Here is a 69,983-nt window from a genome sequence, read left to right as displayed (position 1 = left end):
GCCGAATACGCTCAGGCACCAGTCGCTACTGACGCGAAAAACGTGGGGTGGAACGATTGCTTCGGGCGAGTCAGAAACGCGTGGCCGACAACGGGCGCAGTGAATGGAGCTGCGCTATCGCCGCCAGGGAGAGGAACACAGAGGATCACCTACACCATACAGACATTTATCTCGACAGAAGACGAGACCATAACACAAGGACCACTTCGCTGTCCAGAAAACAGTGCAAACGTCACGAGCCTTTTTGCCACCATTCTCCAGCTTCGACGCGAAACTTTACTGCATTACGCCATCAGTTCCACTCCCCCTCCTATCTCGCAACATGGCCGCACAGAGCACATGAGCGCATAACTCCTGCAGTGCTTTGCTGAGGGTTGGCTCACGAATCCAGGACTGAGGTGCACAACAAAACCGGACACAGACATGGCCGGCCCCGTGTTCCTTGCAGACACGGGGCCGCCACGCCGCCAATGCCTGTCCCACTCACTCGATCTCCTCCAGCGTAAACACCACCATCAGTCGGCGGCGGTTGATGCCACCGACGCACGTGTTCATACAGGTGAACTTGAAGAGCACCTGGTAGTCGGCGGTGCCCGGCGCCGGGCGCTCGAGCGGCACAGTCACGCTGCGTCGCTCCTGGTTCTCCTCGTAGCTGGCAATCACACCGGGGGCCGGGTCAGTGAGCCCCACCCAGGGGCGCTGAGCGCTAGCGCACCCCCCCCCCCCCCCCCCCCCACCCCAGCCACCGGTCAGCGCGCCGAACGCGTGGCGTCGGGCCGCCTACTGCGCGCTGACGTGCTGGCGACGTGACGTGGTGCGGTTGACAGTTGGAGGTCAGTCACCGGCCACCGCGACTCCAAACGATGCGATGCAGATTGTCTACCGAACACTGTGCCGCGTCACTTTGGCAGAACGAGGCATGCGGCTTGCAACTGGGCCACGCTATATGTAGGTCGTATGGCTGGCAAACCAACCCTAAAAAAGACAGACAATGACACGAAGAGCCACACCGTAATGCTGAACTACGCACCACGCTTGGCACAACTCCAGGGTATCTAACACCGGTGGAAAACACATCCAACCAGGCCTGCAACTGACCAAAATGGTGGGTAGGCCACTGACGCCACGCAGCTAGAAAGCTAACCCCACGTGAGTGCTCTGTGGTGTCACCCACCTGGCTTGCGGGTGCTCGGACCAGAGCACGTGCAGCAGATTTGCCTCGCCGGTGTTGAAGGCGTGCTCGGCGTCACGGTGGATGGCGCACCGACGCACCGGCGTCTGCGCGTGGTGCGGCTCTCTGTAGACGGGCGTGGCGCGGATAGCCAGCGCGCGCGGCTCGACGCCGGCCGCCGTCCGGAACGCCACCGGCACGGCCACCATCACGTCCGTGTACAGCTTGGCCGCGGCTTCGCTGTACACGTACGGCAGCTGGCGCCCGGCGGCCGCCGACGGCGGCGTCTTCACCGTCACGCCGAAGTTGTACGTGCCGGGCCAGCTCTCCAGCGCGGGGACGGCGCCGGGGGCGGCGCGAGCCGGCGGCTGCTCCGTCGGGGCCGCAGTCGGCGCGAGCTCGGCGCCTTCCTGGGCGTCCGGAGAGGCCGGCGGTGGCGACTGTCGACGTGGAGCCCGTCAGTTCCACAGCGGTCACGCACGTCCGCCCATACCAACAGTTGGCATGCTGGTGTGACTTCGATCAGATGCACGGTAAGGTTACCAAACTCTCATAAGAAATCTGGATGTACATCAGACATCAAACTTCAATTGACATGGATGTGAAGTGTGAGAAGACCTTGCACCATGACTCAGCACCTGATCACCTGAGAGACAATGAGCACCAGCACCATTGAGCACCTTTCAACCCAGGTGTGAATCCAATTGATAAGAGGCGTGTGAAATGCCTGCTAAATCTCCAATATGTTTTACCCTGCCCCCTGTAAAAAGCTATTGATCAGCTGCATTGCCAACCATTAGCTCATTTGTAATAAAAAAGCTTTGATGAAATTGAGCACCTTACAAGTTATGCTTGTGTGTGTGTGTGTGATTGGGGCTTTACGACACACTCAGCTGCTGAGGCTACATGGCGTCACCTGCCTCTCACCCTGGCAGGAGGGGCGGGCACCGCGGGGAATCGAACCCCGTACCTCTGGTTTCCCAGATGCGCATTGGTTAACGCAGACGCGCTAACCACTACACTACCGGCACCCCACAAGTTATGCTTCATTTCAATCAAAACAATTCTGCAGAGTTTTCTGGTGACCCTTTGCACATTTTCCACTTCCAGCTAGTGTCATGTGTTGCAATTTATCTACAACTTGTCGAGTCAAACATAATAAATAGTGGAGGAAGGGGCTGCACACAGCTCTGGTACTGTCACTGTGGTGACAGTGTACTGTGGCACTACTGGAATTTGCTCATTCCTGTACATTAACATTGAGGTCAAAATAGTATAGACATATTGTGACTATTACAGAAGAGAGCTGACAAAATAAATATAAAGAATTGGAAAACAATAGGTAAATTGCTCCAATCTGTATGCCATACACATGTCAGTCCAATTATGTATCACTTTAAAAGACAAATGGCCAGCATTACAAGAATCATCTCACCTGATGCTCTGTTCCATGCAACTGGTAATCTTCCATGGGATTTACCAGTGGACTGACAAACTCTTGCCAGTCCTTAGAGTCATTTGGGTTCAGCATGGGAAGCATACTTCTTACTGCTTCAGGAAAATCATGGTCTTCAGACATGGACCATAGCAAGAGGTCTGGGTCTGGCTCACTTGATGACATGTTGGCTGGAAACACATATAGACTCCTTTTAATATTTATATTCCAGGTGAGATATGCCCTATGCAGAGCCAACATTCTCAGGATGGAATGATCACAACCTCGCAGAGAGCTTATACTTGCCCGTGTTTTCATGAGCTTAACTTTTCATTCAAAAGAGGAAGCAATTATGGGATGCTGAGCTCACCAATATAGATGGCACAAACAAACATAAAGACTGAAACATTGTCATGGTCTGTGGCAATAAGCAGGGCTTGGTGAGGACACACAACATACTTCAAATTGTCAGATTATGCCAAGTTTGATCACAAAACAATAAGAAGTGCCCCTTTTAAGTATATAGCCATCACTTCACCCTGCTACATCAGACAATGAGAGCCCTATTAGTTCTAGTGAGACATGGCCATTGCTTCATTTGTTTTGCATAACACTGTGACTATACAACTAACTCAACCTAACCTAACCTAATCTAACCTTACCTAACCTAACCTAACCTAACCTAACCTAACCTAACCTAACCTAACCTAACCTAACCTAACCTAACCTAACCTAACCTAACCTAACCTAACCTAACCTAACCTAACCTAACCTAACCTAACCTAACCTAACCTAACCTGACCTAACCTAACCAAGAATAGACCAGAACCTAAGCTAAGCTAGACTAAGCTAGGCTAAGCTAAGCTAAGCTAAGCTAACCTAACCAAACCTAACTGAGAATAGACCAGAACCTAAGCTAAGCTAAGCTAAGCTAAGCTAAGCTAAGCTAAGCTAACCTAAGCTAACCTAACCTAACCTAACCTAACCTAACCTCCCCACCCTATATCCCCTTCAACCCAGCATCCCATTGGCATCCATGTCCCATGCCATATATAGGTACTGTATAGTGAGCTTTTATTTAGCCACCATGTTCTCATTTTGCTTTACATTCCCCACCCAATCCCCATACATTTTTATGGCTCTTGATGCTGCTCAACGCGCAGTAATGTTGTGACTGCGCACAGTGATGGCACCGGTGTTGCGGCTGCTGTGTGAGTGTGGCGCTCAGGAGCTCGCCACCATAATTATAAAACATTTGAAGCTAAGAGCATGAATCTACCTGTTTTGTGATTATTTACCATATGTCCTGCCTTAAACACAACAAATGGTGTACAATTATTTTTTCTTATGTTAGGTAGGAAAGCATACCCTGACCTAGACTTTCTTTACCACTGAGCTTGAGGGCACAAAAGCTGATGACATGCTTAACAAAACCAGGATAGACAGCTATCTAAGATATTTCGCATCCTCATCAGATACATTGACACAACTGACAATTATGGCCAACATAAGTATCATCACATACATTGATACAACTGACAATTATGGCCAATGTACGTAAAGCATCACACATTATGGTTAGCTGTCGAAGAGTAATAGTATTCCTTTTTTCCTACATCAGGGTGGAGAATGACACCCTCTCATTGCATTTTAGACATCTTACACTGTTTTTATCAACATTTTCCTGAGAGTATCATTAACTGTCATTCGGAAAACGCAATGATGTACCTCTAACGTGCCTTGCCTTGTTGATAACCCACCGGTCTCCAGCCACCCACGCTAAAACCGCAAAGTTAGATAGCCTTGCCACCAAGATAGACACATCAGGATCGTAACACGAGCGCCAAATTAGCCCCGATAGTTTCATCATACTTCGCAACGTTCTTCATGACCAAATCGAAGTCCATTCCTTACTTCGAGTAAGCCCAGTCGATGGATGACGTTGCTACCAACTTACCTATGACGTCACGGCCCAAACCCATTCCTTGGTTGTCCGAGAGGCGAAGTAAGTGCGGTAGCTCGTGGTTATTTACATAGCAACGCATAGCGACGCCCAAGACGCGCCTGCGGGTGGGGTGTGGTGGGTGCGGAGGTTTTCCTCTAGCCCCATAGATGTGCCATTTATAAGTTACGCTTTTTCATAGGGTAATTAACTACTATCGGTTGAAAAATGCATTAGTCAGACTTGTTTGCTTTCCCTTAATGATAGTTCGTCAGGGCTTGCAGGTTAAGGCACACCTGGCTTAGGGACAGTAGGTATGCTGATGTGTCAGCCATCACTACCTGCTTAGTGATTCGATCTTAGCTGCGCATTGCTATGCATTGCTACTTAACTTCTTGGCCTATGTGCTACTGTATCATATCAGTTAAGTACTCCTGTAATGCAAGCAGATTTGTTTCATAGGCCTGATTGATTATTTTGAATTACTGGACTGCACAGGCATGGGTTGGTAGAGGTGAACCAAACAGACTTGTGGTTTTGTGGCTGGTAAGCATGATTGTTATGCAGCATGAAAATTATATTATTGATCTGATTGCACTTATTTTCTGGGTCACTTCTTCACTAACCTGTACCTTTACTGCATGCCTGACAGATTATGAACAACATGGGGAAGTTAGAGTTTGGAACCCCTATGTTGAACAGTATATCATGGTGGCATTACCTAAAATTTCTGTTAGCAGATTAAGCACTGGTATATATTTCAGTATACCTTATTAATAGATAACAGAGATGTGAGGGTGATTCCACTGATTAATTGCTGGTGGTATTAAAGCATGTGTAAGTACAAGACAGGAACATAAAATTGTCATAGTTGAATATTTTTCTTGATGATAAAGGTTGTATGCATAATTTTGAGCAATTTGTTCTGTACACATGAAGCTATGGCCTGTCCTTATCTTAGTTGCATTGAATCTTCTTAATGTGGCCATTATACAATGATACATGCATACTTTGCCAAAGAAACATTTCCTACTGCCATGGTTTTGTCTGCTGTGTTTGACAAGGTGGGTGAGTTGTAAAAAAACTGATACATGTCATAGGTGTCATCATGTTGTATTTAAGTATTGTTTGCATTAAGTTTTACCCCCATGGTATAACCTAAATGGTCAATTATGGAAGGCAGTGAACATTGAATTCTTAAAATGTTATGTGCCAAATGTGAACACCTGTGGATGAAATTTGACATGCACTAGGCAATCAAGCAATGGAATTGCCATACTGTTGCCCAAAGTAGTCCCAGTAACTGGGTGTACATCAATTGTTGTGTTTCTAGATGTGACAGTCTCCAAGCTTTTCAGTCTTTGTTCCTTCCAAGGACACCTCCTGCTGCTCCTTAACTGTCTGTTTCCCAAAGTGTGTTTGTGTTGACTTGAATGTAATGAATTGACTGTTATTTCTGATCTGCTTTTATTGTTCCCAATCTTCGCATTACAACATTTAACTGGAGCAAGCGGCATGCATCATCTTTGCCATGAGGTGGTCAGCCATGTGCTGTCGCTTTGTGATGCCCATGCACTGCACTTGCAGGTTCTGTATGCTAGAAAGTAACAGCACACCCATGTCAACCTGTTCCACAGGATCTGCCTCATGGAGCTCTGCAGGCACCAAGTCATCCCCTGCCCCATGCTCATGATGCACAGTGCAATGATTGATGCATGGTGCAATGATCAATGCAGTGATGACCTCAGCCACATTACCCATGTTGTTCACTTCTACATGTTTTAGTTGCTGCAGTCTGTTTTTCAGCATGCTGAAAGCATGTTCAATTTTGACACATGTTTTTTGTATGGTCTGTTTAAGTGACACTGAGTGGGGCTGAGGTGATCGTTGTCTTGGGAGGGGGTGATGATCTCCAGGGAAAGGGGAAGCTCCTGTCCTCGACGAGGTGCGCGTTAGATGGGAGAAGCTGCCGCCGATGCTTCCCTGAGGTCGCAGCAGAGGGGGGCCTTCTCTGAAAAAGCACGAGAATGGCGGGCGGATCGCGGAACCCTGGGAAGTACACCAGTGCGTGCGCCGCGGTGATCACAAGCAGCCAGTAGATGTACTGTTTTGGTGATGCTTTGAGTATTATGAGCAGCTGCTATCTCCTTGCTGGGTGCATCCATGAAGATGAAGAACCCGTCGATGGCTGCAACCACACCCGGGGAGCGCACGCTGCAAAGCCTGCGATGGTTCCATGTGGCCGCGCTCCTATTGGCCACGCGATGGCGTCATCGTGCGCGGTAGCAACATATTTGCAAAATGTTAGATACCAGTGTGACCCAGATCTTGAACTTCCGAACTTGTCGCCAACGTCGTGTTGGGGTACTGGCTCGGCAAGATATTGCAGCGCAGGTATCACACCTTCAACGGACGCTTCTGGTTGCCCCCGCGCTGGCCATGATTGTCATAATAAGGAGCCAGCTTTAGATTGTGAGAGAGAAAAATGTGCGCGGATACGAGACTGCGATTTGAAATCCTCGTTATCATGTCCTGGAACCACGTCATGTACATAATTTTCTGTTTTGTTTTTGCGCGACGTTGGTGCTTTGGCAGGGCCAGAACCGCTAGGTCGGCGAGCGCACCAATGTGTTAGTCACTTTCTGGATCCTGTAACATAGTTTGTCTGGACAGCATGATTGTGGGAAAGTTTACCTTTGTCTTGAATGTTTTGGAGTGTGAATATACTGCATAACCTGACGTCACATGTTTCCATGGATGTTGTCCGTCTGTGTATATATAGAACTCTCCTTCATGCGACTTGTAACATGAGTTTTCTCCCTGCACACGTGTTCCGAGCAAAGCTGTGTCCCTGCTCGCAGCAACATGCGCAAAACTCGACCATGCGTAACAAAATATATGGACGACCTCAGTATCGATGCGCGACGCTCGCGCAACGCTTAAAGTAATGTCGCGTCTGTCGGAGTCGAGGGCGATGATCTGCCTTTCTCTGGCTATAATATTCTCGTTAATGTAAAGTCGTCATGGTATAGGCAGCTGTTGTGAGAGATACACGTGAAGTGTCTGTATTTAACTGTCCTGACCCGTCAATATCATCTCTGCTGCGAGTCAAATGTGTTTGTTGGAAAACAGCTGATTTCACTATCCGCCATGTTTAGGAGTTACTTGAAGCGTTCTCCATGGCGCAGATGGCGTAGCTGTGCAACGTCATAGGTTGCTACCTGAAAAGGCGGGGCATCCGGCAGCATTTCCCCAGCAAGAACGGGCCCTGGCAGCGGGGTGTCAATTGTCATCTTAGGGGTGTCGATTTCCACTTTAGACGCGGCACTCGCTCACGCCTATCAGCGGGACGGATTAAATTGATAGGTATATAAAACGGTACCTTAGACATGAATTCCAGAAACATTTATTGAGAAAATCGCGTTATTTATGCACATTTGCCTTTTTGTCACATCATGCGTTTTGCTGAGTTCCGGCATAATTTTTTCAGATGAGTAGTGGCTCGTTTTAAAGCCATTCTTTGCGTCTTAGACAACTCAACCTGAATTAAATTCTGCTAAACATGCTGTTATGGTACCAGAATGATGCGTAGCATACAGTAAACACCGTTTGGATAACGTTTTGGTCCTAACTTTACTATAAATTAGGGGATGTATCTATTTTTCTTTTGTTGCTGTTGCATTAAGTGCCACCCAAACCTCCACCCTAGGTTTTTCGGCTATTTTACCGTCGTACGTAACTAACTACCAATCAAAAGAACCACTAGATTGTTTTCTACCAGGTGTTAAAGTACTAAGTTGTTCTTTGCAGCTTCTTGGACAACAAGTTCACTTTAGTGTCGGAATGTCAAAAGGATATGAATTGGGGATGCCGGTTCCGTGGCAAAATTTGATTTAGCAGCACTGGAAGCGAGCGGGACAAACGCCGGCGCCGCTATACAAATATCCTGTTCGTGTGTAACGGTGGATGGGTGGGGGCAGCTGCGTTAGATGTATGCGCGGGGTACACTGGTGAAACAATCGCCAAAATGTCCGCCATCTACGTTGCCGTCGGAAAACTTTCTGAAGTCTTGTGATAGGAAATGTGCGTTATCTACGTGAATAATTCGCTCAGAGAACGCTTTCAGGCCGCTTGTACATGATCGGACCACTCCCTCCCCCCTCCCGATCCCAAAGACCATGGTGCACTATGCACACCCATGAATCAAGATGGGATGAGGACTGAGTAAAGTTCAGGCTGTGAGCCGTGTATGTGGAGGCCATTTTTCAGCTGGGCTCAATACGGCAGTAGCTGGGTAGCTTGCTATGCAGAGGCTATGCTCCCCTAACCTAGTGATGTTTGGGTTTATGGGTACCTCAACCATTATTATTGGTTATTTAATAAGTGATAATTGGCTAAAAATAAGCATTGGCCATTTTGTGATCCAGCTATGCTCTTGCATAACATGTGTGTTTTCTGCCGAACGTGTGCGCTTATTGTCAGCTTTATTCCACTCGTGCGCGTTTGCTTGCCAAGCTTGTCCGTCCCCTCTCAGATGTTGCTACTTGGATCTCTTGGCTTGTGGGCGGCTGCTGGCAGCGGTAGACTGACTGACTTACCAAATGTGGCCAGCAGTGGCATCCACATTGCACTTGTACATAACCGTCATGCGGCACTGCATGGGTCATTAAGACCTTCCAGCTTGTTCGTCTGTGTCTCGTGCAGCCCTTGGGAGCGCTGCCGTTGTATTCAGCTAAAGATACCTGACGTGTTGTCCGATACGATCGTCAGATTTGAATGGATAGATCTTTCTCTCTCTCCTGTGCTTGGGCCGCTTTGCGCTAAAGTAGGGGTTCTTTCTACAGAAAGCAGATGCAATCCGTCGTGGCGACCTCCACGTGGTGGATTGCGGGCAACTCTGACAGCCACACAAAGCTCTTGATAATTGCTTTTTACAGAGCAGAACTGAAATATTCAGATATTCATGGTTGGGACCTATATACATAACCAGACAGTGATGTGTTTATTATCTAGTTCTGGAGTTAGATATTGCATGAACATGCATCTAAATCTTCGTTTGAAGAAGAGATGTGTGCAGAGAATACCGATTATTTAGATCTGTCGAATTTAAGTAAAACTTTTTTCTTCGAAGAAAGGACGTCATATTGACGTCACATAAAGGGCAACGGTTTCAGGACATCATTTATGTAAATGAAGTATCTTAAAAACTTCTTCAGAGCTGGTCAGCAGGATTCCGTCAGTCTCTTTCAGCCGAAGAATATGATGCGACGTTTAATATTGCGCCGGTGTTTAGGTTGCGGTCTGGAAAGGAAAAGGATCCAGGATTAGTGACAAATGCGTTTCAGGAAGGACGCCTCTGATGCTTATTGAAAACCGGACATATACATATATATATATATATATATATATATATATATATATATATATATATATATATATATGTATATATATATATATGTATATGTCCGGTTTTCAATAATATATATATACATATATATATATATATATATATATATATATATATATATATATATATATATATATATATATATGCATATGGACGTTGCGGTGTGTCCTTTGCACATGTGTTTCAACTGTGATGCTGCTAGTTTTATGAAACGCATTTTGACGTCAGGTTTCGACATCCCTTGATTTTTTTTTTTTTGCTTCTGCTTACCTTACCAAAAATAATTTTGGAACACAGTCCTGCACTCCAAGAGCTTCACCACTCTGCACAGGGTAATGGTAGGGCTGTACGAGAAGGTAAGCATGAGCTTTTCGACCAGCTTATTTCAAGGGTGAAGCTCACAGATTGGCCATGCATCCATGTGAAGGAGCTTCAAGAGCTGGCCAGCAAGGTAGGAGTGGGGAATAGCTCCTACGCCATGAGCTAATTCAGTTCCTACTGGCTACAGTGGGTGGTTTTCTTGCTGCGCGGTGGGAATTCACCCTGTATCAGCTAGACAAGACAGCAGATGGGCTGGTGCCACTCCTGCAAACTAGCTGCATAACTGCCCCAGCTGAGTAGCACCAGCCACAGCAGCACCAGCTGCAGCAGCAGCCTCACTGCATGCCATCCACCACAAGAGGCCAGCGGAGCAGCCTAAACGGCAGCTACAGCAGAGCGTCTGCTTACCATCCTTCAGCAGAGGTCGGCATGTTTCCCAAAGGTCTGTAGCCATCAGGGGCGGATCCAGACGGGGGACATGGGCCGTGCCCCCCCCCCCCCCCACTCCTTGGGTCCTGAAGGGGCCCCTTGGCTCCAGGGAGCCCCATAGCCGGGCGAAAAGGTGGAGTTTTCTAACATAAAACGCAACGAAACTGGGTATCTCTGCACATCTAGGCGACCAAAAACAGTTGTGAGCAAAAGCGAAGGGCGTATCAAAAGTAAAAAAAAAAAACAACAAATTATTCACTAGTTGGAAAAACTATAAATTGGACATTTTAGGCCCCATTACACCATTTAGGGGTCCCATGCTGTTTCTGGGGGACCTATATGCCCACTTGCAGGATTATTTCCATCGTTACAGGGCATTCCACGATGTCCTTCATTCCCTTGCATTTGCTCGGAGGACCCTGCGCTGTTGTTGGGGCCATTCCTGTTAGTGTGCCGGGGCACTATTGTCAACCTCGGGCCCTTCCATGGATTCTTTCCATTCGCCAGAAAAGCTTTGTGAGCTATAGCCGGGGTCTCGTATCTTAACCTGTTGGGATATTCTCGGCTGCTCAGAGGCCCTTTACGTGGGTCTCGGTTAACCTACCGACACTTTTGCGATGTGCCCATGGACCCTCTACATTAGTCTAGGGCGTTTCCAATTCTCTGTCACTTGCCTAGGGCCCTAAACGTTTGTCGGGGGCCCATGCGATGGCCTACTTGGGCACACTCAGTCATTTGGGGATCCTCCACAATGGGTGTTGGGTACTTTTTCTGAATGGGGGGCCCTATGCTCTTGTGGGGAGGTCTATCTGATAACCTGCTCGGGCACATTCAATCGCTCGGGGGGCCTTCTACATTGGGCTTTGGGCACGTACTTTTTGAAAGGGGCCCTATGCACTTGCCGGCCCCCCCCCCCCCCTGTTTGCTTCCTCGACCACACTGGATTGCTCGGGGGCCCTGCACATTGGTTCTTGATATTTGAACTTTGGGTCCTCTGCTCCTGTCGGGGTCATTGGATAACCTGTTCGGGTACACTCGATCTTTTGGGGGCCCTCTGCACTGGGTTTTGGGTATATCTTATCTGAATGGAGGGCCTTACGTTCCTGTCGGGGCCCCTTATGATAAGATGCTCGGGCCCATTCGATCGTGGGGCCTTTACATCTGGTTTTGGGTACTTTCTTTTTCAATGGAGGGCTCTTCGCTCTTTTCGGGGGCCCTATCGGTTAGCCTGCTCTGGCGCACTCACTTCTTCGGGGCCCTCTACATCGTGTCGTGGGTATGCCATATTTGAACGGAAGGCCCTACGCTGTTGCCTGGGCCCGCTCTGTTAATCTGCTCGTGCACACTCAAATATCCGGGGGGCCCCACATTGTGTCTTGGGTACTTCATATCTGAATGGAGGGCGCTGCGCACTTGTCGGGGGCCCCATCTGTTTGCCTCCTCGGCTACAATGGATTGTTCTGGAGCCCTGTATATTGGGTCTTGACGTTTCAATTTAGGGCCCTACACTCATGTTGGGGTCATCTAATAATCTGCTAGGATATCCTCCATCTTTTGGGGGCCCTCCGCATTGGGTTTTAGGTACTTTTTATTTGAATGGAAGGCCATGCGCTCTTGTCAGGCTACTTCTGATAACCTGCTCGGGCACATTCCATCGTTCGAGGGGCCATTTACATAGGGTCTTGGGTGCTTTCCATTTAAATGGAGGGCCTTGCGCTCTTGTTGGGGGGCCCAATCTGCTAACCTGCTCTGGCACTCCCGATCATTCGGGGCTTTCTGCGTTGGATCTTGAGTACTTCCTAATTGAATGGAGGGCCCTACGCTCTTGACGGGGACCCTATGTTTTAACCCGTTCGGGCACACTCGATCGACCCCTACATATTTTGTTGTAAGAATTTCTTATTTGAATGGATGGCCCTATGTTCTTGGCGAGCTCCATCTACTAAGCTGGTCGGGCCGGTGGCGGATGCAAGGGGGAGGGGAGTTACGAGGTCATGTCCCCATGGACCATGCCGAGAGGACCTAAAGGCTCCGAAGGGGCCCATAACAGGCGAACAGGCGCAGCCTTCTTTCAACAAATTTGGACGCCTTTGGATCTACAGACGACCAAGAACAATTGCTAGAAAAATTAAAGAGGCCATGAGCAGACCAAGTTGATTATTCCTTGACTAAAAAGGTGTTGCTTGGGGGAAATTTTGGGGCTCACTAAACTGTCCAGAGGTCTTGCTACCCGGGCCCAATATGTGCACTTGCTGGGTCAATCTGATCGCTGAGGAGCTTTCCATGCTGCCTTTGATCTCTTTGCATTTCCTCGTAGGGCCCAACGCTACTGTTGCAAGCTATGTCTACTTCTATGGCTGGGTACTCTTGATGGATCAGATTTTCCTCCACGGATTTTCCCCATTCGTCCCCAAATGCTCAATACGCTTTTCCGGGGCCCCACATATGCCAGGGCACACTCAGTTGCTCGGTGGCCCTTCATATTAGTCTCCGGGTCTTTTCACTTTTTTAGAGGCCCTTGTGCTGTTCCTGGGGCCCTTGTAAGGTAAGGCACTGAGACACTCGACGTTCAGAGGCCCTCCACCTTGGTTGAAGGATCTTTTCCTTTGACCTCATTTGCGGAGGACTGCTCAGTCCTACCGAGGCTCTTGCTGTTCACGTGCTCGTACACTCTTGATCGCGCAGGGGTATTAATTCATGGTGTGAGCACAATATTATACTGAGGGCTCCCGAGGCGATGGCCGCACGGAAGCAGCATTATATGCAATCACTATACTAAAGCCAAACGCATTTCACATGATCATGCAGTATACACATCAGAATTAGTGGCAATCTTTTCAGCACTCTGCCACGTTAAAAACATGCCATCAAACAAATTGCAATTTGCACCGATTCCAGCTCTTTCCTGCACGCCATATCAGCTATGTACAATACCCACACCCCTTGATTCACAAAATGATGTTCACACTGTTATCATTACCAGTGGAGTCGCATGTCGTCCTCCTCTGGATATCAGGCCATGCAGGCATCCAGGGGAACGACCTCGCCGACGCTGCCACAAAAGAAAGGATCAACATGCCAGCCCGAAACCATCTTGCCGGCCCAGTATCTGACTATCTTACAGTTATAAACTCAACATACCGCCGCATTTTACAACGCGAATAGGACGAGCACGGCCGCCAACACACGCACGTCAAGCCAGCACTCTTACCCTGGAGCTCAGGCAACGAAAACACGCGCCTTAAGGAGATCCTTCTCGTTAGGCTGCGAATAGACCACACAAAACTAACTCACGCATGCATCATTGAACGCAACCCACGACCACTCTGTCACTACTGCCACACACCATACACGATAGCACATTTAATGCTGGGGTGCCCAGTCTACAGGCGCTGCCGTGAAAAACTCGTGCAGTACACAAACAAACGCAGACTTCCATTGACGCTGCCAACCACACTGGACGACACACATCCTGAACTCTTGGCGCTCCTCCTCGAATACTTACACAAAACCCATGTAGGTAATTACATATGACCACGTAATTGTTGCGAGATGTTCACCTGGTCGGTTGCCAGCGAACGTGTTTTCCTCATTGCCGTGAAGTTTCTTTGCACGCACAAGCCGACCAAGACGTGCTGGTTGTCCTCATTTGCAAGATTTTTCCAAGCACAATTCGGCATAAACGTGTTGGTTTTTCCCCCATAGGTTCAAGAATCCGTTTTTTGTGTAGTGTTTACTGCGGCGAAATGGTCGTTCGTCATCCAAACGTATTGTGATTGTTGAATGCAATGGATGTGTGTGTCTCTCGTGTCTTTGCATTTGCTACCAGACTAAATGAGCCGGTTTTACGTGATTTAGAGCGCGTTTTTCTGGCATTGATACCGGACAGCATTAGCCGGTCTGACGCAACGTAGCTTACTCCTGTCTCTTGCTTTGCACCCGACAGCACAAGCCGGCTTAACATAGCTTTTTGCCTGACCTTCAGTCGGCGAGCCGTTCATCGACGGCCTGCACAGTGTGGGGGTGTGTGTGGGGACCGTTGGGGTGGTGGTGCGGTGTGATGGGGCGGGGTTTCCTGGCCGCCGCTGGATGTCGCACGCCGCCGGTTGCCGCTGTCACATCCACCCACGAGAGCAAATTTATAATGAGGAGCCCATTGGTCAGCGTACGAGCTCCATGATGTTAGCGCACGGCTCGACACGTTGTGGCTCCGGTACACCCGACGTCAACACACACTCATGTGAGCCACAGAGCTAGGATGAAGCGGGTGACCGGGGCATTGGCGGGATGGCGGATCCGGTCAGGCACCATGAACGGCTGTCTCCCCGCCCATGGCTGTGCGCCCTTGACCACGGTATCCACCTCCACCCTTTAGCTAGCGATATCATTTAAATGGGGCAAAAACGGGAATGCGTGCATACTAACGCGCCTAGCCGGCAATGGTCCCCCGCACTGGCGAACTATATTGACAAGGGCCCACTAGGTAATGACCATGGGACCCCCCCCCCCCCGCCTTAATTAATCCACGCAGACTCCACGCACTCGGCGCCCATCACACTCATTCCAAGCATTCGCATACGCTGGCGCCCACACCATCTCGTTCATCCTTGGCACGCACACGGGTGGGACCCCCCCCCCCCCTTTTTCCCCGCACCTTGGCATTATAATTGGCCGTCTGCATGGGTCCTCGTTAAGTTTTAATTCACTTATCACATTTCGGTCTTGCCATAAATGCACGTTTAAGCCCCGTTCAAAACATATCACGATGATTTGCCAGCTTGACACCGACGCAGCTGCTGGGCCGACCACGAGTGTCAAAGCTGAACGGCGACTCGCTCCCTCGCCTGACCTCCAGGGTGACGGCTCCCTATTTGGACGACGCTTCCCACGTTCCGTCCACGATGGGCGGCTCCTCACTCACACGGCCGCACCCACCGCTCGCAGCTTTCCGCTGCCGCGCATGCGCCTTAGACGGCGCCTCGTCCAGCACGGAGGCGTCGCTTCCGGCGCTTCTGCGCCCTCGCCTCCCGTCCGCCGGAGCAGGCTTTGCAAGGCACCGCCCATAGCGCGTCCCTCAGAGGCCTGGAGGCAGACAGCGCGCTCATGGGACGGTGGGGCCTCTCGGCAGACGACGAGCGCCCGGCGCGACCTGCGTTCACGCCTTACGGTCTCCGTGGCCGGAGCGCTCTGGAGACTCGGCCTGACCGGCCTGTCCGACGACCTGACTCCTCGTCGCCTTCCCTATGAGCGTCGATGACGGGATCTCTATCCGTCCCGAACATCCCATCACCAATCGCTCATAAGGCCCGGCGTGCACCACGTCGGAAGAGAGCGGACTGACTCCTGCCCTCTCCCAAGGCGGAGACACCACGGATAGACTCCGCTACCGCCCTGCACGATCGAGCATCCCAGGCGGCCCCCACGGATCCAAGGTCACTTCATGACCAACGCCTCCTTAGGCCGTCACGCCTGGTGTCGAGTGGGGAACGACAAAACGAGTCGGCCGTCTCAAAAAAAACGAAACTGTCTTGTGCCGCGCTACCCACAAACGTCTTTCTGCGTAAAAGCAGGACTGCGGTCGTCTGGCTCCTCGTCCTCGTCACAGCCGCGCCGGGCTACCCACCTGCTGGCGGGCCACGAGCGGTGGACTGCTCCGTCCACCCACACCGCGGCAGACAGTCATCTGCCGGCCGGCCGCGGGTGCCCGCGCCGCCATCGCGCGCCGTCGGGTGCTGCCCTCTACCGCAATTGCCCATAGCGACTGACAGATGGCGTCCGTGTCTCCTCCCGAACGCCGACCCGGGCGACGCCCCGCGAGTAACCTCCTCCGGTCTCGCGGAACTGCGGGAAATCCTTCGAGATGCCGCGGGCCCGGCACACCTCACCGCTATGCCTTAACATCCCGGCGCAGGCGGTCTCCCTCCGACCTCTAGCCTACATACCGGGGTTACATCCGGTTCGGCGAATTCGACGCCATTCTCCCCATACCGAACCCCCGGCGTCCGTGTCGGATCCATCTCGGATGACATGGGTATTCGCTAACGAAACAGTGGCGCGTGACATCAATTGGCCAGAGAACGACCCAGACCTAGTGAAAGGAAGAGGGAGATAGAAGCCGGGCAATACACGCGCTCGCCGAGGGAATCCGCGCAGTATGCGCGGAGCTAGACCGCGCGAACCTCTTACGCGAGAAAGGCCGAGCATGCGCGCTGGATCCAACCCGTGAGGTTCCAGCTTATTGCCTCTAACTATTGACACTAAACCGGCTTCTAACTATTGCCAAAGAAAACGAAACGAGAAATGTACGGCGAACGGTCCACCTGACCCACATCCTGCCGCCATAGCATGTCGGCGCGGCCCGTACATCGCGTCCGACCGCGACGACGGCCAGACGAGGGCCCAGACAAGCCGATGCGCCTCTGCATGGCTTCCGCCATTGATAAACTCCGGACGCCTACGGGGCATACCAACGAACTGGCCGCTGCGCCCAAGTATGCGTCCCGGGCTCCGGACACGACCCCGCCCAACGCCGGGCCGCGTGTCCTCCCGCCGCCCGAACCGACCTCGTCCAGCCTCGCTCCCTCACTAAACCATCGCTACGCAATCCAATACCTGTATTTATACGCAAAGACAACGAAGCAAAACATCACCCATAGACCGCGACATACACACCTACCACACTAACACCCCCGAGCCCCTCCCCCTTTCCCCGGCTCTGCGGCAACCGCGGCTTACGCCGCCCGGTGGGAAGCGGGGCGGAAGGGCACACTCGGGGCGCCAGCCGTCCATGGCCCGGTAAGATGGAATGAGGGGAGGGGGGGGGTCAACGGTCTGGGCACTCACATCGTGTGCGCCGTCGTCGGTGACTGTTGCCCGCCGCGTCGAACGTCGCAACTCTTGGTCCGTACTCCTCGCACTCTGTACTGCCTGGTCCGTCTCTCCCCGGAGGCCCTCGCATGATAATTTATAAAATTCCGATGCCTTTCAACCGGGTCGACCCGCCTCCGTCGCCCTGCGTGACCCAATCGGTTTGCCGCCTCGCCTCCTCCGTCCAATCTGTCGCCGGGCCGGCATGCTCCGCTGCCAGAGTCCGGCCCTCGACGTGCCCCTAGGCCAGATCTCGGGCGTGGTGTCGCTGGCGACGACGCAAGGCCAGCCCGCTCTCGCCTCGGGCGGGCCCTGCGCGTCCCCCACTGGCCCAGTTCCCACGTGGCGCGGCTCTCGAAACGGCCTCTGGGGCGACGGCGGCGCCTGCGCGGCGGGGGTTCTTGGGGTGGTTCGGGGGGGAGTGTGATGGAGGGGAGAGGGGAGCCCTTGACCACAGCCGGCTGGCTCGCGTTCCCACGCTCTGTGCGCGGAACCCCTCCGGTCCCGGGCGGGTGGCGCGCAGAACAACGAGACATGAAAATGTACGCCTACAACAGCAGCAAGCAGTGTGCGACCCAAGCGTGAGACAACGACTCGTTTCCAGCCGTTCGGCGTCCACCGCGCACAAGCCGCATAGTGCTCAGCGCTCGCTGAGTGCCGGCGTAGCGTTGTGTCTGTTCGTCTGTCGCCCTGTTGCGTTGCCGCTGTGATTTGGCATGTGAACTTTGCAAACAGAGCAGTCAGATCGGTGGCGTATTCGCCGTGCATGTTGTCATATTGCTCATGGCTGAAATCACGTCTCGGCGTCGAGCACGCGTTGATGAGCTATTCCACTTGATGACCGACAATTTGAGTGAGGCTGAACTTGTCGCGCCATTGTCCACTCGCCTCTCGGCTGCTGCAGTCGCCTTCTGAACAGGCAGCCCTGCTTTTCCTTTACGCCAGCGCAGTCTTAGGCGTGTTCGTAGCGCACGCGGGGTGTGCTGTTCTACAAGACGTTGCGTTGAGCCTCCGCCGGACGCGCAGACACTTCCAAGCATATTCAATCATCAAGAGGCGTCCACCAGCGATGACAACGTGTTTCAATTCTAACGGGCACTCGTGGCGCCTGCAAGCGAGAATATTGTGCCAATGTGTGCGCAAAAAATTGTCGCCACAGTCACAAACATGTCCCATTCTCGGTGCCCTGCGAGCACATGCTCAGTCTCGTTCGCATTGTGTATTATCCAGTCAAGAAATGCGCTGATCTGACCACACGACAATCACAAATGCGTATCAACGAGGACCAACCTCCCTGTTCGTCCGTTTGGCACGCGAGCTGCCCTCAGCGGGTGGCCATCTCTCCTCGGGCAGCGATTGGTTTCGCCCCCCCCCCCCCCCCCCACCCGCCCACCGGAGGCGGAGGGCCGGGCCGCCCCCGCCGGCCGTCGCCGCCGCCGCCGCGGCTGGACGCCGAAAGCGTCCACACGCTTGTCCGCCTCTTATAGAAGGCTCGCTGCCGCATGCCAGCAGCGCGCGTATATTGTGTTTCGTACATGTGCTTCCTAGCGAGCGCTGTCAGCGGTGTTGAAATAGTGCTGCCTGAATTGGCACAGCTATTAAGGTTCTGGCAGAGATGTTTTACATTACGAAATATACCTGACGACAAGAAATGTATTGATAATATCACTTTATAAATATATATATATATATATATATATATATATACGTTTTCTGTAGCTCAGCCAATAGCTTTCAAGAACAACGAGACACAGTGCTTTGGAGCAGGAAAGCTCAGGCCACCAAAACCCACATTGTCGAGCATAGATTGGATGCATGTGATGGAAATGCAGCGAAACTCCCCCCGCCCCCAACTATTTTGCGCTTGCTTCTTTCTATTGTTGCTATGCATTCTTTTTCGTGTGCCATTTGGGTATAAACAGAGCCGTCATGATGGTCATCAATGACCATGAGATCGCCACGTGATCCACGGGCTTAAGACCGCATTTCGTCGAGTGTCTCGACTTCTCGGGCCGCGAACGAATCGCAGCTGAGCCCACGAGCTTTTGCCCCGCTCCCTTCTCCTTCTTGCACTTTTACCTTACTCTGCCGTAAAGACATAGATCTCAACAAAATAGCACGCCACGATAATGAGACTCCCGCGAAACGCAGGCCTCGTTGAAGTATTTTGGCAGATGCGATATCTTCAAACTCATTCCCATTTCTTATTCTCTTTCGCCGCACAGTCCACAGATACCAAAGGAAAACATGAAGGCATAGGAGCCTAAGTGTACTCCTGTAAATGTACCCAAGGTGCGCACATCAGGGGGAATGAACACTTGGACCTAGATTTAGATTCAATTGCATTCGTTTAGTGCATTCTGACTTCACAATGTTTACCGTACCCCAGGTTGGTGAATCGTGCGCTCACTGCTTTCCTCAACATATTTGGCGAAACTAGAGCTCTGATGTGAATCTATGATCGCTGAAAATTATTAGTCATTGCAAACGTTGCTGGATATTCGTTCTGAAAGCAACGGGACATTACCCATGCCAATTATACAGGTGCCTATATTTCCAGTATATTCCATGTCGTAACTTGTTCCTTCTGCTATATTACTAAAGGAACAGTGTGTGTGTGTGTGTGTGTGTGTGTGTGTGTGTGTGTGTGTGTGTGTGTGTGTGTGTGTGTGTGTGTGTGTGTGTGTGTGTGTGTGTGTGTGTGTGTGTGTGTGTGTGTGTGTGTGTGTGTGTGTGTGTGTGTGTGTGTGTGTGTGTGTGTGTGTGTGTGTGTGTGTGTGTGTGTGTTCGCTGCCTCACCTGCAGGCTCGACGGTAAATAATTTTTCGATGAAATTTGCACTCGACCGATATCCGCCGGCTGCACTTTTCTGTGTCCCGTCAAATTTTCGCACTTCGCAAAAATCAGCACGTGCCGAGCAAAGAAGAAGCGCAAAAATCCCATAGGCTTACCAATGGTGACGCCAATTTCGCGACCCCGGCCGACAGCCAGACACACTTGGCTTTTCGGAGCCGTATCTCGGCAACCAAGGGTCGCAGCGACTTGAAACGGTGCGGTCGCAGCACGGTACGACAGAGCACAGAATAGGCCATCGCAATCCGGTGAGTTTTTTGCGCCACGTCACACGTGGCACGTGCACATTTGTTGACAAGTTGAAATCGACCGTTTTTGACGCGTTTTTACAGTTACCGTTATATCTCGCCACGCAAAGAAGGTAGAGACCTGAATGTTGTTTCCCAACATTCAGAATGAAGCGGCCACATTTTCAGTGTGCATTGCAAGTTTCTACACCGCACCGTTGCGCTGCAATTTGCATGGCAAGTTGCAGGATGCAAAGTTTTAAAAATCGGTGCTGAATACAAGCCGCTGCCGTCAAAACTATGCGTGATCTAGCGTTGAAAACTACATCAACGTGTTGGTCGATTCGTCCTGTCTCTCATGCACCCTTTTGTTGATCCTATTTTTGTAAAAATGTCGCTCGCAAATGAGCCTAGACTTAAGGGTTGCATGACGACATTTTCGCAGTGACGGCGGCAAGTTGCTAGCCCGGCTCCCGGCGTACGCACTAGGTGTAAAGGGTTAAAATGGCCTTTCGCGCGGCGGGCTTTCGACTTTGTTCATTTAGCCAGGCTTCGTATTGAAGAACGAGCATTCCGCGTTGCCCAGTCTGTCCGGCCGTGGGCCGGCGGACAAGCGGTGGGAGTACGAATTGTTGGCTGGCGCATGGTGGTGGGCGGCGCGCTGTGGATTGTGACTGTCGCTGTGTTCGCAGTGCGCGTACGGGCGTGGATTTTGTTTCCGCACATTCACGGTTGACGCGACTGCACTGACGGCTGTTGACTGCCACATCGAAAGTTTGTGCATCGCAATGGTACGGCCACACGTATCACGCGGCACGGGATCACAAATGGACTTTGCTCTCTCCCACGGGTTTGCACGTTTTGTGTCACACCTTGGCACGTATGGCACGAACACACCCGGGGTTGGCGCGCTTATTCAGGAGCCAGATGATGATTGTGGTGACACGTGCCACATGTCATAGCGCCCATGTGTTTAACTAAGGATTTACACGATTTTGCTCTTTTGAGTGGCTTACACGTTTTAGTGATATCTCCAGAAACCAGGCGCGTACGTAGAGACCGGCATGCTTCGATAGGTGATCTAACGGGCAATCAATCAAACGTGTACGGTGTCATGCTGCACGTGTCATGTGACACCTGCACATTAGCTGCGAAGCTCTATTTTGCCGATTTCGTCCATTTTCACGCTTCACGCGGGACCTCCGCCCTTATGGCACATAGTAACACGAGACTGGCATGCCGCGATAAGACACTGAATGGGAAAGTTCATGGTGTCACAAGTGCGGGGTGGCACGTTACGCGTGTCGGGAACACAAGAACCAGGAAGATGGCTTTTGCTCCTTTCCACGGTTTTACACGCTTTGTGCCACAGCTCGGGAACCAGGGCACGGAGCTACTGGGGAGTGGCATGCATTGATGAGAAATCGAACAGACAATGATGTTGCATGAATAATCATGCCACACGTGCTGTGTGAACAAAGCACGTGTGTGCACAGCGAAGCCCCACTAAGCCTAAGCCTGTAGCTATAAGACATTACGGAAAGGCCCGGATGTTTCCACGACAGAGCATCTGGTGGACATGCAGTGATCACGGCACTACAATGAGAGAAAACAATCTGCATGCGCACATTCTTATGGTGTGCTGTCCGTTTAACTACACAGCTTGCCGTTCCATGACATCGGCTTGACATGACATGCTCCGCGCGCCAGCCTTCGATTTTGGTCGACCTTCGATTCGATTCGATTCGATTTTGGTCGACCTTTGATTCGATTCGATTCTATTTTGGTCGACCTTCGATTCGATTCGATTTGACATGCTCCGCGCTCCAGCCTTCGATTTTGGTCGGCCTTCGATGCGATTCGATTCGATTTTGGTCGACCTTCGATTCGACTCGATTTGACATGCTCCGCGCGCCAGCCTTCGATTTTGGTCGACGCAGTCCTGCAGGCTGTGCGGCGCTGCGGCACGACGACGCCCAGGTGCCGCTGGTGTGGGCGCTTCTTCTTCCAGGACTTCCAGGCTTCTTCCGGTCTTCGGAGGGCCACCAGCGAGCAAACGCTGCCGTCCACGAAGTGGACAGGCCTTTCGCCTCTCCGGCCGGATGGCAGCGATGGTGGCCACGTTTTTCCGCTAGCCTAGTTGACGCTGTGCGTGGAGCTGGCTCTGACGGGTGGATGGAGAATGTGGCGGCGCACCAGTCCGTCATGAACGCCCACAGCACGCCTTGTCCCAAGTCGGGCCATGCTCAGGGTGATGATATAGGAAATAACAACAGGAAATGCTTTAGTAATACATTTATAGCAATGTAACAAATTTATACATTTTTGCATGACACCGTATTTCCAGTTACACACAACGCGAAAGTAAGTACCGCGCACATCAGATGATATCAATGTCAGGAGTACAGCACTGCAGGAAACGATTGGTCGACAATAAATCATTGGCAAAATCATCAACAGCATAGCAGCAACAGCAGCAGCACAGTATATCATGCTTTGATATTTATAATCTGTCATAAAAGCTGGCGATCGCTACGTTGCGCGTGTCAAACAGTCCACCAAAGCTTTTATTACGGCCATCGTTGTACAACGACTGGCATCGTTATACAGCGACTGGCATCGTTATACAACGACTGGCATCGTTATATAACGACCGGCATCGTTATACATCACAAATATATGCTCAACACGCACACAAATATGCATCGCTGTACTCAGAATTGAAAAAGAAACACGCATGTTTAGATTTCACAGCGCAACAAAGCGTGGTCTCGCATGTACGATGTAGATCTAGAAAGTGCGATTTTCTGGGAAATTTTAGTCTCGACCTTGCATAATGGCGTCGATTATTGACCTTTCAATTAAATTAATTTCATGGTTTTACTACGAAAACTAGTACCAATCGCGAGATCTCGTAGAGATCAATCCACTAGTTTTTTGTTTCTTTTTACTGAGTTTTGTAATCATAAGTTTGGAAGCGCCCAGGGGATCGCATCGGTCCCCTATCCGTCCAAGCTATCCAAAACGGCAAATCAAGGCGCGGGTTATGGCGACTGTTGAATGAGGTTTTAAACTCGGAGAGCTTTTTTAAAATCACTCTCTGTAGCTCACACTTATGTCCTAACGACTCTAAATCCTTTTGATTTCTGAGCTATATGCACAAAACCTTACACATATCATTTCGCCCGCCTAATTTCATGTTGCCTTGAAATGTTTGACACCATAGAAACGTCACACAAGTTCCCCTTCCTCAATGATTAAAAATTGCTGAAGGCCAGACAGTGTGATCGTTGATATATTTGTGCCCGCAGCACGAATCGCCGCATTAACGGAAGGAAGCAGGCTTTCAGTCGGCCCAACGCGTGGAATGCAAGTTTTGAGCACGCATCACGGTTTTGATGCACAACACCAGCAATCCGACAGTGCTTCTGGCTATGACCGAAGTGAAAATGGGAATGAAATAATTTTAGAATAGCGCCGTAACCAGTAATCAATTTTCTTTTTTGAATGCACGCATCTCACGTCATCGCGTCCTTTTTATGAAGCGCCAGCGACTGCATTGCGCATATTAGCGCTCAGGGGACATGGCGCTGCCCGGATTCGAACCCGAGCGCCCATATGGGAGTCCGACACGGTCGCACCCGGCAATGGATCGCCACTCGGCAATGAATCCCGTATATCCATCAACACACACACACACACACACACACACACACACACACACACACACACACACACACACACACACACACACACACACACACACACACACACACACACACACACACACACACACGCACGCACGCACGCACGCACGCACGCACGCACGCACACACACACACACACACACACATGTGAGCCACAGAACTAGGATGCAAAGAATGACCGGGGTATTGGCGGGATGGTAGGTCCAGCCATGCACCCTGAACGGCTGCCTTTCCGCACATGGTTGTGCGCCGTGCACCACGTGACCACACCTCCATCGTCCGACTTGTGATAATGTTTAAAAGGGGAGATGGAAACAGACGAACTGAGAAAAGTTCAACGTTCTGAATTTCATGGAACGCCCAAATTGACAGGGATCAGAGGCAACTGGCAAATTACATTGGCAAGTGCCTGCTGGATATCAACCCTGAGAGCCTCCTTGTCCCTAACTAACGCACGTAGACTTCATCCATTCGGTGCCCCGCCGCACTCACCCCGAGCGTGCACATCCGCTGGTGCCCACGTCATCCCACTCATTCTTGGCTCGCGCATGGATAGGACCTCTCACTCCACTTGCCCCCCCCCCCCCCCGCTTATCCAGCGCCTTGACATTATAATTGGCATGTCTGCGCGAGTTCTCGTTCAGCTAAATTAGCTTCATTTTAACGCATTTCAGACACCCAATAAAGCCACGTTTATGTCCTCGTTAAAGGAAATGTCATTTGGAGATATTGAAGCAAGTATGCGATATGATGAAACAAGCTGAGTTATGATTATTGACATACTTTCTAAGTAGAAAAGACTGCCCTCAACAGCACAATTCTCTGTTCAGTAAACATACTCCTCAATGCGTCATGATTTGATTACGTCATCATGCTTTGCACAATATTGACTGAGAGCCAATTGACGGTCGTGATATCTGGAAATTGCGCTCTCGAACGCCAGATATGAACGCCTACACCATTACTTTTCATTGGCCTTGACCCCCGCATGAATTGGAGAACGGCAGGATTTGAATAGCATTCTTATGACGTCATGAATGCCAACGTGACTTTGAAATACTCTCCCCGATATACCTTTCCGCATTGCCGCGGGCGTGGAGCTCAGAAACTAGAGAAGCTTAGGTCTTAAGAAGGGCAGTATTGTGAACAGCACCGAAAGGTCTTCAATAAGGGTATTTCAGTTTAAAACCCCATGTCACCCTATTTGGACGACGCTCCTTCGCGTCTCGTCCACGATGGGACGGCCCAACCACTCCTTCCGCCGCGCCCACCGCTTACAGCTTCTCACTGCCGTGCGCAGACCTTCGGCGGCGCCCCTTCCAGAGGGGAGATGCCGTCGTCGCGAAGACGCTTCTGACACTCCCGCCTTCCGCCAGCCTGAGAGGGCTTTGCAAGGCGCCGCCCCTTGGCGAGTTCCTCAGGGGTCTGCAGGTAGACAGCGCGCCCGATGGGACTATGGAGCCCATCGGTAGGCAGCGGGTGCCCAGCGCGACCCACGCCTGTGCCTTCCGGTCTCCAGGACCGGCGCGCTTTGGAGACTTGGTCTGACCGACCTGTCCCAATACTTAGCCGCTTGTCGCCCTTCTTATAAGCGTCGATGGCGGGATTTGTACCCGAACTGGTCCCGGTCATGACGAGTAAGCGGTGGCAATACCGAGACCTGACTTAGGGTCAAACCTCTCAAAAACGCGAAGGAAAAATTTCGCATGCAAAAGCAGACTACAAGCAAGTTGAATGCGGTCTGCAAGCAAGAATTTTGGAATATATGAACTTCATGACTTTTGACCTGATCCAGGGAGACCAAGTTTTCAATTGCAAGAGAGACTTAAGTGTGGCGGATGCGATGGTGAAGGTTTGGCAGAGATCGGTGCGATAGGTCCTGAGATCTGAGTTTTCTGCTCTTGCATGTAAAATTTTCCCTTCTCGTTTTTGAAGTATTTGACCCTAGGTCATGTCGTAATGTTGCCACCCTTATACTAACCTCATTGCACTAAACTGATCGAGGAATGACTTAAGGTAACCAAACGAGCGGTTTCGGAGAACGAGCGTGTCTGCTTCATAAAGCGGTTTTTAGTCCCTGCCGTTGTTTTGTTCTGAGAAGAGTCGGTGCCGCATTCTTCCGTGTTTTTCTTGTTGATGGTCGAACTTTGGAGCTGGGATAACTGAAAGGAATGCTTCATGTTTGAAAGCATTGAAGCAAGCATCAGTTATCACGAAATGAGCTCACTTATAGCTGTTGGGATACTTTTAAGTGAAAAAGACTGCTTTGGCGTCACAATATTCCAGCATAACATGCCATTGGTTGAGAGCCAACTGACGGCCATTATATCTGGAAATCGTACCCACAGACGCCAGATATGGACGGCTTGGCAATTATATTTTGCTTGGCTTTGACCGCCGCATGGCTGATGGAATGACAGGATTTGAATGGCGTTATTTCGGCGTTATTGATGCTTGGGTGACTTCGAAATGGTCTCTCCAACATAGTATGCACGTAAGCGTGTTGCTTAGAAACTAGAAGGGTTTAGGTCTTAAGAAGGGCAGGGCTGTGAGCTGCACTGATTGATCTTCAACATGGCTATTTCAATTGAAAACACCATCAAATGTAGAACACTCCCTCAATGTTATTCTATACATGTCTTATTTATGTGATAACTAGCAACGATATCCAACTCCTTAGACCATACAGCAAAAAATGTGATTCGTGATTGGAATGGACTGCTCAACATTGATTGAGAGCCAATGGACTTACCCTATATCTGAAAATTGTGCTCACGAACGCCAGATTTGTAGGGCTCGACAATTTTGTTCTTCTTGATCTTAAACGCTGCATGACTTATGGGGTGACAAAATTTTAATTGGCATTGCTATGACGTTCCTACGGCATCATGCATGCCTCAATGGTCCTGAAATAATCCGCACGAAAAAGCCTACGCGTCTTCGCAGGCCTATAGCTAAGAAGCTAGAATACTCTAGGTCATAAGAAGGACAGGGCTGTGAACTGCACCGAATTATTTTCAATTTTTCATTCCAGAACACCATACAACTGTGGAACACTCCCCATAATCCTAGACTGATTACGGATCTGTTCAACATCTTCGATCAAGGTCTTCAAAGTCCGTCGTTGTGGCATTTTGTAACAACTTGAACCTAACGAAGCCTTCAAGACGATTTTTCATAATCTCGTAAATGTTTGAGTACATTAATGAAGTGCCTATCTACCGAATACCACATTTCCTAGGAATTTGTCATTAAATACGAATTGCCAGTATCTTGTCTCGTCTTATCTTGCTGTCTTTCTCTCAAGGAGCTTTTTGTGAGCTTGATTATGAATGAGTACAGCCACTTCCTCTTGACCGCGCTTCGTTTCGTAATGAACGACAAGGATGCCATGAAATCTGAGGCGCTACGCGCATCGGAAAGGAGCTACGCGCAGAGACAATTGCATGCTCAATACGGGAGGGATAAGGAAGGTCAAAGGGCGGGGGAGGGGGGGGGGGGGGGGGTGATGGTGAGCTATAGGGCTCTGGCCGCTGATTCAAAGGATATTATGACACCAGCCACTGTATTAACATGATCAATGTGCAGCGCGCGCGCATTTATATGTGTGTGTGTGTGTGTGTGTGTGTGTGTGTGTGTGTGTGTGTGTGTGTGTGTGTGTGTGTGTGTGTGTGTGTGTGTGTGTGTGTGTGTGTGTGTGTGTGTGTGTGTGTGTGTGTGTGTGTGTGTGTATGTATCAATATATCGTCTTATCCGCCACCTCCGGCCGTAGCAAATGTGCTCTTGGTGTTGTTTCCCACCGCCAATTGTTAAATATTAAAGTTCGTGTGCAGCTCCCCCATTGCGCAATCGAAGCGAGGAGGACTTGCAGGCCCTGGACTGTGGCCTTTGCTGGTGTAACCTTTGTTCGCGCCGAGTCCGATCAATCGCTGGCGTGCTTTCATCCACATGTCGGTGGCTGGTCGTTGAGCGTTGTTGTCACGCTTTACCTCACGCTTTCACGCCGTCACGCTTTCCGGTCAACGTTGCGTTGCCAGCGACACATCCATAACGCCGACCTGCGGCTCGCCAGGACGAGCTCGCCAAGTGTATAGCATCGGAAAAACTTTCTTGCAAACTTTTTTGTCCGCTGCGAACTTCGGTTAGTTATGCGTCTGCAGTGTCGTACAGTGCATGATACCAAACATGCATTCAGGACTGGACCACCCATCGATAAAGGCGTTTTATGCCCGCTTCAAGCGCCCATCGTCTGCGAGGTGGCGAGCACATGGCCGTCATTGGAACATCAGCCGGTGATGCGTTGTGTCAGTCTGTTTGTCAGTCTGTTTGTCATCAGACTCCAGCTGGGTAACCGGTCGGTTAGAATGGCATGCATCGCCTTCGATAACATTGTGAAGAAGTTCAGCTAGTGGGGGGATGTTCTGTAATGCGGTCGTTTCCGCTACGGAACACTGTCCAGGAAGCGGCCGTGTTCAATGCGCGCACTCTGTGTATGTGCGTCAAGGGTCAGCTGTATCTCCAGCTACGCCGGCTGAGGTCGCGGTCATGACGCTCACCTTGAGTGTTCATTGGCTGAGCCATCCGGTGTTTATTGGCTGGCTGATGGCTGCAGCTCTACGCCACGGATATCACGTCACGGCTGTTGTACCCCACTGGGATTTGGTAGCTCTGGCTGTTGGGATTTGGTAGCTCGTCACCTTCGTCGCAAGATTATGTGTTACGGCATTTGTGCACACTGCAAGCGTCTCACTCAGGATTTACTAAACGATGCGCCCGCCATATGCTGCTGCTTTTTAAAACGACTGGAAAGACTTAAGTGCTCTGTGTAAGGACTTGCTTCCAGGACACGGGTAAGAACGACGCAAAAGCGTGGTCAGCTATTACTTTTCTATTTCCTGACCCTGCGTACGTCAAAATTTTAGTGATTTATCCAGAGCTGGCTTTATCCATAGCCAGCTATCGCCAATCATAGCCGTCTCTATTACCTTCTGCATAGAGAAGCTCGACAGGTCGTCTGTTGATTTGGACGCATCGAAGGCGCGAAAATGGGAATTTTGTTCAGCTCATGTCTTTGCGCTGCCAAAACAAAATGTGACACCCCACTTCTTTCCCATAAAATATGCACGTCTTGCTCGATTACCCTCAGAAATGGCACCATCAACAGTCTGATGCGGTTGTTATCGTGACCACAGGAAGACACAACTGTGTCGGCTTTCGTGCAAGTGTTCCATGTTAGCAACCTGGCGGTAAAGTTTTCCATGCAAGTACTCTAAAAGCGTCCATGTGGATGCAGAGATTTGCATGCTCAACAGCTCACCTCCGCCATATCCCGGCGAGACGAACCGTTGCCATCAGTTCTGGCAAAATCAAGAACAATTGCTGCAGATATGTCTCCCAAACAGGTCCCGACATCAAGTTGTGTCGCATCCAGCAGCCGCTGAGATATCTTTCAATTATTATTTCTGCATTGCTACTTGACGTAGTTGCTCTCATTGTGAACCTCGGTAGACGAATTTACATAAAATCAGTTCTTTCAGTGCAAAAAACTGTGCACATGAATTGTCGTCCGCGCTCAGAACGCGTAGCTGATCTGAGCTAGTAAATATCCACATTTTCGGAGGTCAGCCTGCGAACACAGCGCGCAACGGTTTCGGCCGCAGCGAAACAGAGTAGATGCCAGGAAAATGGTTTTGGCGGGAAAGACTGCGACGACGGCAGGAAACAACGCGCCAACAACAACAGCAACGGCAACGCATAGTATCTGCTGAATGGTTTAGTCACTGTCGCATCGGACATGATTACAGGAAAGTGTACGTTTTGTGCAACGCTGCTGTTTCACAGGCAATTTGGGATAAATATATGTTGAATAAACTTTGACCTGGCTTATTATTAATTGTATGAAGCTGTTTGCCTGGAAATACGGCGGTCCATCACTCCGATGGACTTTGAAAGGGGGGGGGGGGGAGATTGGCGAAGTCCAACTGGGGTCCAGCGGGGGTGGTTATATGGGTCCCATCTGGGCTAGTTGTATGGGTCTCACCTTGGCTGGTTACATGGGTCCCAGCTGGACAACCCATGTGGGTCCCAGTTGAACATGCCCAACAATAGGTCCCAACCAGGCAGCCAAGGTGGGCCCAATGGCGGTCACAGTGAGGCCCCACGTGGGCCCCAGGCAGGCTGCGTATATGGAACCCAGGTAGTTCCCCATAACATGGCCACATGGGACCGAAGTGGGCAGCCCAGATGGGCCCCATACGGCTGTCCATCTGGGACCCACATAGGTCCCAGTTGGACGTGCTGGCTGGATAGACAATAACTTGCTAAAATCGAAAACTGTTTGATTGATGCAATACATAATATACCTGTGCACGGGGCGTATATTTCCCATCTTGGTGAGCTGTGCTGGGATTGCTCTGTGGTTAACACTACGCAGCCTGTTCCGGGCTCGCGCACCCATACTGTGTGGCGGGCGGAGCAAGCGTTCATAAATCCGAACCACGACGCATTGATGTGGCCAACTGGTGCAATGTGATGTTTCGCGGCAACGGCTGGCGCGGCGCGGTGGCCCTCACCTTGAGAGCTTAACATGCACAAAGAACTGCGCACATATGCTCCCATCATCACCGTGCCCGATCAACACACGCTGATAGTATCTGGCGGGTGTGCAGGGCTGCAGACATCTCCGGCAGCAGACGTCACGTGTCTTTGTTCCAAGATACACATCAGAATAACGTCGCGAGAATCGGGTGTCGTGGATCAACCAGGAATCGCAAGATCATGGTCTCGCGATCCAGGCTCGCACTTTCGTGGCTGAGCTTGATCCTGTCGCTGATCCAGAGCTCGTGTCCATGGATTTTGTGCCTCAGGCATGCTCACTCGTTGACGTCCATGCGTTATGATTTGAAACGGCTGATGACTGCTTTTTCCAGCTAGCCATATGCGATTTGTTTCCATTTTCTAATCCACGCTTTAAGGAGAAAATCTGTCTCGTTGTTCTCTTGAAAGCTGTCGGTGATTTTGTGACTGTCGCAACATGCTGCAACTGATCTGCAACCGATTTAGAAGATATCCATGGAACTGCTTTTTTTTAGTCTGAACGACGACAAGTTGGTCGTCAATTGCATATCAGTTTAAAAAAATCGAAGGCGGCATGTTTTTCTAGAAAAGGAGGTCAAAGGCCGGACTAAATCACTATATGCACCTACCATCCCTTGAATGTTATATTGACCAATGTTTTAAACAAAACATAGGCATTAGTTTTCTCATGCACTTTTCCCAATTATTATGCTCCGCAAAATTTTTTCGATAGAAAAGTTAAAAGAACGGAGCTCGTGGCTCATTGCATATTTTGACCTGCTCCTAGTTTGTTATCCGTACGTCGTATGATTTAAAACTTGCAGCATTGTGCTTTAGCCTTATGATTGCCCCACCGGCGTGTCGTCATTAAATTTGAAGGGGGTGCCGTGATATCCTCCGACTCATCTGCCGTGGAATAACCCAGGGGGCACCGACGGGAAACCACGCTGGAGCGGGCTCACCTTCTGGATGGTCTGTACCTGAGGTCATGTGAAAAGCTTTTTGCGTAGCTAAGACCACAGTGATGAAAAACGTACTTAAAAAATCGTTTTTTTTCAAACATTTTTGCTCCACTCGCGCAGACGCTGTCTGAGGCTGGAAAATCTAGACGCTCATTGCTTGAAGTCTTGGGCTGGACGAAGAGGTTGTTACAGTGGGCGCCACATGGCCACGTGTCCAGAAGCTCCGGGTCAGATGCCCCCCTCTCGAGTGCCGGCCGTATTCCCGGTGCGGGCTGCGGTCTGCCCTGCGGGCTAGGCCAGCTCCAGAAGCTGTCACGTGACGTAGTCGTGACGGAGCAATGCGGAGATGGTGCGAGATGGGCGCGGCGCCTTATATCGCGGTTATACAGACGCATTTGTGTGTCCCAAAGGCCGCATTTATGACATTATACAGACGCATTTACTATACAGACGCATTTCTGTGTCTCAACTTCCAGTATGAGAACATTTATGTTCATATACTGCTCCAGTTTGGACTTCCAGTTTTAGAATCTAAGGTAAGACGTATTTTGCGCTTGAGTCCAGAACGTATATAAAGACCCTGAGACTATCAAATTAAGTGCGTGATGTGTGTGGCGTAAGATACTAAAATGGGACGCCAATATTGGCTGTCATTTTACTTCAAGAACTTCCAGATTAGAGCACAAAATTAATGCTCATATCACATGATACTGATAACTGCCGCTGATAACTTCTAACAGTAGGAGATGCTGAAAACCAGCAGCAATGTTAGTGGTCCCCCCTTCCCCAAAGTGGTCCCCACCATCCGGGACAAAACAGGACATACTCATTCCCAAAGTAAAGGAAGGCTGTTCACAAACTCATACCTCAACCCGTTCGTGAGCCTGGAAATGGCGTTTGCATTCGTTGCGATTGGGGTAAATCCCTAACACAAAAGCTGTTGATAGCAGCCCCGCTTAAGTGAACCGACTGTGGGAGATTGGCTTCAGTTTTTTTTTGTGGAACGTCGTGTCGAAGGATGTCCTCACGGCCAAGGCATGCCGAATTTGGGAACACCCGGAAAAGCAATGATCGTTGGCGAAACTGCTCTAGCAGGGCACAAAGGTCACGGCATCCGACCGGTTGCAGGGGCGGCGCATTGGATCTTGGGCATTTTCGAAGCAAATATCAAAATTAGAGTCCTCGAGTTCATTCAACACAGGGCAGTGACGGTAATGATACCGGTGGAAAACTAAGGCTTGAGGCGGCACAGAACACATCGGTGAACATTGCAGCTCCAGCTCGTTGGCAAGCCTGGGCTGCATCTATCACACGGTGCATCACTCATGGATATTTGCAGTAGACGACGGTATGCACACGAACCATGTAGAAGCGTACTTCAGCCGAGCAAAATATCTTATTAGGAAACAAACCTGACGACATGAGGTTCACCCCGAACATTCTCCATGGGTTTATGTGGAAGGAATGCCACAATACGAAGCTGTATGCCGATCTTCTGCCATTGTCCAGCGCAAGTATTGCGTGTAGGCAAGTCTACAACACCTAACCTAACCTCATCTGCCTAACCTAATCCAACCTTACCTACCTAAAACTAATGGATCAAGTGTATCCTGATGGCGGGCGATATATCATAGGTTACAGGCGATTATGCTGCAACTGTATAGGTTACAGACTATACTGAAATACAGACGAAAGATCCCCTCGCTTCACTTAAAAATGGCAATGACACTTTTAAGTGGTCTGGTGTCGCGAAACTTACATATATTAGAGGAAAATGTTGCGCAGTAACGGTGGTGATTGAGATTCGAAGTTATATGCCTTGGTATGGGCACCGCGAGGTGATCAATGTGGTTAATGTTGCAGAACCATAACAAGTAAAATTAATTCGGTGTAACCTATAGCTGGAGCTATGAACTATAACACAGGGAATTTTCTCTCTAAGTTACATCGGTTGCTCGTGTCCGTTCTAGGCCACATCCATTTTCGATCCAGTATTTCTTTGGAGGAGTATTTTTCAAGATGACACATGGGTATATAGTTTTTCTATGCGGTATTCTGCCGGATGTCATTACCATATGGATAACATGGCACACGGCATCGAATATTTCCAACAGTCCGAGCTGTTCGCTCAGCAAAAGAATGAAAGATCTCAACGAGGCAGGGTGTTTGTTACAAGGTGATTTGTATTAGAAATCAAAGAACTGACTAAATGGAGAGCAAATAAAAACCTTATTGAAATTCCTTTACTTACCAGTCGCCGAGTTATCGCGTAGCAAGTGAGGCGTCTCAGCGCGGAGCATCAGTGGATGTTTCAAAATCCTGTTAAGAAGCAGCTAAGATAAGGGCAAAAATTTCGGCGTTTAAAAATTGTCACTTATGCGAAGAAGTAAAATATAGAACCTATTCGATACTTAAATACGCTTCAAAAAACAACATATGCTTAATTGTGCGCAACATAACGCTGTTATGGGGAAAAAATGATTGAAAGCAGATGCAAACTTACTAGCGAAAACTGCTTAGGATTTTTTTCACAAGAATTCTATTAAAATGAGACTACCTGCTGATGTACTTATCGCAGCAGTATATGGTGTGTACACGCGTTTAACGCTTTCTGCTTTTTTCAGTGAAGCTGATCGATTGCAAGCTTGCAGGGTAGTTTCTTGGGTTAGGTTAGGGTTATTAAATTTGTGATTGTTCCAGTCGAGTGGTTACATGGTAAATGACACTGCCGGAAAGGTTGTAACAGTAGTCTATTTAACGGACTGTAAATCCTGAGCTCACAGTTCGGTTCCCGTTTTTTTACCGCCATGTCTGTTTGTTGTTTTTTATGTTTGCACAAACCGTTGTGTAGAGGATTTCGTGCCACGTGTTTGCTGAGAATACAAACCGCATGATATGAGTTTTATTGCAGCACTACGCTGCACAAACACCTTATTGCACCGAGCCGCTCATCAGCCAGATTCATTTCCTGACTCCGAGCTTTTGCTCAAATGCTTCCGTCCGGGAGCAATGCGACGCTAAGAAACATTGGTTTTTGCTTTTACCTTGAATTTGATTGTCCATCATCTCCTTGCTGTTACACCGGGATTTTTATACCTATTTCAAGCATGCGTTTTAGTTATCTATGTTTTGAACCCTGTTTTCTCAGCCATCTATTTTTATCGATAACTAATGTTTCTTCAGAGCTGCTGGGCTAGACCGGATGCACATAGTATGAAAAGAACGAGGCGTTGCGGAAGCTCGTTTCCTAAAAGTTCACCTCGCATGCATTCGAGACAGAAGTTAGAGCTCGGCGCCCTGACATACGCTGGCAACATAAGGCTAAGTCAGCTTGATGTGCGTTCACTGTAGTATTTTTGTCCCCGGAATGTCGTGAAATCATCAGTCATCTCCGGAATGTCGTGAAATCATCAATCATCTCCGGAATGTCGTGAAATCGCGCCCATTTTCAATAGCCTTTGGGGGCATTTGTTGCGCGTGTTTTGAAACTAAAAACATGTCTCTAGCATTCCCCCTCCCCTTCTTAGCCCTCACCCTGATCCACCGTTCTTCACAACGCGGACTGATAGGGAGCGTCGACGTGATCCCTTCCACTGCTGTTTAAAATATAATAAAAGTAGAGCTTGGCAGAAAATACCAGTGAATAGGTCGTAACAGGATTTCGTGGTTGTTAACATGTTTTGTGTTGCTAGATTTATTATTGGCCCCATTATGCCAGGTCAAACGTCAAATTCCCACGAAATGGTACTCGTCAGCTTTACAGCCTACATACTATACATACCAGACCATGCCGTGTAGCGATATCAAAGCACAACGGGCGCGTTCCTTGTCCAGCTTTGAGTACATTAACTTGTTATCTGTTTTAATCTTAAATTTATGATGCATGGCTCCATTAATGTAACAAAGTCGGCCCACCGCGCGCGTTGCGCGGGTGTTCGCGGTTGCCGCCCGTCGCCTGCGCCGGCCATAGATTACCAGGCAGTGCTCTTCAACACCACCGCTGCACCGAAACCAGAAATTCTAGGGACATGTTCGTGGTTTGAAACACGCGCAACAAATGCCCCAAAGGCTATCGCAAAATGGGCGCGATTTCGTGACATTCCGGAGATGTATTCATAAAAAGCCTTGCGGGAGCATCGACGCGCGCTATCGGGGCGAGGGTTAAGGAACGCCTGGCTCTGCCGCTGGTGCTATCAGCAGGATTACTACCTATCTAGGTGCAAGACAAGTATACACAGCATTAGGGGTTGGCTGAGTGAGGCCCGCGATGCCGACGAGTCAACAACTCAGCTAACGGCCGAAAGGTAAGCCAGAGGCCATGAGCCCGCATCCTCGCTTCTTTCCTCGTGCGAACATCCTCACTGCCGAATGTGTGGGTCATTGGGGCGTTACGACGCATTCGGTAGCTGAGGCTACATGGCGTCGCCTGCCTGTCACCTTAACAGGAAGGGTGGGCACCGCAGGAAATGGACCCCCACACCTCTGGTGTCCCAGACGCACAGGTGAACGACCGCACTACCGGCACCCCCACTTCGCTGATTGCAATGCACGCGAATGCTGTTTGCCGCCAAGTCTTTTTGTCGTTAAACGGTTAAAGCACCACGCTAGCAGACCAACGGCTACAGGGCGAACTTTATATTGATACGCGCTCGGGTGGGGATCAAATTGCCCCCCCCCCCCGCCAAGGTTTTTCCGGAATGGCTTCCGAACGGTGCGGCGTAGCCACGCGAAATATTGCATAGCTGTAAACAACTGAATAGCTGATGGTCTGGTATCAAAAATTGAGATCATGATATGTCACTGACCTAAAATGACCCAGGTCGACACTTTTTTTAGGAATATACTGTCCAGCGTAATCTTTGTTGCCGATTCAAATGCAAAACTTAGAGCAATCTTGTATGACTTTGGCCACCATGACCTTCAAAAGGTCCAAGAAGGTCACTGACTTTAAATGAGCATGTGATCTTTTGCTTGGACTTTGGTCACCATGACCTTCAAAAGGCTAACAAAGGTCACTGTATTAAAATGAGCATGTGACCTTTTGTTTAGGGCAGATATCTAGGCTCTAGTGACAGTTTGGAAACCAACCTGAAGTTAAACCTCGTCGGACCTCATTTGACCCGGAGGTTAAAGCAGGCCCAACAAAGGTCACCCAGGAACCTAAAACTTTGACGCAAGTAAGTTCACGTTCAGGCCAAAACGCCCTGAAAATATGTTGTCTTTAGCTCTCTTAGTTCCCGAGATCTCAGGAGATCAAATTGACCTCCCCCCACCCCCACCCGAGCAAAGGGCATCCAACCAACCACCCGGGCGAGCGTTAACAACATGCTTTTTACGGCGCGCATGTTATCAAAATGTAACTCATTCGAAAGGATAATTAGCCGAAAACATAATCATTTCAAATGTTAACTAGGCAGATTCCACTTTGATGAGCCCGTCTCCGAATAAATCGTCGAACAAACCACGTCTGAAACACGCGAGTGATGCCAGCGTTCACCTTCAGACACCTTCAACATGGCTGCGAATGTTTTACCAGCACCCAACATGACGCATCGCGCGCCAGCTGTCTTATCGGCGTGACCCCCGGCGCCAGCCATCTTATCAGCGTGATCCTGGCGCCCGGCGGTCGCGGCCGTAGATAATGTGTCAACGAGGCTATGAACGACAGTGAATAGGGCAGCCCAGTGGCTGTCTCTCGTGAGAAGAATGGCCAAAGATGTCTGAGCGTGAGCCCGCGTGACACCGCGTCACGCCTGAGGACAGTCGTCGTTAGATCATCGTATAGTCTGGAGTCCCTGACCCGATGCTCCGGCCACGGATCACACACATCTGCAGCAGCGGACGTTCATCCGGAGGAATGCAATTCTTCAAATTATGATTTTTGATAGGCGACGTCGGCGGGAATCACACTGGAGTAGGTTCGCATTCTGGACGTTTTGTACCTGTCTATGTTCAAAAACAACTTTTCGTGTTATTAGTAACGCAATGATAAAAGACATTTTGTCGTTCTCCAGCATACTTTATTCCACTCGCGCAGGCGCTGCGCGAGGCTGGAGGAACTAGCACACGCCTTGCCTGTAGCCTTGAGCTGGATGAGGCGGTTATTACAGCGTGCACCACATGATCACGTATCCAAGAGCTACGGTTCAGATGTCCCCACGCCCCTCTCTCGAGTGCCGGCCGTATTCCCGGTGCGGGCTGCAGTCCGCCCTGCGGGCCAGGCCAGCTCCAGGAACTGTGACGTGAGGGAGTCGCAGTGAGCAATGCAAAATTGATGCGTGTTGCGATCTGCGCCTTTTGATGTCATGGTTATACGGACGCATTCATGTGCCTCAAATGCTGCACTTATTATCACTGTCCGTAGTTCCAGATACCTGGGATGATACGCTGCCTGGTTGCAGCCTGTTCGCTGCTGGCTGCGGGTGTCCACAGCAGCATGTTTGACACGCTGTTCGGCACGTCCGCATTGATCTGCACGGACGCGACGCCGCTGGCCGCCACGTGCAACTGCGGTCGTCGGCAGCGGCAAGGCCCTCGGAGCATCGACTGCGCCGGACGCGGCCTCGACAACCTGCCCGTCGGCCTGACGCTGCCCGGCGGCTTCTCGGCCGTGACGTTCGGCGAAAACAAGCTGACGGAGGTGAAGAGGGGCCAGTTTCGGTGGAACCCGGCCGTGACGACGCTGAACCTCTCCCACAATCTGGTCTCGACGGTTGACCCTTGGGCGCTGGCTGGGCTGCCAGTACTACGGACGCTGCTGCTGGACCACAATCAGCTGACGGAGCTGAAACTGAAGGCGCTGCAGGGTGTATACGACCTCGCGCAGCTCGACCTTAGCTTCAATCGGCTGCGCGTGCTGGACTCGCTGCTGTTCGTCAACACCGACATCCGCGAGCTGCGGCTGCGCCACAACCCGCTGGTGACGCTTGCCCCTAGACTGTTCCTGTTCGTGCCGCGTCTGCGCCTGCTGGACCTGGGCGGCGCCGACCTGACCGCGTTGCCGGCTGACCTGTTCGCCAGCAGCCGGCTGCTGGAGACGCTGCTGCTGCCGGACAACCAGTTGACGGCCGTGCCGAGCGAGACGCTGGCGGCGGCGCCCGGTCTGAGCACGCTCGACCTCAGCGGCAACCGGCTGGAGAGTGTACCGAGCGCCGGGCTGGCGGCGGCGCCCCGCCTGCGCCGGCTCGACCTCAGCTCGATGCGCTCGCTGCGCCGCCTGGAGGCGCACGCCTTCAGCGGGCTGGACCAGCTCGAGGAGCTGCAGTGCGGGTCCGGCGGCGCGCTGGCCGAGGTGCACCCGGCTGCGTTCAGGGACGCCGTCTCGGGCGAGCACCTGGCCCGGCTAGGTGAGCGTGGACCTGGCCGGGAATAACCTGACGGGCGTCAGCCGCGACCTGCTGCCCTGGGGGCGCATGGAGTTCGTCGGCGTCGAGCAGAACCCGTGGATCTGTGATTGCGACATGGCCTGGGCAGCTGACGGCGCTTTCCCCCTCGAAGACGAGTCACTCGTGGTGTAAGTTCGAGTGTAAACGCATGTGAATTGATAGCTGGAAGTTATGTCATGGTGCCATTAAGCTTTCTGCCGCCTGTTGTTGTGTTAGCCTATTTTGAATTCGTAACACCATGGATGGAAGATAAGGTAAGGGTCGAATGGATCCACTAACGAGGATAAGGCTGATTTTTTTTTTTTGGGGGGGGGGTCACATTTGGGTGGGGAGCTGGAGCCCAATTTGGGGTAGCTCAGTTGGAACTTCCTCCCCCCCCCCCCTTCCCTCAACTTAAAAGTAAACTACATCCCTGTATTCGGTGTGTTTGCACCTGTTGAATTCGACCAAAATCCGGCCTACCTGAGGTGGGTTCTGACACATTCCGGGAGCACCCGTACACCCATCTCCGGTCGATCCGGCGCTAAGGCCGGCCGGGCGTACTGCCGCAGGTGTGAGAAGCCGAGGGCGGCGGCCGGGCGGCCCGTCTCCAGTTTGACGGCAGCCGAGTTCGGCTGCCAGGACGGCTTCGTCGCAAGCAGCCGGCTTCGTCGCAGGCCTCGTCCTCTCGGCTGTGGCGGTCGCGGCCGGCCTGCTCATCCTCCTCGAGAGGAAGTGCCACGTAAGAACACCCCGGCTGACCGTCTGGAAAGGCTGGTGGATCGGTGATAGGAATTCCATTCATACAATGGAAATGTTTGTCACCGCCCTGGATCCACACTCCCCCAAATGTCATAGCTGTGACATATGTGGAAGGCTGGGGCATTCAACTCGGCAAAGTTAAATTATCCTTAAAGATGTCATCATTCGTAGCCCACAGGAACGGTCCTCACCGGCAAGCCAGGAGACGCTCGACAGGAATATTCGTCAGAGGCGTGAGGCGGTCTAAGGATGCACGGCTTCCACACTACTGACGCCAGTGACGTCTGACTCTCAGCTGGCCTTCTTTCACGTCCTCCGCTTGATTGCAGATCTTCCCGAAGGCGAGGGCCAAGCTGCTCCCAAACCTCAAGCGTAAAACAGCGAAGGCGTACAAAGAATACGCAGGTGCATTCGAGCTGCATGACCTACAGCAGTGTGTGCACCCTGAAACCCCAGGTGGAGTCGACATGCCAGTCGACAGTCCGGCGTGCCCTGTCTGAACGGAGGATGCACCAGCTACGCACCAATGTTAGCAAGATAATGGCCTGAGGCTCGCAGATTTACAGATGCAGTGTTGTGCGTGAAATAAAATGCGAATGAATATGCACGGCGTGGAAGTCGCGCACGGAGCGCGTAGGGGCAATGGAGGAACACAAGATGGGAGACTTCTTGACCACGGTCTCTTGCATGTGGTCTGGACGGCGGAGGGGGGGGGGGGGGGCGGGGTAGGCGGCTTACCCTGGGGGGGGGGGGGGTGGTTGCGATCACGACTGAAGGATAACATGTTCCATTTTGTGATCGGTTTAGGTGTAATCGACAGCAGTGATAGGAATCCAGAGCTAGATCGCTTTTAACGTTCCATAAAACCTCACCTGGAGGAGAAGTGATATCGACAGCGGTGAGAGGAATCGAGAGGTAAACTATCCTCTATATTCCATAAAATATTACGTGGAGCAGTAATTTCAGCATAAGGCTTTGAACCAATTACACCTTGATAACGATATTGATTTAACTATGTAGCAGTATTTTTCTCATTGATGTTTATCTTTGAACCGACCTAACGACAATCCGGTTGGCTCATCTCCGGATCCGAGTCACAACGCCGATCGAAAGGAATTGACTCCATTCCGACTCAACGGAAATTTGGTTGATTCCAAGCCAGGTAAGAGACTGCCTTGAGAAGGTAAGGAATCGTCTCCGCTGTCTCCGTCGGGCCTTCCAATGGGCGGCTCCGTTCACAGAAAAATCACGTTAAAAGCAGTACAGAATCACCAGAACCCCAGCTGGACTCTCGACACAATGAACGAATCAAACGATCCGCGCATGGTTGCCGCTCCGTGCTAAGGAATGGACCTGCCACGCGAGCGCGTCAGCTGCCCCTTCGGGTGCACGTGCCACACGTCACGTGCACTAGTATTGAGCTGAATTCGTACGTGTGGCTGTCTGGGGGCTGCATCAGCCAGCATGACGCGTGCCGAAAAACGTAGCGAAATATAGCAGGTTTAAAGAAGCTTTAAACAAGCCTTTCTGCTAGAGAAAGTGCTTCATATTTGTGTAGACGGTGTACCGTCTACATGTCTAGTTTGATTTAGTGCTCGCTTCGCGTTTGTTGAGTCGCTTAGTTCGCTATCATCTTGAGGTATAATTTAGTGACATGACTTACAGTTACACATGCTATTTCCGTATCCATTTTGTATTGCTAATTTTAGTCTCTGTTCTGTCTATATCCGATCTGTTTAGTTCTAGGTCTAGTCTGTCCATTTCCGAGGTTTCGTTGTTTCCCTGTCAGCGTCCACGAGGAGTTGAGGCGCGGTGTTGGCGGCGGGCGGTCATGAAATAAAGTGCACCTGAAACCTCGGCGTCTTCGACGTGGCGGCCGTCTGCATTTGTATGCTGTTTTAAACTGAAATGGCCATGTTGAAAATCCTCCGGTGCAGTTCACAGCCCTGCCATTTTTAAAGCCTAAAACCGTCTAATTTATGAGTTACACCGCCGCGAAGATGCGCAGACGATTTCAAGGTCGTTCAGACATGCATGTAGCTGTAGCAAAGCCATTTAAATCCTGTCGTGCCATCGGCTGGTAAACGTTCAATGCCAGGAATAATTATCGTCGAGCTATTCAGATCCGGCCCCGCGAGCATGATTCCTAAAGATATTGGACCTCGATTGGCTCTCAGTCATCGTTGAGCACGCTGTACAAGTTTCAATCACAAGTTACATTTTTTTTGCTAGATATTATGAGAAGCTGGACGTCAGACTTGTAATCGAACAACTTAAGAATAACACCATAAACGGGCATGTGAATGCAAGTAAACTTGCATTGAGACATTGAAGCAAGCATTATATCTGATGCTTGCTTCAATCTCTCAACTGTAGAGCATTCGCTATAAACGACACTTCCACCACTTTGCTTCCCCGTTAACGCGCTTCTCCTTGATGTCCAATGTAATGTTCCCATTCCGCGATGCTTCAGTGATGATGCGTGATGTATGCTGTGAAACAGCATACATCAAAACGCGTGACAACGTCACACATCGTGACAACATCGACACGAACACCATGCGCATGCAAGAATTCGCATGCACCACGACAGAGCATGACTACTTGTATTGCTTGTAACGCCACTGACATGACTTACAGTTACACTTATATCTAATCGGGCCACTAAGCCGCTTTTCTCACAGAACGAGTAAGCAATTCGCTAGCTTACAAAGAACACGAACCACGCATTGGGGCTGGAACACCAGTAACAAACCGACGCCATCAACGCAAGAACACCAAACCTCAAACCCTTCGCACCGCCGCCTGCTCCCCACGCGAGCAACGGTTCCACCCCGGGCAGGGAGCTCCACCAGCGGAAGCGCGCGCACGGGAAGCCTCTCTGCAGTCTTTCACGCGCCGCAGACGGCACGCAAACATCCCCGAGGGCTGCTCGGCCCCCAGCACGGCGTGAAGCGGAAGACGGGCGGTCAGCGGCGCAGCACACGCAGCAGCAGCCAGCCGGGCTGCAGCTGCGCGGCAGCAGCCAGCCGGGCTGCAGCTGCCCAGCAGCAGCCAGCCGTTCTGCAGCTGCCCAGCAGCAGCCGGCCGTGCTGCAGCTGCGCATCTGCACCCAGCCGGACTGCAGATGCACAGCAGCATCCAGCTGTACTTCTGACGTCAGCTCGGCGTAGCACGCAGAAAAAAGGACGGACAGCACTGGCCACAAGGCCGCGAAAACTTGTGTGAGTTTGGCGAGTCAGGAGGAAGATGCCTATCGGTCTGCCATCTACATCCCGTCATCCTGGTTTTTTCACCTAAGTTTAGCGGCATTTAGAAATTTTTATTTGTATATCGACAAAAACCAAATTTAGCAAAAATCAGATTAGCTATTTAGTGGCATAGGAGTATTTGTAACCTGTAGAAAGCCATATGTCGTGTCGCTGAGCTGTAACTTTGTTCTCAAATGCATGCCAGGTTCGAATTGGGAAAATGCCCATAACTCATGTTTCTAACTGGCTCAGAATTGCATATTTCGTGTTTCTCATTTCTCCGTAACGCATATTTCCCTTCATGCTGTGCGCATCGAGTTTAGTGAAGTAGCTCCGAACATGAGAGGACGGAAGGCCTTTTATTTTCAGGGAAGCCGATTAGAGGTCAGTATGCCTCTAATCCATTGCAGATTGAATATTAGGTTTTATTATCAGACTGGATTATCAGATTGAATATGTAGAGGCCGGTAGAGGTCTTATTTTTCATTTCACCATAGACGGCTACCGACAGAAAGCTGAAATTTGGTGTGATGCGCGCTCACTAAAGTCCGGGCCCAACCTTAAGAAAATCCTAGCCGCACCCCTGCGGCTGCGATGTTATCAGCAAAGCTATCCGTAGGACCAAAGGCTTATCGGTTGCGGAGTAAGCTGCGCGGTGTGTTCACATTATCAGGCGATTGGCTTGGTTAGTATTAACCGATACCGACGAGCCAACAACTCAGCTAGCGGCAGAAAGATCCGCCCTCCATCCTCCATCCCTGCGGCGCCCCTCACATTCCGAGGCTAGCTGCATGTATGCATGTATCAGTATGCATGTATGCATGTATGCATGTATCAGCCGTCAGTGGGCGCGGTACTCAGCAGCTGCCCGTCTGAGCACCCCTCTGCCGAATGTGTGAGCCATTGGAGCTTTATGACGTACTCAGCAGTTGAGACTATATGGCGTCGCCTTCCTGACACCCTGACAGGAAGGGCGGGCACCACGGCAGATGGAACCCTTGCCTCCGGTTTTCCAGACGCTCAGCTTAACAGCCGGATCACCAGCTGACGTCGCCGATTACGAAACACCGGAATGCTCTTCGCCGCTATGTTAAACAGACGAACCGCTAAAAGGCGAAATGCATGTTTACGGCATTCCGTTTACACTAAGCGTATTGTCGAAGGGGAAATATTTTGAAATTCTTATCAGTCAAAAGGTGGCCAACAAATCACTCAGTGACATTTCAAGTGAGAATCTTATTCCGGAATGCCTGGGAACTGCTCGATTTTTTCCAGTGAAAGCGACTTTTTGAGAGCCCAGCTGAGACGTAGGCCTATAGAAGTCACCGTTATCGTATTCAGCGCTAAAAATGGCATTGGATCGTTAGGTCAAAAACGTTTTGTAGAAAGTTTCGGCGTTAAACTAACCCCCACCCGAGTGCGTGTTAACGAGCCTTTTGCTGACTTCGAACCAACTAATGGAGCCCTTGTCGTTTTCTAGCGGTTCTTACCAAGGAGAGAACGTGATGTCTTGCCTTCTGCATGCATCCCTGCCGATGCATGCATTGTTCTATTTCCAATTCAGTGGCCTTACTGGCTCGCCGTTAATTCGGCTGGTTCCAGTTAAACTCCGAATCACAGATCAGAAAACCTCGAAGAAGAACATCGAAGAAATCAATTCCAGCCCTGATTTGGCGACAATTTAACTGGCCCTGAACCTGATTCCGATTCCATTCTGCACAAAAATCACATGGCTGTTGAAAAGCAAACTGGCTTAATTACGCTTCAGGGATATCACCACCCTTCATCCCTGTCAAGGCGCCAGGCGTTCGCCAAATCTCCTTCATCCGGAGGGAATTGCCTGTGGGCTTGCCAGGGATATGGCAGCCCGAATGGAAGCATAAATGCCTCCGTTTGTTTACCAACCGTCAGCAGACGGTCGGCGGGCGTGAGGGTGTCGCGCGGCCTATCGGGGCTGCGAAACCTGGTGAGCCCGAATCAAAGTTCGACGATTGGAGAGCATCGCTGTACTTGTTTCATTCGTTCTGTCCTATCTTTTCGCAAGCATATGATACGGCATTTGAAAACGTGCGTGTCTAGTTACTGCCATTTCGTGCCGCCAATATTGAATAGATGGTTGCACACATGTTGGCGTGCCAGGAGGTTCTTCGTGTGCGTACCCGCTGCAATATGACAAGTGCGTGTATGTGCGCCGTTATCTCTGACAGCTGTGCCTGTTCAGAATTCATGTAACGTGGTGTGCCAGGCCAGTCACTCCCACCAATTGAGTAAATCAAGTTGAGATGTACTCTCATGCCGGGGTCTCTCTAAAGTCCATCCACTGTGCCAGTTGACCACACAACATATGTGTCTTTAACCTGGGGGTTGTCTGTGCCAAGCTCAGATCAGGGCAATTGATCTGAATTTCCAAAGAACTATTGTGTGAAAATGCCTATGGAGTTCTTTTGCTTAAAATAAGCTCAGTGACATAATTCCTGGAAACATTGGCTCTCTATGTGCTGAAGTTGTTTGTGATTGTGAACCAAATATGAATGCTGAGATGTGTGGTTTGTTTGTACCAAAAGTGTTGTGGTGATGCTGGTGCTAGTCATGCCAAACATGTAAGAGCAAGAACTAAGTTACTAATTTACCAAGGAACTATCAATACAGGATTGCCCTAAAGTTTTGCAGTGCACAGTAACAACAATAATCAAAATAGAGAATATCACAGCATCATGACATTAAAATAAAATATGCATGATATCCCAAAGCTGATTACCATTTCTGGCACAGGAAATAAATGAATGGTGAGAGGTTTATTGGTCATACCTACAGGTTAATGAAACAGATTGTCAAGGCCTTAGATTGTCCTGATTGTCCTGGCACTTTCCAGGATGCAAGAAGTCGGTTGTTTTCCTGAGACATGGAGATGGGGCTGTAGTTTCATGCTAAGCCCAGCCCTTCTGGCAGAAACACTGCCTGCCATAACCATGTTGAGCCTTGCATTGCATCACAGACTTATCTCATGAGTTATGCAATCATCATGTGATATTGAATGATTATGTTTAGCTTTCCCCTTATAGTAATGAAATGTTTTTTTTAAAATAATTGTTACATTGTCACTAGCATTGTAATGGAAAGCATCATAAGCCACCTCATTTTGAAATGTTTCTGTTTTTTGTTTCTCAGTCACAATTCTTGTTCTCTTTTAGTCAACATGCCATAGTTGCAACTCTTAGGTCAATTTTATATTGCGGTGTGTTGAAATAAGAAGTTTTGGTTATTTGCTGTCTTGTTGCAGCCATCTCAAAGGGAACATTTCACATTTGAAGATATTAAAGCAAGCACCATATCTGATGAAACAAGCTCACTCTTAACTATTAATATACTTTTTAGTATAAAAGACTGCTCTAGACACTGTCTAGAAGTAGACTAGACACTGTCTGACAATGTAGACACTGTCTGTTTTAGAATCTAGACACTGTCTAAAAAAATTGTGCTGTCTAGTAGATACCACAATTATTCTTGAAGTAGATATGCTTTACAATGTGTCATTGTTTGATTATGTCATCATACCTTGCACAACATTGATTGAGTGCCAATTGATAGCCATCATATCCAAAAATCACCCCCAGGGAAGCCACCTTGGGCACTATATTTTTCTCAGCCATGATGTTTGCATTGCTTATGGAATGGCAGGATTTAATGGTAATCTTTTGATGTCATGAATGCCAAGGTGGCTTTATGGGCATGTAGCTCCAGAACTAGAGGGGCTTAGGTCTTGAGAGGGTCAGGATTGTGAACAGCACTGAAAGATCTTCGAAATGGCTATTTCAGTTTGAAACCCCACATGAATGTGAAATGCCCCCTTTAACTGATCTATATTTGCAAAAAATCTCAGTTGCTCATGATGAACAAATCAAGTTTTCTGGAATACATTGATGATGCCCATTGCACTACATGGCTTGTGGTTGCAGTACATAACTGCTCATGTAAAGTATATTTCTGGCATCAATGGCATTTCTCAGTTTATGTTGAATGCCTAGGAATCCAAACATTAGCATTCACATGGCCTTAAAATCCTGTGCATCATGCACGCCATTTTGTATTTCAGAATCAGGCCGATGATCCGTGTGCAGTCCACTCCCCAGCTTCATGGCAAGCCCGTATACAAGTCACAGGTATGTGAGCTGGTACTGCTGCTGTACAGTTCCTGATAAGCTTGCACAGTCATTTTATAGTGATTTTGAGTGGGTTTGATGTATGCCTATGTCACCATTGTTGATATTTCTTGCAAACCATATGCAAGGTATGATGCAAAATGTTTTGTCAATGACCAGCTCATGATTGCTGACTTTGGACAGATTAGTCAGCATGTCCTTGGAAACATTGACTTCCCACTAATTTTTTAACTGTCCCTCACATTGACTTTTTGCAGAGGGTGAATGGTGGACTACTTGACCCCCTGACACCATTCCTCGTGTTGCGTGTCCTGCCACAACATCTGTTGGGCAGTCCGATTTCATGCTTACCATGCTGATCTTGACAGTTGGCTTAAAAGAGATTGGTTAGCATAGTTATTGACACCTTTGGACATGTCAACTGCTGGTGTTGTTTCCAGTGTGTGAATGTCTCCTTCAGCTGCGGCAGTATGGATGCGTGCCATGGGCATGCGAGAGCGGACAGCTTGGTATGGTGGGTGGTGACTGTGGTAGCTATGGTAGGTGCTTCGCCATATGGCAGGAGCGCCAGGCTCTGCTTCACTGACGCGCTTATGTGATGGGCCTCGGGCGGCGGTCGGACTGCCAGCCAGGTAGCAGGCCAGTGCGACCGAGTCATGCGACGGTGCGACTGAGTCATGCGATGGTGCGAACGAGTCGTGCGACGGTGGGGCTGAGTCATGCGACGGTGCGACCGAGTCGTGCGACGGTGCGACCAAATCTGCGGAGCGCGGTACTCCCGGCACGACGGCCGAGTGACTCAAGGCTTGACGGACTACCGTGGTGCCGCGTCGCGGTTAAAGTGAGAGTTAATCCCGGTCATCCGCCATCTGCCGTCGGGGGGCGCCGGGATCGACGCCAGCTGGCGGCCGGCGCGTGCCGAGACACCGTCTAGCCGCAAGCGCGGCAGGGTAGAGCGCTTCGGCCAGACCGGCGACGGGTCAGGTTCGAGACTCGACGTCGACGTCGCTTCCAAGTTTTCCGCCCCAATGAGAGCGGAAGGCCGTATTGGCTGAGTGTCGCTTGACCGGGCCCGCCATCAGCTATCGGAAGGCTTTCTGGGGCAGCGCAGTGCTTCAGCTGTCCGCCCGCCTCCGATCAGTGACGGTGCAGACGGCGGGTCATGTCCATGGGCGCCGTCAGTCGGTGGGCGCTGGCCGAGTCCGCTGCTCCGGCCCAGCCCGTCAGCTGGCGAGCGCTGGCCGAGTCCGCTGGTCCGGGCCAGCCCGTCTGCCGGCGAGCGCTGGCCGAGTCTGCTGGTCCGGCCCAGCCCGTCAGCTGGCGAGCGCTGGCCGAGTCCGCTGGTCCGGACCAGCCGTCTCCGGCCTAGCCCGTCGGCCCGTGGGGGCGAGCGCCCGGCCCCGGACGGCGGTGCTGACGTGCCGAAGTTGGAACGCTGGTATTGTTAGCTTTGGTGTAGGGAGGGGGGGGGGGGGAGAGCCACTGATTGACCGTTCGATCCTCCCCCCTCCCCCTCACTCGATCGGTGCCAGTCGCGCGTTGGGCCCGGCTGTAGATTGGCGACAGGCGTGTGGTGGAGCCCGCCGGCTGCTTCGCCGCCTGTTTCGCGGCGGCGTCGGGGAAATCAAATGGGGACGGTTGGCGAGCCGTTCGGAAGGATTGGAATTGAGAGGCGACTGTCGCTAAGTTCTCGACACGGATGTGAAGGGATGTGAATTACGCCTCCATGCACGAGCGTGGTGCGCCATGCGAGGTCGCAGCAGTATCCGGTCTCAGCCCGCGCAGCCTTGTCTCAGCAATAATCGTCCCCGTGTGGGCCACTTGTCGGTTAAGGCGAACAGTAATGAATCTTACTTTTCTAACCGGATGGCCATACACAGGCATGGGAATGACGTCAGTCTTCCAGCTTTGAAGCCGGTCCGAAGCCGAGACAATGCCGCGATGCCGACGTCGAAGTCGAAGTCGAAGCCGATGGCTTTGAAATGTAGAACTGCGAAGCCGAAGCTAAAGCCAGTGTCTGCGTTTTTCGAACGTGAAGCTGAATCTAAAGCACGAGGCCGAAGCCGGAGCCAAAGCGGAATGTTGTGCGTGACCTTCTTTTGCACAACCCAGACCGTTTTCTCGTCTGCTAAAACGGTGCGGGGTCAGGAAACGCTAGAAGCGTTTTGCGGGAATATTGAGGCAAGGTGTTGGCATCGCCGATGGTGGATTTGTTTGGGAATACCTTCCTCGTCTTGCGTGGCAGTTTGTACATAAGGTTTCGGACAGGTCTTTTTCCGGTCGTCACGTGTTCATTGGTCCTGAAAGTAACCGCCTAGTTTTGGCTTTCAACCATGTAGGTGTCACGGTCATAGAAATATGCAGAATATTGGGACGAGTGGGCAGGCCGCAAGATTGTAAATAATTACACAACTGTGATGAAAAGATATCATGACTAAGCCAAAGCTCGCAGTGCAAGTTTGCATGGAACCGACGCAGGGGTCGTGACTGAAAGCTTGCTCGAAGCCGAAGCCAGCTGTTAAAGATGTCACAAGGTCGAAGCCGGAGTCAGTCGTACGAGATGGATTCTGGTCAAACCCGATTGCGAAATCATTAGAAGCAACCGCGGCGTCTCGAAACCGAAGCAGGCCTTGTCCTTATGCCTCACTCGCAATAACCAAGACGGTGTCGTAACTATGGTTCGCACGTTTTTTTATAGACCACTCAGCGTAAAGGAAATCCTATCCTCTTTCTGACCAGGATAATAGTTTGCCGACGTAAGCTTTAAGGTTTGTCGGCAGCTCTGCCCTAAGGCCTAGTACGGAAACGAGCCTCTAGCCGGCTGCACTGGAAGGTTGTGGGGCATGACGAGGGCGTTTGTTAGTGAACGAAGTCAGTGTGCTCTTAATGCCTGTCTGTCGTTCGCTGCTCGCATCCCAAAGTAACCGACGATGCAGAACTTTCTGGGATAAAAGTATCTCTGCAGCAGTCGCAGTCTTCCCCAGTGCGAGCGTCCTGTACAGCTGTGTGATGTTGTCCCTGCTGGCCTGACCATTTCTGCACGGCAGACCCGCATAACCCTGGACAGTATTTCCAAGCCATGTGAGGATTTGGCCCGCCGTGCCTCTGAGCTTTGCCGTGCGCTGTTGGTGTCGGGTGGAAACGACAACTTCAAACCGCAACGCGCCGTCCACCGATGTTGAACACGTCACTGGTCCGAGGTACCAGCAACGAGTGGTGCGAACGACAGTGATGTGGTACCGCGGGTTCCCCCCCCCCCCCCGCTGTGCCCTCGGCGAGGGCGTCCCACGACGGCGTCGTCACCGCGCCGCCGCCCGTCGTCAGGAGGAGCAGTATGACGAGATCCAGCTGCTGCGTCACCGGGCGGCCGACCTGCGCGACGACAATCAGCTGCTGCGCGCCCAGCTGGCCAAGTGTCGCGCAGAGCTGGGCAGGCACTACCGCGACGCCGAGAGGCGGCTGGAGGAGGCGGCCGCCAAGGTGAGGCGCGCGGTGGGGCCGTGTCGGAGACGGCGTCGGGGCCGCGGGGCGGGGCGCACCGACGGCGAGGCTGCTGGCTGCGAAGCGATCGGTCGGTGCGTTTGGATGGGGCGCTGCTGAATTCGGGTTGGCGTGGCGCCCCTGTCCCGTTTGTGTGCGGCTGACAACACCCCGGGGGCCGACGCGCCCGTGGATGTCCGCGTCGGCGCCCTCTGAGCTCGCGCACAGACCGAGCCGTCGCCGCAGTGATGCTGCTGCTCCCTTCTCGGACGCCCGCACCGCTCGTCCCCCGTCACCGACGCACGCCTGCGCTCCTGCTGCTGGCAGTGTGAGCCCGCCGGCGGCGCCGCCAGCCTCTCCGGTCTGAAGCTGCGCGTGTTCCGGCTGGAGCAGGTGCTCCGCGAGAAGGAGGACGAGGTGCGCCGGCTGCGCGCCGACACCAGGACCTCGCGCCTGCAGGAGATGCGGCTCCAGGTGCAGGTCTACTACCGAGAGGTACGGGACGACGGCGAGGCGAGCCGGCGTGCCGGTAATGCTGCTGCGTGACACGGTGGCTCCGAGCGCTCTGATGACGTGGCGCCGGCGGCGACGCGTACTAGGTGTGACAGAGGTGCTGAGATCGATCTTAATGATGCCTCGTGCTGGACGAGATGTCGTACCATCGGTGCAACAGCTGACGGTAACCGGTCAGATAAGCCCGAAAGTCACGGACAGCCGAACTTGAGATCGTGACCGCCATACTGTCGGCAAGCGTTGCCGTTCGTCCCCCGCCCGCTGCCCTCTGTCGCCCGCTGGGGTTCACCGTCCGCTGCCGTCCCCCGTCCGCTGTCGTCCCCCGCCCGCTGTCGCTCACCGCCCGCTGCCGTCCTCCGTCCGCTGTCGTCCCCCGTCCGCTGCCGTTCACCGTCCGCTGCCGTCCCCCGTCCGCTGCCGTCCACCGCCCGCTGCCGTTCACCGGCCTGTCGCGCCTTCCGCCAGCTGATGCGGCTGCGTCGTCAGCTGACGGAGCGGCGTCGGGAGCCGGCGTCCGGCGAGGCCTCGTCGGCCGCCGCCGCCGAGGGCCGCCGACTGCGGCGCGAGAACCGCCGCCTGCGCGCGCTGCTGGGCGACGCCGACGCGCTGCCGGAGCCGCTCCGGGGTACGGACGGCCCGGTCGGTCCGCTGGCCGGCTGCTCCGGGCTCGCTCGCGCTGTGGGCAGCGGAGAGTCTCGCCGGCTGTCCTCCTCTGTCCCGAGCTGTCGTCTGGGTATCTCTTCCACTGGCTGTCTGGCTGTCTCATGTGCCGTCTGGCTGTCCAGCCGGCTGGCTGTGTGGCTACCGTATCAGGCACGCAGTCGACGTCCGTCTGCCAAAGTACCGCCCACGAGCTGAACTCTGGCCGCACGGACGGTCCAGATCCGTGCTGATGAGACAGCGACAACAGCCAGCTGTTTCTTATGGGCTGCCCAACCAGCCAACAGTCGGAAGGTCTGAATGTCTCCCGGGAAAGCCGTCGCCCCGTCGCCCGTCTCTGAAGACGCTCTATCCGACGGCCCGAACATCCACCTGCCTGTGCCGCTCCGTCCTCCGTGATGTGCCGCCCCGTCCTCCGTGATGTGCCGCTCCGTCCTCCGTGATGTGCCGCTCCGTCCTCCGTGATGTGCCGCTCCGTCCTCTGTGATGTGCCGCTCAGTTCTCCGTGCCGTGCCGCCCCGTCCTCCGTGCCTTGCCGCCTTGTCCTCCGTGATGTGCCGCTCCGTCCTCCGTGCCGTGCCGCCCCGTGCTCCGTGATGTGCCGCCCCGTCCTCCGTGAGGTGCCGCTCAGTCCTCCGTGATGTACCGGTCAGTCCTCCGTGCTGTGCCGCTCCGTCCTCCGTGCTATGCCGCCCCGTCCTCCGTGATGTACTGCTCCGTCCTCCGTGCCGTACCGCCCCGTGCTCCGTGCTGTACCGCCCCGTCCTCCGTGATGTGCCGCTCCATCCTCTGTGCTGTTCCGCTCCGTCTCCGTGATGTGCCCCTCCGTCCTCCGTGATGTGCCGCCTTGTCCTCCGTGCTTTGCATCTCCGTCCTCCGTGATGTGCCGCCCCGTCCTCCGTGCTGTGCCTCTCCGTCTCCGTGATGAGCCTCTCCGTCCTCCGTGATGTGCCGCCCCGTCCTCCGTGATGTGCCGCTCCGTCCTCCGTGCTCTGCCGCTCCGTCCTCCGTGCCGTGCCGCCCCGTCCTCCGTGATGTGCCCCTCCGTCATGTGCCGTCCTGTCCTCCGTGATGTGCCGCCCCGTCCTCCGTGATGTGCCTCTCCGTCCTCCGTGCTGCGCCTCCTCGTCCTCCGTGCTGCGCCGCTCCGCTCGGACCGGCGCCGGTCTGCGTCCCGTCGGCGGCACAGGAGACCACGGCCGGCTGGTGCGGCTCACCGGCCCGGGATGACCGGCTCGGGGATCACCGTAACGTTAGAGTGGGCCGGGGTCAACCCGACCTCTAGAAGGGTCGCCCACTATTGTGGCGTGGGGCGTTTGATGTTCAGACCACCAGCCCGAGGTGGGGGAGGTTGAAGGGGGGGGGGGGGCGTCTGATCCGCAGGGCGTCTCGTTCGGACACGCGTTTGTGCTGGTGGAGACATCAGCAAGATCGTATTCTGTTGTCATCGTGGCTTGATCGCGTGTTTTGTTGTTGTTGTGTTGGTGTCTGAATGTTGCTGCTGCATTTTTGTTTCACTTGCACAATGGTATCCTTCTGCCACTTTCATTGTTTTGTTTTTTATTACATTTACTTGCTCTCGCTTTCACGAAGGTGTCTTGTGTCACTTCTTCACTGTTCCGCTATTTTGCACAGTGCGAGCCTTTTCTGCCTCACTGCCCTGTTCTGGCCGGCACCTCCGCCACCCAGCCACGGTTTGCAGCAACGCGTGTTCTACCTCCCAGCCTGGTGTGCATTTGGGCCGCTTCCGTTCCGTCGACGGGCTTCGCTCTGTGGCTCGATCGCCGCGCTCTGGCCTGGACCTCGACTCCGTGTTTTCCAGTTTCGTTCACTGCACGCGGCGCGTCGGCAACCGGTCGGACGATGGTGAGTGAGCACGGCCGCCGCCCCGTCACGCCGTCGTCACGCGTCACGCTCTCGTCACGCGTCGCGCTCTCGTCACGCGCCGCACCGGTGGCTGTGTGGTAGATGCCGTCGGTTTCGGCCTCTGCGTGCCCACGGCGGCCCGTCTCTGTGGCTATTGGCATCGATTTTCATGTTTGTTTTGTTCGGCTGTTCGTGCAGAAAAGGTTTTGCTTGATGGTGGTTTATGGTGATGACCGTAATTATCTGCGCTTAAATGTGATGCGGAACAGTTACAGACAGTTGTATCACGAACGGGAGGGCGACGTGCCGTGACTGAAACTGTCACGCTACGCTGTCGTCTTCCTTGCTTCGTTTTTTGCTCGCCCTGCGCGTGGCTCGTCAGAACGTTGCCTCAGGCTCCAGTTCTTGGCTCATTGCCTTGGTGACACTGCTGACTGGGTCGCTAGTACGTGCCAAAGCTTCCCCTCTATATTCAGCACCTTCTCGGTAATGCGCAGACTGTTACGTAAAGAAACGCTGTCACGCTCGAATGGTGACGTAAGGTCAAGTAGTACTCGTAACCGGCAGAATGCTGCAGGAACCTCAGATATGCGCCGTCAATTTGCGAACGTGGTGATTCCGTGACATCGTGACCAAAAGGTGCCCTGTCTGCACTGAAGTGATCGATGTAGAGCTCCCACCGCCTCCCCCCCCCCTCCCTGCTGAGCCACTGCCCGATCCCAGTCGGTGGGGTTCCCCCCCCTCGGTGTAGCAGACTTGAGCGCGCAGGGAGCGCCGCCACAGCGCGTGGCCCGTTCATCAGGCGCCCCTGTTGCAGTCAAGTACCAGGCCAGCAGCCGGACCGACCTGATCCTGACCGTCGAGTCGATGGAGGCGCGTGTCACGCGCTCGTCGGCCGACTACCAGCTGGTGCTGAAGCAGGTCAACCGCCACCAGCGGGCCAAGGTCAGGTCATCCGCCACCAGCGCGGCGGGTGAGACGGGCGCGTGTCGGCGGCTTGCAGGCGCGGCTCAGTGGACCGTGCTGAACTCGGGCGGTGTGTGTGACCGCTGACTACGCGGTCTCGCCCCAGCAGTGGGCCGGCAAATTGCTGCGCGGCTTTACCACGCCGGGATTGCGGTCGGTTTCGTGCTGGACAGCTTCCCGGGACTTCTGTCGTTGCGTCGTCCTGGGAGCTGTCCGAGCGCACTCCCTGACAGCGGTCCCCCGTCTTCGTCCCTCGCTGCTATTCCAAGGCGCTGTTCGTGATGCATCCCCCTGGACTTTGTCCCTGAATCCCGTATCCACGCTCCATACTTGTGTGCCGTTCCGTCTCTCGCGGCTCTATCCGGGAGCTGTGTTTCCGATTCCTGTCCGTGAGCTGTTGGGTGTCGCCGGCCGCCGTCCCTGTCTCTGAGCTTCGCCCCTGACGTGCTGCCCTGGGCGCTGTCACGCTTCAGGAGGAGGTGGAACAGCGGCGTCAGGAGGAGGAGCGGCGGCGTCAGGAGGAGGAGCGGCGGCGCCAGGACGAGGAGCAGCGGCGTCAGGAGGAGCAGCGGCGGCGGGCGGCGGCCGAGCAGGAGCGGGACCAGTACAGGGCGGCCGTGCAGCGTTGGAAGCGCGAGACGCAGGCCGCCGACGCCGCCACACAGTGAGAGAGGCCCGCGACGCGACGAGCTCGCGGTCACCGGGGGGGGGGGGGGGGACGCGTCGTGCTGCGGCCCGCGCGGGTGCCGTGCAGTGGGCGTAGGAAGCGAAACGTGCCCGGGCCTGGCTGGCGGCAGGGGGCCGGAGCGGACGTGCGTCGTTGCTCGGTGCGGACGTGCCGTGCGGTGGGAAAGGGCCTCCGATGAAGGGTGAGGACGTGTGGCATTGACCCGGTCGGCCTGTGGGGCCGTATGATGGGGGTCCAGCGGCCTGAGGGACCTTATGTTCTCCCATTATGACCCTGGGCGATTCACCATCGCGATGCTGAGGCGGGTGTCCCACGCAGAGCCGCTGATTGCGTCGGCCGCAAACGACGCTTCGTCGCGAGCTGCCGCCGCCCAGCGTCGCCACCCCGCGCCGTGTGCCGGCAGGCGACAGAACACCGAGCTGGCGGCGCAGGTGGAGCGTCTGCAGGCGGAGCTGCGGCGCGCGACGACCGGCGCCGGCCCGCCGCAGGGCGGCGACGCGCCGCGCGCCGCTGACGGCGGCCCGCGGCTGCACGGGCCCGGCTCGGCGGCCGCTGAGGACGAGGTCGCCGAGGCGGCGGCGCTGGCGCTGGCGGCCGCCGCGGACTCTGAGGCGGAGGCGGAAACGGCGCCCGAGTCGGAACCGAAGGCGGAGGAGCGGCAGGACGCGCCGCCTGCGCCGGAGCCGGCGTCGGGCGAGGCGGCCGAGGAGCGGCGCGCGGCCGAGCCCCGCGCCGGCGGCACCAGCGCCGAGGACGTCATCAAGACCTGGGTGGAGCTCCAGCTGCAGCGCGAGCAGCGGCGCCGCAAGGACCTGGAGCGTGTCAGCTGGCTGGCCGAGATTCGACGCGACCTAGCGGCACGGGTCCTGCAGCGCGGCTGGCGCGAGTACAAGGTGGGTGCGACGTCACCGGGGTGTACCGCGGCGGTGGCGTACACCGGGGTGGAGTAATTTAAACCCGCTGGAAAGGAGGGGTGCGGTCACCGCCGTCGGGGTTCGTGTCGTTCAACGATGGAGAATATGTGCGTGTATGGGTGTTCCATTGGGAGCGTGGCACACCTGGTTTTGCTAGGGCATGAAAGAATTGAACACCACACATGGGGTGTACACTTCAGCAGGTGTTTGGTCTTCCGCTATGGGTGAAGTGTAACAATATCTGTGTGGCATGGCAAACACATTTGATATTCCGGATTTGGTAGATGTTCACGAGGGTTATAATAGAAGCTAGATGGAGTATTTTCCACATGAGGTGCATTGGACGTGAGGGGGCATTCAGGTATCCTAATGACAGTTTCTTTGGTTTTTGGCGCTTGGTTTAAGTCAAGGAACTATTGGTTGAGTAATATCAATGTATATTAACAAAGTTATATTGCGTCACATTCCATCCAACCACATTGTCACGTGCACTCCTTTCCGGCTTTCACTTCGTCTCCAGCTGCCGCTGGTTTTGTACTGGTATCGACTGACTCGATGAGCAAATGGTCATTTTCCGATCCTTACGCTATGCCAGGGCGGTCTCATTAGGTATGCCTCTAATTTATCAGCGTCGGCGAGCCACTGAGCGCAGTCTGCAAACCGATCGCGAGACGTGACGTTGCGTGACGTGGCGAAACGAGACGTGACGAGATGTGACGAGACGTGACGTGACGTGACGTGACGTGACGTGACGTGACGTGACGTGACGTGACGTGACGTGACGAGACGAGACGTGACGTGACGTGACGTGACGAGACGTGACGTGACGTGACGTGACGTGACGTGACGTGACGTGACGTGACGTGACGTGACGTGACGTGACGTGACGTGACGTGACGTGACGAGACGAGACGAGACCGAAGTCGTCCACGAGCCGTCCACACCCAAGTGGCAGCTGGCTGCGTGGGTCGGACCCGCCCTTGAGCCGTCACCTGCGGGTTCTGGCGACGCCGAGGTTGCTGTGGTGATGGCGCCGGAGTGTAATCAATAGCGGCCTCCACCGCTGCTCTGGGCAGATTCGATGCTCCCGAGGATGCGTGACCCAGCATGTGCGGCTCATGTGTGACGCTGAACGCGGGGCTGGTGAGTTCTCGGTGCGCGCCTTGGACTCGAGCAGTTTTGGGTGCGCTTCATTCTTGAGGTGTGATATGCTTTATCAAACGTAGCCTGTTAGTCATGAAAGACACGCGATGCTCAGAGGGCTGGTGTGGGTTCGGAGAGTGCGAGGCTGTTCACGTGTGGGCTGTGCTAGTTCCTGTTCTGTCGCCGTTAAAAAGAGCCACCCAGCCGATTGTCCGTGATTGAATGATTTCTTGAGTCACGCTGGGATTGCAGTCCGCGTCAAACATGACTCGGAGGTCGACATCCCCACCCGTTCAGAGTCGGCGAGTTGCGTGACTTTTTGGACTCTTGGTAATGATGTTCTGTTTGCCCACTTCCGTGATCGCGATTGATTGTCCCTATTGAGTTAAAATGGCCGCAGCGGTCATGGAAACGATCGGAAACGTAGCAAATTAGTTTCCAAGGCGGCCGCTCTCGGCCACGTGTCTGGAAAGCGCTTAATAGTCAGCAGCACCCCTGAAATACTCGGTGACAGTGGGTCGCTTTGGCGGACAGCGTGCAACGAATGACAGCGTGCGGGGTAGCTGAGCATGGGTCGGTCGAGCGTCCACAGGGCGTGAGGCCGGAGGCGCAGAGTCGTGTCCACGCCGAGAGCCAACAGCGACCTCGGCCTCTTCCGCCGATGGCAGCCCACGCGGACAGCCGTCACTGGCCTCACTGGCCGCGCCGGCGCTGGCGCCCAAGCGCCGCACTCGCTCGGGATCGCAGACCCCCGGCCACGCGACACTTCTGAGAGACGCGTCCCAGAAAGGGCGTGGCCCGCCGGGCGGCTCGTTGAAGTCGCTGACCGGTGGAGGCCAGCTGTCGTCCTCCGGCATGTTGGCCTGGCTGGAAGCGTCTCGTTCCTCGTGGCGGCTCGTGCGGTCTCTATCGATCCGGCACCTGTTGGCGGACCCCACGCGCTGTCTGGGTCAGAGTGGTCGTCTAGTGCTACACCTCACAGCGACTGGGCTGCACGCATATGTTGCAGTGCAGGGAGTCGGGTCCAATGCAACGTGTCGGGTGTCGGATACAATGCCCCACGGTCCGCCGTCTCCCCTTGGCCTTGAAGGTATCCTCAGAGGCTGAGATATCCCGCCCAAAGTACGTTTATGTTATATCTGCTATCAATAGCAGTAAGAGGGGTCAGTCAGCCTATCACAGCCGCCGATCGGCTCATCTTGCCAGTTAACACCCCACAATGTGGAGGGGGGGGGGGGGGTCTTGGCGCTTCTTGACCGCGTGAAGCCCTCCCCCTCTCCCCGTTACCTCCACCGCGGGCGTCGCTCTGTCGGAGACCTTGGCTCCGAAACGACGCCTCCCCGGAACCGACGGTGCCCGCCCCGCGGACCGTCCCGGCGCGCCGCCCTGGCTCCTGTGCGCCCCCCTCCCCGGGACCGGCGGTGCCCGCCCCGCGGACCGTCCCGGCGCGCCGCCCTGGCTCCTGTGCGCCTCCCTCCCCGGGACCGGCGGTGCCCGCCCCGCGGACCGTCCCGGCGCGCCGCCCTGGCTCCTGTGCGCCTCCCTCCCCGGGACCGGCGGTGCCCGCCCCGCGGACCGTCCCGGCGCGCCGCCCTGGCTCCTGTGCGCCTCCCTCCCCGGGACCGGCGGTGCCCGCCCCGCGGACCGTCCCGGCGCGCCGCCCTGGCTCCTGTGCGCCTCCCTCCCCGGGACCGGCGGTGCCCGCCCCGCGGACCGTCCCGGCGCGCCGCCCTGGCTCCTGTGCGCCTCCCTCCCCGGGACCGGCGGTGCCCGCCCCGCGGACCGTCCCGGCGCGCCGCCCTGGCTCCTGTGCGCCCCCCTCCCCGGGACCGGCGGCGCCCGCCCCGCGGACCGTCCCGGCGCGCCGCCCTGGCTCCTGTGCGCCTCCCTCCCCGGGACCGGCGGTGCCCGCCCCGCGGACCGTCCCGGCGCGCCGCCCTGGCTCCTGTGCGCCCCCCTCCCCGGGACCGGCGGTGCCCGCCCCGCGGACCGTCCCGGCGCGCCACCCTGGCTCCTGTGCGCCTCCCTCCCCGGGACCGGCGGTGCCCGCCCCGCGGACCGTCCCGGCGCGCCGCCCTGGCTCCTGTGCGCCCCCCCTCCCCGGGACCGGCGGTGCCCGCCCCGCGGACCGTCCCGGCGCGCCGCCCTGGCTCCTGTGCGCCCCCCTCCCCGGGACCGGCGGTGCCCGCCCCGCGGACCGTCCCGGCGCGCCGCCCTGGCTCCTGTGCGCCTCCCTCCCCGGGACCGGCGGTGCCCGCCCCGCGGACCGTCCCGGCGCGCCGCCCTGGCTGCCGTGCGCCCCCCTCCCCGGGACCGGCGATGCCCGCCCCGCGGACCGTCCCGGCGCGCCGCCCTGGCTCCTGTGCGCCTCCCCCCCCCCCCGCGGGGCCGGCGGTGACCGGCGTCCGGTCCGGTCCGCGGCGTGATTTAGGGCCCGCGCGCGAGGCACGAGCGGCGCCGCCCCATCGGAAACCCATCCGGCGACTGGCCGCGCGGCGCGCTCGCCGGCCGCCGTGGGTTCGATACGCTAATGAGGCCGACTGGAGGCGGGGGCGCTCGGGGAGGGCTGATTGGCCGTGGGGGGGGGGGGGGGGGCTGGTGAAGTGCGACAAAGGTGCGCCCCTGGGCACCGTGCAGCATCTGGGCAGGCGGTGTCGAGCTGAGTACGATGCCAGTCTGGATGGAGGAAGCGGTGGGTAAAGTGACCCGAGCGGGCGGCGCTTCATGAAAGCCCTGTCCACGGTAACTGGGGCAGTTGATTACCTGACGGGCGTGGTTGCCAGGTGCGGTGCTCGTATCGCTCGCGTGGTGGGTCCGCCGGCCCTGCTGCGACGTCCGGCTAGACACCCACAGCATGCCCTGAGTGAAGGGCTTAGCTATTGTACTGATGAGTTATTGAACCGTTTGCCCGAGCGACGGTTCCGCGCCAGCTGTCTGTCACGCCTCCCATTCCCGTCAAACGAACAAACGACTACCCCGCGGGGGAAGTTCCAGGGCAGCAGGTCTAGCATTTGGAATGTCAAGGAAACGAGCCTGAGTCATGATGACATTCTTGTAACATGGTAGCGCCTTCCTCCTTTCTTTGTCGACGTAGTACCACGACCTTCGTCTTGGCCATAGCCGTCTGGCAGGAATGGACCGTCGCCTGACGTAACGCCGCCCGCTCGGCTATACTTGTTGCCTGGGACGACACGGACGGTCTTCGGTCCCACTCAGTCAGCTCTGTGATTGGTGGATGGCTCGCCGAAACGCAGCTGCTGATTGGTCTAATATATTGACGTGGCGCTGCACGCAAGCCCATCGCCTGCCCCGGCTCCCACTCGGCCTTCGGTGGAGGTGGCATTGATCGGACAGCTGCTGAGTGGGAGGGCGTGCGACGGTACCAGGGATGCTAGCTCTAAAATTAGTCAATGAGCCTGCCATCAGCCAATCGGCAGTATCAGTGTGCCCTCCCGTCCGGGCTTCGTTCATGATGCGAATGAATGGCGTGAAAACTGTTGCGCCTTGCGTATTTATGTCTTCGTGGCGTTGCGGTTCACGGCACATGTGGAATAAACAATGTTGCAGTGCGTTGCTGTTGTCTGTCGTAAATTATGACACATGCGCATATTTTAGCGCCGAGTGGTTCGCGTCTTCGTTGGATATCTGAGCTGTATTTAATGCAAGTACATGAGAAGCTGCCATTGGGTGACCTGCGGCCAAACACGCCGCGTTTTGCTCCTGCGCTTGTTAGCCTCCGCGCGTCGTTCGCGAATCAACGTTGTTAAATTGAGCTCTGTTTGTCTTTTGGCGTTGGATGCAGGTCATGAACGTATGCTGTATAGCTTTGGGTGAGTGGGAGTAAGAGGAGCCGAGAGGCATCCATATCCGCCATCGCCGTTGCCATAGCGACGGCCGTCACATCTGCGGCGACGGGCTCCGCCCTGCAGTGCAGTGCGGGACCTCCACTGTCCGCCTGCATTTGCACCAATGGAGCGTCCTCTCCAGGTTCCACGCATTCGGGGTGTCCGTGTCTCCAGACTCCCCGCCACTGAGTGTCCATGTCTCCAGACTCCTCGCCACTGAGTGCCCGTGTCTCCAGACTCCCCGCCACTGAGTACCGTTCCGCTCCAGCCGGTGTGGGCCTCTCCTGTCCTCGTGTGAGGACTTTCCTGGCGACCGTCCGGGGTCCTCCTGCTCCGCGCCGGACCGTGACCGCTGCTGGCGTCCCCAGAGACGACGCGAGATCGAGATGGAGGACGTGGTGCTGAGCTTCCGCCGCCGCTGCGCCGCCCGCCGCATCGCCGCCGGCTGGCAGACGTACAACAACCGCAAGAAGCTGCGGCAGGTGAGCCTGTCGCCGGCCTCCGAGCCACCAGTCTCAGCCATCTTAGGTCTCAGGCTCATTTATCTGGGTTCGTAGTCTCGGTCATCTGGATTCTCAGACTCAGTCATCTGGGTTTTCAGACTCAGTCATCTGGGTTCTCAGACTCAGTCATCTGGGTTTTCAGACTCACTGATCAGAGTTCTTAGACACAGTCATCTTGATCCTCAGACCTGGTCACCTGGGTTCTCAGGCTTAGTCTCAGCCATCTGGGGTTCTCAGGCTCAGCTCTGCGCATCCCAGTCCGGTTGACTCTCAGTCTGGCTCTCAGTCTCAGCCCTGTCAGTACCACCTGGGCTAGCGGGTCACCATTCGCAGATGGGTAGTGTGTTGGCTTGCGCGACAACGTCAGGGAAAGTGTAAGCTTTGATGCGTCTCACTGTTTTGTCCCATCCTGCCAAAGTCATGACGCCATTGTGTCGTCAATCAACACGGGTATGGCTTGTATTCTTGTCAATCGAAGCGATGGACATTGTTGGCGTCTAGACCCGCCATTGTTGGTTAATACGGACGTCGCATGCATACCTGAGGATTTTGATTGGATTTGAAGGGGCTCCAGCTTCGCCACCCGTTGTCGAGACTTTCGGTGCAGAAAGTCTTAGCAAGGATAGACCTGACTCACAGATTCGCTTCCAGAACCTGGCTGCCATTCGCCGCTGCGCACGGAACCATATCCGGCGCGCGGCCTTCCTGCACGAGAACTCCGTGATACTAGCGACATCGCTGGTCGACCCGACGCCGGCGCCGACAGAGCCATCTGTCGGCGGTCCCGAAAGCTTCCGCGCCATCCAGCGGGCGATGCGCGAGGTGTTGACGCAGGCAGTACTGGCCAGGGACAGCGACGATGAAGACATCCTCTCGTGAAGGACGCGGCTGTGGCCCGTGGACCTCGCGCTGTCCGGTGTGGTGACTCCCGCCCGCGCTACCGGAAAAGCGCGGAGGCGCCGCCTGCAGAATCTCTGATGTCGAGCGGGGGTCCCGTCGAGCCACGCGACCCCCGCGACCCCTGCGACCCCTGTGACCCCTGCGACCCCTAGCCCGACCGTTCACGTGTTCATCGGTGTCGCAAGATGGCGCGTGGTCCGGGTAATGTGCGATGACGTCACTGGGATGAGGTTGGCGAACGATGGGCGCATCTCGTGCCACGAGGGAGTGACGTCACTGAGTCCGGGTCATGTTGGCCTCTGGTGGGCCTGAGCCCTGCCTTGACGTCCGTGGCTCGGGACGGACGGGCAGTCCCGGACCGCGCCTTGTTTGGTATGATGCGGATGTCTCCAGCGAGGTCCGTCCTCGGAGAGCGCGTGCCTTCTCGTCACCGACGCCAGGCCGGGGAGGCAGGGACGGCGGGACGCTGAGAATAGATGGCGCTGCCGGCGGCGCTCCTCCAGCGAGCGCAGACCCGGGCCGAGTGGCGCTGCTGGACGGACCTGAGTGTGGCCGGCTCCGCCTGCTCCGACCCGCTCCTGTTCTGACATCCAGGGCGTTGGCAATGTCGGGGACGGTAGGTGATCATGGACGGAACAAAGCCTTCTGCACAAGCCGGCATTGCCCTGTCAGAGTAGATGTGTACTGGCGCGGGATGACGCGGCTGTAGTATGTGTCGAAATATTAAATATATTGACATGCAATTTGTACTAAATGTCACCCAAAGCAAAACAGAATAGGGAAGATGATTATCCGCACTGTGATGCAGCAGATTGAAATAGAAGCGCCGACATGAGCAGCAGTATGAGCCAGGGCTCAACGGCGTGGCCCTTTACACCCGCCGACTTCAGCGCTTGCGCCAAAAACTTTTTTGGTATCGAGGGCAGAGATGTCAAATCGTATTTAGATGTAGATCTTGAGATTGATCCCCCTCTGTTTTCCAACTTGCAGCCTAGTCCTCTCAACTTTGACGGAACTCTCGGTCTGAGACACCATGTGCATGGAAAATAAAAGGAAAAACGGATGAGTTACGAAATGTTCGACGTTATTCCACACAGAAAAAACCCAAGCAGGACAGAACCCCGATGCGAGGATAGCACGTTTCTGGTTGGCGATGTTGATACATCGCTGCCCACAGAGAAACCCATAGGAACCACGCGTCTTGAAAAATTCCGTTCGCGGCCTATCTTAAGACATCTTATGGATGGTATTCAAAAGAGCTGAACCCAGGTAAATTCTCGGCCATGCCACACTCATGGAGTTCTCATAAGTTTGTAGGGCAAGGATGATCACGGCATGGCAGAGGGTGCTACCGCTCCCTTGCAAGACTAAGTTAAATGCGTTTGAAATAATCTGGATATTGCGCGATACCAACCGACCTAGATCTTAAAATTTGCGTACAAGGCAGTCATCATATCGTCACGCTACAAAAGTTTGGTTCATTTCAGGGTCGTTCTTTGCAAAGCAACTTTGGTCTTGACCCAGGTGAGTCAAGCAAAAGGCGGCACATATCAATCAGTATGGTTTGATTGCAAAAGAAATGTAGGCAGGATGGCTTGGCCGCTCTTGTCGTTTGACGGGTTAGATATTGCACTCATACGATATATACATATATATATATATATATATATATATATATATATATATATATATATATATATATATATATATATATATCTATATCCCCTCTCTCTCTCTCTCTCTCTCTCTCTAATGTAACTAGATCGCCAACACCCATGCTGAATAGCTGGCAGTCGTGTGCAATTGAAAAAGGGGCATCAGCTGTAAAGTGGCTTAGGATAAACCAGACAAACTTAGGTAAACCGGGCAAGTTACGGGCAAGCCAACGTTCGGAAAAAGAATCACTAAACTGCAGGCATCACTACGAAGTGATTTATTTTGTATTGCACACTGCCTGCCATGCGTCTTTTTGCAAACACATTGAAATTGTGCTTTGCAATGAATAATAAGATGACATTTAAACCACTATCATATGGTTTGCGTGCAGCTCGTCGCCTGGCAACAACCAACAGCAATAACGGTGGTATCTATGAAGTAAACCAAGGCCCTATAACAACAGGTAGGGCGGCAGGATATATACCAAAATATACTAGGTTTGGGGCAATGCTGGCCTCAGGGCACCTATATACCAATTTTAATCAATAAAAGTACAAGTGATGGAATTTTAACACAATTTTGATGAGTTACAATCACTGCCAAAGCATTATCACGGTTGTTCACGTATCACGTATCACGGCTAAGGTCTGGGCAACGTCTATATGCAACACAAAGACAAGGTGACAGCTTCAGGTTCCAATTGAACTCCTCATTACCATACCTTAGCATTGAATTTTAACATAGGTAAGAATCTAAAAAAGTTATCAACAGTCATATCAGTGAGCTTACCTACATTACACGCTTGCAGATTTTGAAGGTGTTAAGCTTGAAAAAAATGGAAAGATACTGTCTGGTTTCTCATCGCAAGACAGGAGATGAGAAAAGCGTGAGGCCACCCAATGTCATTGTTCACTCTTTACCAAGTGCCAAAAAAGCAGCCGAAGGCTGAATCAAGGCTGCTAAGAGGGATGAAATCAATACCAACAAAAACACTGTAGTTTGCTACCTTCACTTTTCTCCGGGAGATTATGTACGTGATCTGAAGTATGAGCTGCTCAACCCGGGGAAGGACCCCATGGCAAACCCCTCAACACGTCTCAAAGTGGAGGCAAGACCTATCCAGAACCCTGGGAGAGAGAGATACAGAAGGAGTAAGATTAACATTTTGGTTTGTAGGTTTTATTGCAATACCTGCTCCAGCACTCTGTTTTGTTGTGTCTAGACTCGGCCGCGGTCTCACGCGGTGGTACCTGCGGTCTGGCGGCCGCTGCAGGAGGCGAGCGCATTTCGCCGCGCTCTCTGCAAACACAGCCAAACCTATCCATGGGATGAGCGAACGGTCCTGGGGTGTGTGCCGGTGATTTTTGCCCATCCATCAACTGTCAGCCTTTTGAACGATGGTAGCACTGCCGTTGTATTATACAGCATTACCCCTTGCCATGGATTGAGTGAAACACCATCTCGCTCTTTCCATTCATCATCGAAGTGCGCCCAATCCCGCGTGTATTCGTGCCATGGGTGTCGAGATGTGGCACAAAACGCGCGAACCCGTGGAAGAGAGCAAAATCCACCATTGAGCCCATGTCACGTGACACGTGTGACCGCACCATTTCGCATGGTACACCGTCATTCCTGTGTCGCCGCAGCCCCGCCGGTGTCTAGGTTTTGGTGCAAGATGGCATAATCGGTCGGAGGCATTGAATTACGGCAGCCAATCACGTGATCAGACGACCGTTTAACCTTGAAGCAGCCTCCGGCGTCAGCAGGGTCACCGGGCGGCGCCGTTCCGTCGCGGCGCAAAAAGCTGCCATGCAGCCCACTAATCTAGGCTGATCTGCGAGCGACATGTGTGAAAATGCGACCAACAAACGTGTGGCATAGAGTGAGTCGACCAATACGCCAATGTGGTTTTCAACGCCAGATTATGAATGCTTTCGACAGCAGCGGCTGTTATATTAGGCGCCGACATCGCCGCATCAATTGTGAATGTCGGAAAACAAAATCCACGCCAGTACGCCCACGGCGACCGCCGACACGAATCGGCCGACACGCTGATGTAGTTTTCAAAGTTAGATCACGCATAGTTTTGACGGCAGCGGCTCGCTTGCTTGTACAATGCGCATGTGTCCAAACTCATTTATCCAAAAGCCTGCAAATGGTGTCCTTTATGCCTCGTTTAGTCCACTACCTGGTCCATCCTGTCCCGATCCCGACGAACTGGCCAGGCTTCGACGGAAGATCTCCGACTTAACGAACTGTCTGAACCGCAAGACGGAAGAGGTCGAGGCCAAGTGCTTGGAGGTGGCAGCCCACTACCGAGCCAAACTAAAGGTCCTTTTTACTGACTAGCAGGTACCATTATATTTTCCTCTATGCCTTGATTCCTGTCGCCTCATGACCTACGTTTGTTAACGATATGTGAGTCACATCCTGCCCACATCCTGTTCGAATATGATGTGTTAAGTCACGCGGCCCGGTGCAACGAGTGACCTTTAACTGACCTCTGTTTCCACCTGAGTACGCATTTAGTATGGTTGACAATGTGCACCCTTTGTAAGAATTGATACCTGCTCGACTTAGTCGCGTGTCGCCGGTAACCGCATATACGTGTGACGAATGGCAGCTTGCGGACAAGAATCTCTAGCACTACACTTATTTGCAATCATTTATGTATCATCCCGCAATGTGGGTTATGTGCGTTGTCACAGATTGCACGCATATTGAAGAGTGTATATTTACCGAGTTTACCTAAGATGAGGCGCACAATTCGAGGCTGTCTCAATTGCTTCAAATATATCTATATGATTTGCCTTATCCCAACCAGTAAAAAGTGTTTTGCCGTATCGCAACCAGTTATAACCATGCCATGTGCATACCCGTCAACTTTTTCATGTGTCCTAGCAATGCATCTTTCAGAAAGTTGACACGAATAAACTCATTTCAGCAACATCTAGATGTTCGCGGACACGCCCCACCTTTACAAGCTGCTCCGCAACCACCTGCTTAACGACGGCCTGCGCCTTCCCAACGGCGGTCGAATTAATAAACAGCTGTTCGCTTACGTGTTGGCCATTGACGGCGACAAGGAGTTAAGGATCCTTCCCAAGCTTGGCGTGGAAAGCCATCTGGAGGTACAGACGATTTTCCCCGGTTGTAATGTGATAGTTATCTGCGATGATAACGTAATGCGATGAAAATGATATCGATGCATTTGGACCTTAATAGTTAATGTTGTAACCACGAAACGTTTTGTGACAACAAATCAGCTAATTTTGTTCTGTTTAATCCCAGGACTGGACTGGACAGACCGGACAGCAACGTCAGGGAGTTCGCCCAGCCGTCCAAATCCTCAGCGAGTCCGTAGCGACAGCTATCGACACCTTTACGAACCGGCATGAAGAGGCGCAGTACCTACGCGTGTTTGACCACGGCTTCGACGCCCTTAACGGGCAGTGTCCCACAGACTTGAAAGAGCTCCGCCGTGGCATGAACCCTGACAGTGCGGCACACTACACGGCGCTGGCTGACATGGAGGCGGCCATGTTGCTGACGTTTGGCGAGAAAACTTCGCTCCTGCCGTTCCAGAAAGGACCCATCGTCACTGTCAAGTCCATGCGGGGTCTTGTGGGTGACCTTGTGTCTGTCCTTGGCCCGGATACCTACGTCATGCCGGGCCGAGTAAATCAAGATATTCTTGAATCGTACTTCGGGCTGGTGCGTGGGAGAGGGGTTCGAGCCCGCACCCAGGTCCCAGCGAAGCAAAGTGTCGGGTGCGCAGCCTGACGCTGATGTACGCACTGAGGCAGGGCTTGAACTCACTGACGCAGCGCCTGCCATCGGCCGCACCCCTACCACGAGCAGAAGACGGTGGTCCCATGGGCCGCGCCATCCTCGCTGATTTCCTGCAGGAGCATCTTGTCAAGGATCAGCAGACCACCGGCGACATGAGTCGCTTCTGGAAGAAACCAACCAAAGCCGACCGACCCCATCGCCTTCCACTGTATCACCAACAGACCCCAAGACTGGCGTCTCGGCCGAGCAGTATGGGATGGCCCATGCGACCGGCTGCCTGTCAGCCAAGTGCCGAAAAGTCGACCCCAGCCTCGGGACTCCTTCAGCGTTTGCCGCGGAAACAGCGCCAGTCCAGACCGTGTGGACCCGGCTGCTCAGCCAGGGCGGGATGAGTGTCCCAACCACCAAGTGGATGGAGAAGTTCAAAACCATGAAGTCGACCTTCTGCACACGTCACCATCTCGAATCGGACCGACTCTCCCGCCACCCGGGAGTCATCGAGTCGATAGAGAGTCGAGAGAGTCGAGAGAGCCGAGAGAGTCGAGAGTCATCGAGTAGCGACCCTGTGCACGGAGCCAGTTCCCCTGGATGTCCGGATGGTTTGCCGTTTTGTTCGGCTATGCACGCTCATCAGGCTCAGCGTTCTGAACCGAATGCGCCAAAAGGAAACTCTGCAGCACCGCGAGAGGCTGAAGAGGCGTCAGTTTGCAAGGTGGGCGGTGGCCCAGCTGCACCGGAGGAGGCGGCCCATGATCTGCTGCACTGAAGGAGGCGGCTCGTCATCTGCTGCACCGGAGGAGGAGGCCCGTCATCTGACCGGACTACGCTGGAGCGGAAGTCTCTCCTCTGGACCTGACTGCGCTGGAGCAACAGGTGGCGATATTATGTTACCGGGCTGAGATGGTCTCCTGTGACCTGGCTGCTCCCAATGCGGCGGTTTTGTGGCATAGCGACACCGGCAGCCCACTAGAGAAGGTAGGCGACAGTGTTCATTACTCTCAGCACCTTCCTGGCGGTTGCGCGGGACATGCTGTGCGTTACCTCACGCGTGACGAACATTATGCGGACCTTTGCACGGTGTATAAATCAAATCCGACCGATGTAACGGAGGTGGACTCCTCCGCTGAGCTGGTGTACACCCATGTGCTGTGTTGTGGCGTTGAGAGCTGACGTTTTAGAGGCCATGAGTGCAAACATGACTGCTGGGAGCGCAAACATGACTGTTGCAAACCTTCCCATAGCTTGGGGACGTAATTTCCAATATCTCAAAGAATGGACTTAGTGGAAACTATCGTTTTCGACCCTATACACGTGATTACAAGCGCTCCAGACATTGTTATTACAGACACCAGGTAAAATTACATTGCATCTGCCCTTCCGACGCCTCAGGTCATGAGGCTCTGAAAATGCCAGGTGCCTTTTTTAGCATTGAAAACAACTGTTGTCGCCTTCGTATTGGTTGAACACTAAAATATATCGTTTGCATTCAGCTTACTTGGTCTATACCTGTCGCCGGTTGGAAACAGCCCGCATCTGGACCGCACGTCCGAAACAATATGCAACAGTAAGGCTGATAACCACGCCACATTGTGATAAAAGTCGCCTTTATTGGATGCAGGGCAT

General features: G+C 53.2%; 4 protein-coding genes and 1 long non-coding RNA gene across 9 annotated transcripts in view; 4 read left to right on the top strand and 1 right to left on the bottom strand.

The window, feature by feature from the left end:
* Positions 1–7,023, bottom strand: part of LOC119095593 (cellular tumor antigen p53) — an 8,251-nt gene extending 1,228 nt beyond the window's left edge. Inside the window, exons 1-4 of one of the 5 annotated variants that reach the window (XM_037218449.1) lie at positions 4,564–7,023; positions 2,607–2,797; positions 1,175–1,611; positions 488–652 (exon numbers count right to left, since the gene is read on the bottom strand). In XM_037218449.1, the coding sequence (XP_037074344.1) occupies positions 488–652; positions 1,175–1,611; positions 2,607–2,797; positions 4,564–4,651 (881 nt within the window). In that variant the 5' untranslated portion in view covers positions 4,652–7,023. The other 4 variants (XM_037218453.1, XM_037218450.1, XM_037218451.1 and 1 more) reach the window with 4 other exon arrangements.
* Positions 7,024–38,333: 31,310 nt separating this feature from the next.
* LOC119095224 (chondroadherin-like protein) lies at positions 38,334–39,414 on the top strand. Its single transcript, XM_037218091.1, has 2 exons — positions 38,334–39,038; positions 39,244–39,414. The coding sequence occupies exons 1-2, from the start codon at positions 38,334–38,336 to the stop codon at positions 39,412–39,414; spliced, it is 876 nt and encodes a 291-aa protein (XP_037073986.1).
* A 5,772-nt stretch (positions 39,415–45,186) lies between these two features.
* LOC119095222 (IQ domain-containing protein E) lies at positions 45,187–53,317 on the top strand. Its single transcript, XM_037218090.1, has 6 exons — positions 45,187–45,240; positions 47,368–47,434; positions 50,759–50,914; positions 51,242–51,409; positions 51,893–51,926; positions 53,277–53,317. The coding sequence occupies exons 2-6, from the start codon at positions 47,378–47,380 to the stop codon at positions 53,315–53,317; spliced, it is 456 nt and encodes a 151-aa protein (XP_037073985.1). The 5' UTR covers positions 45,187–45,240; positions 47,368–47,377.
* A 3,032-nt stretch (positions 53,318–56,349) lies between these two features.
* Positions 56,350–63,643, top strand: LOC119095934 (uncharacterized). Its single transcript, XM_037218786.1, has 3 exons — positions 56,350–56,500; positions 61,878–61,991; positions 62,664–63,643. Exons 2-3 carry the CDS (start codon positions 61,896–61,898, stop codon positions 62,889–62,891), a joined length of 324 nt encoding a protein of 107 aa, XP_037074681.1. The 5' UTR covers positions 56,350–56,500; positions 61,878–61,895; the 3' UTR covers positions 62,892–63,643.
* A 2,719-nt stretch (positions 63,644–66,362) lies between these two features.
* Positions 66,363–68,272, top strand: LOC119094877 (uncharacterized). The gene is made up of 3 exons (XR_005093835.1): positions 66,363–66,450; positions 67,513–67,699; positions 67,860–68,272. It is a non-coding gene; the product is annotated as an uncharacterized LOC119094877 (long non-coding RNA).
* The last annotated feature ends 1,711 nt before the right edge of the window (positions 68,273–69,983 follow it).

This window comes from Pollicipes pollicipes, unplaced genomic scaffold (genome assembly GCF_011947565.3).
Source record: "Pollicipes pollicipes isolate AB1234 unplaced genomic scaffold, Ppol_2.1 Scaffold_4219;HRSCAF=4965_pilon_pilon_pilon, whole genome shotgun sequence".
In the NCBI taxonomy this organism is placed as follows: domain Eukaryota; kingdom Metazoa; phylum Arthropoda; class Thecostraca; order Pollicipedomorpha; family Pollicipedidae; genus Pollicipes; species Pollicipes pollicipes.
This window is presented reverse-complemented; position numbering and strand designations above follow the sequence as displayed.

Excerpts from the sequence above, each read along its gene's own strand:
- LOC119095934 (XM_037218786.1), top strand. The coding sequence starts at position 61,896 with ATGGAGGACGTGGTGCTGAGCTTCCGCCGCCGCTGCGCCGCCCGCCGC. Across the intron at positions 61,992-62,663 it reads ACCGCAAGAAGCTGCGGCAG|AACCTGGCTGCCATTCGCCG; the intron begins GTGAGCCTGTCG and ends ATTCGCTTCCAG.
- LOC119095222 (XM_037218090.1), top strand. The coding sequence starts at position 47,378 with ATGATCCGTGTGCAGTCCACTCCCCAGCTTCATGGCAAGCCCGTATAC. Across the intron at positions 47,435-50,758 it reads AGCCCGTATACAAGTCACAG|GAGGAGCAGTATGACGAGAT; the intron begins GTATGTGAGCTG and ends GCCCGTCGTCAG. Across the intron at positions 51,410-51,892 it reads TGCAGGTCTACTACCGAGAG|CTGATGCGGCTGCGTCGTCA; the intron begins GTACGGGACGAC and ends GCCTTCCGCCAG.
- LOC119095224 (XM_037218091.1), top strand. The coding sequence starts at position 38,334 with ATGTTTGACACGCTGTTCGGCACGTCCGCATTGATCTGCACGGACGCG. Across the intron at positions 39,039-39,243 it reads GCGGCAACCGGCTGGAGAGT|GTGAGCGTGGACCTGGCCGG; the intron begins GTACCGAGCGCC and ends TGGCCCGGCTAG.